The following is a 72,089-nucleotide window of genomic DNA, read 5'->3' on the forward strand; positions in this document are numbered from 1 at the left end:
TACCTTTCATGTGTCAAACCTGAAGAAATGTTTTTCTGATGAGACCCTTGTCATTCCTTTGGAATAAATTGAGATCAATGAGAACCTCCACTTCGTAGAGGAACCTGTTGAAATCATGGAACGAGAGGTCAAATCGACGAAACAAAACCGCATTCCCATCGTAAAGGTCCGGTGGAACGCCAAGCGAGGACCCGAATTTACTTGGGAACGAGAGGACCAAATGAAACAAAAGTACCCACACCTACTCCCCAACCCTTGAAGTCCCACTCAAAATCCAAATTTCGGGACGAAATTCCTTCTAACGGGGGATAATATGACAACCGTCAAATTCAAGTCAACAAGTCAAAGTCAACAAGTCAAACCGGTCAACTTAACTTGTACTTCTATGATAAAAGTTATTCTATATATAAAAATGTGCATTTGTATTTCAAGAATCCAAGTGTCTCGGAGAATCTATGTGTTTTTCAAAGTGAAAACCCTATGAAGGGAGTTAAACGCATCAAAACACGACTATGGACCCTTTTGGGGACTTAAAACAATCATAAACGAAGCATAACGGGGTTCACGAACCTTGCATTACAAGATTATACGATAATAATGGCTAAGGTTAAATCTCTCCCAAATCTCTCCAAGTATGTGAAATCTCTCCCAAATCTCTCCAAGTATGTGAAACCTCTCCTAAATCTCTCCCAAAAACCTCCCTCAACTTTTTACAATCATTCGGGTCATCCCGACACTTGACTTGGTGAAAAACCGCTCGAAACGGGAAGTTCTTATGAAAAACAGCCTTATAGGACCGAAGTCCCTCCTAGAACCGAAGCCTTCCCTATTAGAACCGAAACCTGCTGGACCGAACTGCTGAAGGACCGAAGCTGTATTGGACCGAACTCGAACCTCCCCCTTCGGACCGAACCTCCTCTCGACCTATTTCGCCTGCGGGCCATTTCGCTTTTATTGCCTTCGGTCCATGACTGCTGGGGACCGAACCTTCGGCGCCGACTTCGGATTCTCGTAGATTCGCTCCTTTTTCCCGGTTTTAGACTACTCTTGGAAGCTTATTCTCTCTCTACTTTCAGCCACTTTTTGGAAGTGTTCTTGAGCTATTACTTCACTTTTTGGTAAGTATTCCATCTAAACTCAATTGTTATTCCATAATTTCATAACACTCTTGGATCGTCGACTCATATCTTAACACCAAAAATCGTTCTTAGGATCATCCAAGCTTTCACGTGTTCATCAAGTGTTCTTGACTTGATACTCCTTGTCTTCAACCTTCCACTCTTCAAGAAATCACTCAAGGTGAGTTCATACCCCTACATTTTCAAGTTTTCTTTAATTTTCAGGGGGGGAATACAAGTTAAAACACCAAAATATACTTAAAACTTAACTTGACAGCTTACAACAGAAAAGTTGTGACCTGTTCACGAACTGTTTTACCCAACTTAAACTTAATATTGTTGAAAACTGTTTAATATACATGTAGTTCAGGTTTATACCTTTAAAATGACTACTTGCACATCTCCATACGAATTTTATACAATTTATGGTGATTTTTACAAAACTGCCTATCACTGCAGCATCAAAGTCGGACCAGGTTGTGAAGATGAACATGTTCACCCTGGTTTGAGACCACCAAAAATTATAAGAAAATTTATGGATACAGTAGACTCTTTTTCCAAATACTCAGAGTTTACGGATTCAGTTTTCGACTTACGATGATTTTTCTATAAATATTCTAAAAACAGTGATAGTTAAGGGTAAAACTGACAAGTACATGTTTAAGAGTTATTCACACCTTGTAACATGCTGATCAAGGTGTGTACGATTTACACTTAATATTTTAAATGTCATTTTATGGAAATACAAAGACATGCATAACAAGGTTTCATTCAAACACACCACACTTTTGATAAACTATAATAGGTATAGTTTGAGCACTTCGTTTGACAAAGAAAACAATAACCCAATCGACTTACAAACAAGTATTTCATTACACACTACGTGAACTTGTTAATAAATAAATTTGTGAGACATTCTCCTTCGGGGTACTCTTAAGTACCACAGTAAAGTCTTGTAGTTATAATCAGAATCTCCTGGAGAGAGAGCGTGATAGTTTTGTATAGATCTATATTGGGTCTGACAAACCCGCACCCTAAGCTGCCTGCAACAGCTAGACCGCCAGGTCTGGGGTGACAAGTGTCATAACATTCTGATGCCTGAAGAACGTCGAGTACGAGGTCTTCGAGTTTAGTATGGTTATAACATCTCACATGAGAAATTAACAAAACATACAGTCACAAGGATTTAAGGAGTTTTATTGTCACACCCCAAAACCGGAACGGCGGAAACGTTCTGGGGTGGAGGACGTCATGTACAGTATCATAAAAAAGTTTAATAGTAAAGACAAGCAACAACATCCATTGCATTAATATAATAGTTAAGTACAAGTGTGTTCTTTTGTAAGTTTAAATGACACCAAAAATGTACAATCAAAATAAAGACGAGTCTTGGATCCACTTCGTCCTTCAAAAGCTGCATGGGTATACCTGCCTTACTGGTTCCCTGAGAATACAAGTTATTTTGAAAGAGAGTATCAGCATAAAAAGATGGTGAGTTCATAAGTATTCTTTTTAGTGTCATTGCTTGTAATAATATGTTTGTAACAACGTAGTGTAAATGTTCATAGTTGGTTGTAAATATTTGTAAATAGTTGAACTCCCTAGAAAATCCTATATTTTCTACTGGAATGTAGTCTTCTACCAAGACCCGACTGTTTGCATGTTTGTTCCTTATGTAGTGTAACAGTTTTCCCCAGTGAAACTGTCATTATGAAAATACAGTTTACTTAAATGTGTATGTGACATGATCACAAAGTAAATGTCATAGGAAAATAATGTTTTACCTCAGCAGTGACACTGCTGGTTATAAGGTGATGAAATATAGACTCCAGGTAGTACTAAATGTACAGTACACCTCGGGGAGTCTAAAGAAAATGAAAATGCAGACTCCAGGTGGTATTAAATGAACAATACGCCTCGAAAAGTCTGTTTTGCCTTTAACTCTTAATTGGTTAATTAAAGGTTTGAATGTGAACTCGTATGTAACCATGCTGATCGACGGCTGAATAACCGATGACCCTCCGGTGTCATATGTAGTGAGGTAACATTCTCTCACCCCTTGGCCTTATCGGTTGGGACTGTAGCTAGCAGTCAGGGTGTGGTAGTGTCTGTCCCGTATAGATCTATACACACAATGCTCGCTCTCCCTCCAGGAGACTCTAGTTACAAAGTGATACCACAATGAAGTGTCGTATCAAGAAGTAGTATGTCACATTCTGTTTATAGTGTTCAAATGTTTGTGTAGTAAACCATAGTGTAGTGATGCTTTCTCTGTGCCAGTATATAGTATATTCCCTTGTATAGCGTATAGTATGTTCCCTTGTATAGTGTATACTGTGTTCCCTTGTATAGTGTATAATATGGTTTCTCATTATAGTGTGTATGTAATGACTCATAACCGTGCTGAATCCCGTATGTGTCGTTGTAATAGTAATAGTGAGTAGTAATCCCTTAACTATACCTATTATAGTTAAATAGAAATGTTGTTTGTATGCCTTTGTTACACAAAGGTACTGAACTGTAGTAAAAGCTTTTATATCCACACAGGTATATACGATATATAACTAAGATTTCCACGACATTCGAACAAATAACAGGATACCCTAAGTCCACAACCAAACAAGGAACAGGAAATAAGGTGAGCTATCAGTCCTAAGTCCTTCAAACCTTACTTATATAAATATAACTGTATAGATATGAGTTTGGCAAGAATGTAAGTTTAAAAGAATTTGAAAACAGTTTTAGCATTTAAAAGAGTTTAATAAAAGGTTTTGAAATGCTTGAAATCCATAAGTTTGATAACAACTTGAAAGTAATAGTAAATCTTTCTGTTTGTTCTAGTCATTAATCATATGTGATTAAAACAATGGCTAGAATGTTTCAACTTGTATTCCCCCCCCCCTAAAAGCATTTAAAATCATTTAAAAGGTTGATTAAGGGGTATGAACTCACCTGCAGTGAGTAACTTGAATGAAAGATCGATATAGGATCGTCGGGTGTCAATTGGAGTCTTGAGCACAAACGAACCCTATTTTACATGTATTAACACGTATATGAATTTACTTAGGGTATATAACCACTAATAGGCACATGGACATGCCTTAGGGACATGGAAACACTTAGAAATAAGTGTTACAAACGCCTATGGAAGTCCCTAAATGAGTGTAGGGTCTTAGATTTGAGTGTAAGGCCACCAAACTCAACTTTTATGTGTGTGCGGCCAGGTGTGCGGCCAGAGTGTGCGGCCAGGCCTGTTTGCGACCGTACACTCCCATAGAAGGGTGTCCAAACCGATTTTCCAAGCCTTTGTGATGATCCTAAGAAGGTGTTTTGGCCATTTCTTAGCCGGATTGGGAGTTTGTTGCTATTTTGGACCCTTAAAAGTGTGTGTGCGGTTACACTTGGTGTGTGCGGCCAAGTGTGTGTGGCCATGGTGTGTGCGGCCACACACTCCTAGCAAAAATGTTCCAAAAGATATTTCTAAGTTCGTATCTTGTCCCCCTAAGTGTCCTTGATCATGTGCTAGAATACTACTTGAGTTTGAGGCCTTAAAGCACCAAAATAAGGGGTGTACGGCCACATGAAGGTGTGCGGCCACACACTCCTTTCAGATCGAGTTTTGGGGCTTTTAACAAGGCTCTAATATAGCTAAACACATGTAGGAGTAGGGTACTTACAGTGTAAAAGCGTATGGGGGTGTTTGGAGCCCAAGAACTTAGTAGGTGTTCTTGGTGTTCTTGAAGAACACTTGAAGATTCACTAAAACGAGGTGATTTCATGGATGAAATCAGTGATTTAAGCTAGATGGAGTAAGAAATAAACGAATCAAAGGGTAAAAACACTTACCACTCGAAGATCTAGCTGAAAATTGGGAGCCACTTAAGAGAAAAACGAGTTCTTGACTAGGAGGGTGAAAAAGGGTGGAATGAAGGCCAAGACTCTATCATATAGGCATGAGAGTGCTGCCAGGTGAGTGTGTGCTGCCGGAGGAGGGGTGTGCGGCCGCACACCCAGGTGTACGACCGTACACTCCTTATGTTGGAGTGTTTGGCCAATTTTTGTGTCGGGTGAGCTTGCGGGATTCCAATCCAAACTTCTAACTAGCATCTACTAGGTTTAGAACACCCAAATGACTCAAAATAAAGCTAGAAAGTAGTAAGAACGAGTCTAACTTCAATTGATTTGAATATTAGCACAAGATGAAAGCTTCGGGTTGTCACATTTATTTAAATATAAAACCACACACACACACATAAGTATGACGATTTACTTACATATACTAAGTTTTGGTTCAGTTAAGACTATAACAACCCTTTAGAAAATATTGGATTTTCTGGGCATAAACTTGTAACAAACAAAAAGGAACATCATTCATTTTTTATTCATAAATTGCTTATGAACTCACCAGCTTTATGCTGATACTCTTTCAAAACAACTTGTATTCTCAGGTAATCAATAAAAACAGGTAACCACAAGATTTCTGAAGTCAAGACGCTAAGGCGTGGATTCTTTTGCTATATTTTGACATCATATGTAATTTACATGGAAACATATACTTTTGAAACGATGTAACCTTTTAAATTATATTTATGATGGTTGTGTTTACTTTCTTCACTATGGTTATGATACTGAGCATGAAGTCTTCCGCCCCCGAACGATTCCGTCGTTCTGGTTTGGGGGTGTGACAGATTGGTATCAGAGCTTTGTTTATAGTGAACTAAGTATATCGAACCACGTAAGATATACAAACTATAAATACAACAGGACAAAATTCTCTGCGTAGCTTTTCAAAAATACTTTAAAATAAAAAAATTAATATTTTTATAAAAGTATTCGCACAATCGCACATACTAATTCAGTATCATAATGGCAATAACATAAAAGTATCAAGACAAGTTTAACACCATGATTCAGCTTCGGGGTATGTAGTCAGATCTTGGATGAATATAGTCTGATCAACTATATTTAGCCAAGGTAGGATCAATGTATGCCGAAGAAGGATCATGATGAGCAACAAGTCTTCAACTTACCAAAAACTTCGGAAATCAAACATAAAAATAGTATAGGAGTATTTTAACTCAAAAACCGTAATAAGCACATTATAAATTGCGATAACTAACTTCTTTCCCAAAAGTTCTCGCAATATCCTTCTTATCCCTATTCTCGTACAGGCACAATGGCAGGATTCCACTTACCAGGTGATCCCTACTTTCCCAACCAAGGGAATGTCGGTTGGATTGTGGAAGACCCAGAGGAAGAACCCGAAGAAGAGCCCATGGAGGATGAGGAACCCATGGAAGAGGAAGAATCCGTAGAAGGTGAATAGGAAGAAGACTCAGATGGAACCGACTCCGAACCTGAAGTTTACAATCCACACCCTGCCCCTATTCCTCCGCAACACTTCCAGGGCCCGACGCCCCAATGGGCCGAAACTATACATCGATGGAGCCGAGAGCAACATCAACGACCTCCCTATGGCATGCAACGAGGTTTCTACGATCTCAGCAGAGGAGGGTCAGCCGACCGAGCCCTCCCTGTCATAGTTCACCGTGTCACACGCCACGAAGAACAAACAAGAGTTAACACCCGACATCTCATGGAAGTTGGTGCCACCAGCCAAGTCAACTCCGTTCGCATTCGTTGGTTGGATGACGACCACGATCGGACTCGAGACCGCACCGAGCTCCTTCGACGAGAAATGGCTGCAACCCGAGCTGAAGTGCAAGAACTCCGAGAACACCGAGCCACTCTAGAAGGACGTCTGGCAGAAGCAGAGCGCCAAGCGGTAGAATCCAGAACCGAAATGAGGAACTTCGTGTCTACACTTCGTAATCCTCAGAGCTTCAACCACCGCAAGTAGTGTTGCACTGCTCGCTCCAGTTTAATCTAGTTTTGCGGATAAATATTACTATTATTTTCTAGTATTTTATGTCCGATCTCGCGATTTAAGTGTTTACACTTCCGAGATTAGTAGGCGGTCAAAATTTTCCCATGCATTGATGTAGCATAGACCCCTTGTAGGGTCAAAATTTCCCCAATATTGTATACTAAGTTATATCAATGAAATTGATACGCTATTTGCTTTATTACATTAAGTTCATAACATCGATTGTTTTCAGATTAAATTTACTGGTGTCCGATTTATGATCGTTTGATGATAAATCAAAGTTATATATGATTAAGACCATGTCGACCTAGAAACGGTGGTTCCGCCTTGGATCATGTTCCTTGTTTGGTTGTGGGCCCAGGGCAGACCCATTAGATTCGAAAGTTTATTTAAATCTTAATTATATATAACTATTATACATCGAACGATTGATGAATGGGCCCGGTATGGATTCTATTACAGACATCTCATGTGAATCAAATCTATCAGCATTCATAAAGTCTATGTTTCATTATCTATAGACCTCTAGTATGAATGGATTCATACAAAATCTTTACGAGTCGGAATCATGATGCATATAAAGAACTAATAATGTTTAGTTTTAAACTCTCGACTTGTGAGTATTATCCAAGACTTATTGTCTTTTCATTCTTGATATGGCAGAAAATGCCACCTCGTAGAAATCCTAGACGCGGCGGCGCCGTAGGAGCTGCACCACTGCCACCACCACCGCCCCCTCAGTTCGACCCAGCAATGTTCCAGGCTGCCGTGACGGCCGCAGTGGCAGTCGCGATAGCCCAAATCAACCCCAGTAATTCAGGAGGTGCGGGTAGTGGTGCCTCAAATTCTAATAACGGGGACGGCCAGGACGCTCGAGAGAGTGTACCTACAAAGACTTTACTAACGACAAGCCCAAAACCTTCAACGGAAGCGGAGGTGTCATAGCGTTGCTACAATGGTTCGAGAAAACCGAGACCATTTTCGAAATATGCGCATGCCCTGAAGCAAGCAAGGTCATATTTGCTTCATGCACATTCTCCGAAAGAGCCCTCACCAGGTGGAAGCGCCACGTCAAGGCACTAACGCTCCCGGTGGCTAATGCGATAACATGGGAAGATCTGAAAACCATGTTAATGAAGGAGTACTGCCCCAGGGGTGAGATACAGAAGCTGGAAGAAGAATTTTGGGGTCTCAAAATGACGGGCTCTGACATCCTGTCGTACACCTCAAGGTTCAGCGATCTAGCCATGATGTGTCCCGGGATGGTTCCTACTGAAAGCAAGAATGTGGAAAGGTACATATGGGGACTATCTTCCCAAGTTTAAGGAAATGTATTGTCCTCAAAGCCAATTACCTTTGACAGTGCCAAGGAACTGGCACAGCAACTCATCGACCATAAAGCCAGCCATGGCACTGTAACGACCACCTCCGAGCAAGCAAAAGGGGGAAACAACAAAAGGAAGTTCGGGGACAAGAAGAAGGGCCAGCCTACTCAATACCCTGCCAAGAAACAACAAGTGGTTGCTGTGCACGCTGCCACAAACACTACCAACCCAACTCCGATAAGGCAATACGCCGGGAACCTACTCCAGTGCAACAAGTGCAGCTATCACCACAACGGTGCATGCCGTGAAATGCATTGCACCAACTATAACAAAAAGGGGCACACCGCCCGGTTTTGTAGAACTCCGGCCCAACCGAACGCATAAGCTGTCAATGCCGGAGCCAGCCGAACCTGCTATGGATGTGGAGAAGCAGGACACTTCAAGCGTAACCGCCCAAAAGCAAGAAACCCCAACCCCGGCGAAGTGGGCAGAGTTCTGGCGATAGGTCATGAGGAAGCCGTCGCAGATCCAACAGTGGTTACTGGTATGTTCCTCCTCAACAATACATACGCATGCATTCTTTTCGATAGTGGCGCGGAGAAAAGCTTCGTGAGCCACCAATTTAAACGCTTGCTTAATCAAACACCACAAACACTAAAAGACACATTCACCGTAGAAATGGCTAACGGAAAAACAGAGAACACTAACGACATTTACACCGGGTGTACCCTCACCTTAAACAATCACTCTTTCCAAATCGACCTTATGCCGGTCACCATAAAAAGTTTTGATGTTATCATTGGCATGGATTGGTTATGCCCTCACCATGCTGAAATCCTATGTCACGAAAAGGCTGTTCGCCTTAATCTGCCGAGTGGCAAAACTCCCGTTGTCTATGGCGATAAATCTAGTTCAAACTTTCAGATCATCTCTTGTGTCAAGGCTCAAAAGTATCTCCGCAAGGAGTACCACGCCTTCCTAGCCCACGTCGTAGACAAGGGACAAGGAGTAAAAGATATTAAGGACATTCCGGAGGTCTGCAATTTCCCCGATGTATTCTCGGAAGACCTTCCAGGAGTGCCCCCTCCTCGGCAAGTCGAATTCCGAATCGACTTAATTCCTGGAGCTACCCCCGTAGCCAAGTCGCCATATCGCCTAGCCCCGACCGAAATGCAGGAACTGTCCAGTCAACTGAACGAACTGTTGAGCAAAGGTTTCATTAGACCAAGCTTCTCGCCTTGGGGAGCACCGGTTTTGTTCGTCAAGAAGAAGGACGGATCGTTCTGCATGTCCATTGACTACCGTGAATTAAACAAACTCACCATTAAAAACCGATACCCTTTGCCTCGAATCGATGACCTCTTCGACCAGCTTCAAGGGGCAAGTTTCTTCTCGAAGATTGACCTTAGATCTGGGTACCATCAACTACGAGTTCAAGAGGAGGATATTCCCAAGACAACTTTCAGAACGCGCTATGGTCACTACGAATTTGTAGTAATACCTTTCGGCTTAACAAATGCACCCGCGGCGTTTATGGACCTGATGAATAGGGTGTGTCGACCTTACTTAGTCAATTTCATGATTGTTTTCATCGATGATATACTAGTCTACTCCCGAAGTAAGGAAGAACACAGCCAGCATTTACGTCGAGTCCTGGAGACGCTGAGGGCGGAGAAATTATACGCAAAGTTCTCAAAGTGTGAGTTCTGGATTCGAGAGGTGAATTTCCTCGGACATGTAGTCAGCAAGGAAGGAATCCATGTGGACCCTTCAAAGATCAAGGCAATCGAAAGCTGGGCAGCACCAAGAACACCCACAGAAATCCGACAATTTTTAGGACTCGTCGGTTACTATCGAAGGTTCATTCAAAACTTCTCCAAAATCGCAAAACCAATCACCACCTTGACTCAAAAAGGAGTGACCTTCGTCTGGGGGATAAGCAAGAGGTTGCGTTCCAAACACTGAAACGAACTTTGTGCAGTGCTCCGATCTTGTCCTTACCAGATGGAATAGAGGACTTTGTGGTTTATTGCGATGCATCAAACCAAGGTCTAGGATGTGTGTTGATGCAACGAGGAAAGGTCACTGCCTACACCTCAAGACAGCTGAAGACGCACGAGGTAAACTATATGACACACGATCTTGAATTAGGAGTAGTAGTTTTCGCCCTAAAAATCTGGAGACATTACCTCTACGGCACTAAGTGCACCATCTTCACCGATCACAAAAGCCTTCAGCATATCCTCAACCAAAAAGAACTCAACATGAGACAAAGGCGATGGGTGGAATTACTAAGCGATTACGAATGTGAGATTCGTTATCACCCCGGAAAAGCCAACGTGGTTGCAGACGCCTTAAGCAGAAAAGAATACTCGGGCCACCGAGTAAAGGCGTTAACCATGACCATCCATTCCCACATGTCCGCACATATCAAATAGGCTCAGGAAGAAGCCTTGAAGCCAGAAAACGTGACAGGTGAAGCGTTGAGAGGCATGGACAAAAATCTTGAAGTCAGGGATGACGGGCTTCGTTGTCTCATGAACCGGATCTGGACACCAAAATTTGGTGGATTCAGGGACGTTGTCATGAACGAAGCTCATAAAACTCGCTACTCTGTGCATCCCGGCTCAGACAAGATGTACTTAGACCTCAAGAAGTTGTATTGGTGGCCAAACATGAAAGCCGAAATAGCTACCTTTGTGGGCAAGTGCCTGACTTGCGCCAAGGTTAAGGTAGAGTATCAAAAGCCCTCGGGACTACTTCAACAACCAGAGATACCCGAGTGGAAGTGGGAGCGGATTACGATGGATTCATTACCAAGTTACCCAAGACAACGGGTGGACTTGACACCATTTAGGTAATCGTCGACAGATTAACCAAATCCGCACACTTCCTACCAATAAAAGAGACAGACAAAATGGAGAAACTGACAAGGATCTACATTAAAGAAATAGTGCGCCTTCACGGAGTACCGATATCTATTATCTCCGATAGAGATAGTCGGTTCACCTCACGGTTCTGGCAGTCACTGCAGAAGTCTACGGGAACTAGGTTGGACATGAGTACAGCCTACCACCCACAGACTGACGGGCAGAGTGAAAGAACCATTCAGACGTTAGAGGACATGCTAAGAGCTTGTGTGATAGAATTTGGTAAGGTATGGGATGTCCATTTACCTCTTATCGAATTCTCATACAATAATAGTTATCACACTAGCATCAAAGTTGCTCCGTTCGAAGCCCTTTATGGCCGTAAGTACAGATCACCCTTGTGCTGGGCTGAGGTGGGCGATACGCAACTAGCAAGAGGGCAAGTCCCTAACAGCGCACTCACTGGCCCAGAGATCATAAGGGAAACAACCGATAAGATCGTCCAAATTCGAGAACGAATGAAGGCTTCGCAAGACCGACAAAAGAGCTACGCGGATAAGAGAAGAAAACCTTTGGAGTTCCAAGTTGGGGATCGAGTACTTCTAAAAGTATCACCTTGGAAGGGATTAATATGTTTCGGAAAACGTGGGAAACTAAATCCAAGGTATATCGGACCATTCAAAATCCTCGCCAGGATTGGTCCGGTGGCATACAGGCTACGATTATCACAGGAACTCAATCACGTTCATCCTACCTTTCATGTGTCAAACCTGAAGAAATGTTTGTCTGATGAGACCCTTGTCATTCCTTTGGAATAAATTGAGATCAATGATAACCTCCACTTTGTAGAGGAACCTGTTGAAATCGTGGAATGAGAGGTCAAATCGACGAAACAAAGCCGCATTCCCATCGTAAAGGTCCGGTGGAACGCCAAGCGAGGACCCGAATTCACTTGGGAACGTGAGGACCAAATGAAACAAAAGTACCCACACCTATTCCCCAACCCTTAAAGTCCCACTCAAAATGCAAATTTCGGGACGAAATTCCTTCTAAGGGGGGGATAATGTGACAACCGTCAAATTCAAGTCAACAAGGCAAAGTCAAAAAGTCAAACCGGTCAACTTAACTTGTACTTCTATGATAAAAGTTATTCTATATATAAAAATGTGCATTTGTATGTCAAGAATCCAAGTGTCTCGGAGAATCTATGTGTTTTCAAAGTGAAAACCCTATGAAGGGAGTTAAACGCATCAAAACACGACTATGGACCCTTTTGGGGACTTAAAACAATCATAAACGAAGCATAACGGGGTTCACGAACCTTGCATTACAAGATTATACGATAATAATGGCTAAGGTTAAATCTCTCCCAAATCTCTCCAAGTATGTGAAATCTCTCCCAAATCTCTCCAAGTATGTGAAATCTCTCCCAAATCTCTCCCAAAAACCTCCCTCAACTTTTTAGAATCATTCGGGTCATCCCGACACTTGACTTGGTGAAAAACCGCTCGAAACGGGAAGTTCTTATGAAAAACAGCCTTATAGGACCGAAGTCCCTCCTAGAACCGAAGCCTTCCCTATTAGAACCGAAACCTGCTGGATCGAACTGCTGAAGGACCGAAGCTGTATTGGACCGAACCCGAACCTCCCCCTTCGGACCGAACCTCCTCTCGACCTATTTCGCCTTCGGGCCATTTCGCTTTTATTGCCTTCGGTCCATGACTGCTGGGGACCGAACCTTCGGCGCCGACTTCGGATTCTCGCAGATTCGCTCCTTTTTCCCGGTTTTAGACTACTTTCGCCTGTTAAGCCCGTTTTTGACGTTTTTGAAGGGGATTTTTCACCAAATTCATATTTTTACCATTTTAAACCCCCAAAACTCATATTTTATTTATTTCCCAAGGATTTATTAATTAAAAATTCATTATTCCATTTATAGAAATATCTAAGGATATTTTACCCCACAAGTGGGTCAAGTGTGCCCACTTGCCTCCATGTGTCACTTCCTCATTAACCCAACCCTATCCACATCACACAAACCAAGGCAAACATCCTTTCATCTTTGCAACTTGCTCCAGCCACATCTATATAAAGAAATCCTTGGAAGAGCTCTTGATTCACTTTGATCATTTCCACACTTTTACACTTTTCTTACCCCACAAGGAAGCTTATTCTCTCTCTACTTCCAGCCACTTTTTGGAAGTGTTCTTGAGCTATTACTTCACTTTTTGGTAAGTATTCCATCTAAACTCAAGTGTTATTCCATAATTTCATAACACTCTTGGATCGTCGACTCATATCTTAACACCAAAAATCGTTCTTAGGATCATCCAAGCTTTCACGTGTTCATCAAGTGTTCTTGACTTGATACTCCTTGTCTTCAACCTTCCACTCTTCAAAAAATCACTCAATGTGAGTTCATACCCCTACATTTTCAAGTTTTCTTTAGTTTTCAGGGGGGAATACAAGTTAAAACACCAAAATATACTTAAAACTTAACTTGAAAGCTTACAACAGAAAAGTTGTGACCTGTTCACGAACTATTTTACCCAACTTAAACTTAATATTTTTAAAAACTGTTTAATATGCACATATATCAGGTTTATACCTTTAAAATGACTACTTGCACATCTCCATACGATTTGTCTACAATTTATGGTGATTTTTACAAAACTGCCTATCACTGCAGCATCAAAGTCGGACCAGGTTGTGAAGATGAACATGTTCACCCTGGTTTGAGACCACCAAAAATTATAAGAAAATTTATGGATACAGTAGACTCTTTTTCCAAATACTCAGAGTTTACGGATTCAGTTTTCGACTTACAATGATTTTTCTATAAATATTTTAAAAACAGTGACAGTTAAGGGTAAAACTGACAAGTACATGTTTAAGAGTTATTCACACCTTGTAACATGCTGAGCAAGGTGTGTACGATTTACACTTAATATTTTAAATGTCATTTTACGGAAATACAAAGACATGCATAACAAGGTTTCATTCAAACACACCACACTTTTGATAAACTATAATAGATATAGTTTGAGCACTTCGTTTGACAAAGAAAACAATAACCCAATCGACTTACAAACAAGTATTTCATTAGACACTACGTGAACTTGTTAATAAATAAATTTGTGAGACATTCTCCTTCGGGGTACTCTTAAGTACCACAGTAAAGTCTTGTAGTTATAATCAGAATCTCCTGGAGAGAGAGCATGATAGTTGTGTATAGATCTATATTGGGTCTGACAAACTCGCACCCTATGCTGCCTGCAACAGCTAGACCGCCAGGTCTGGGGTGACAAGTGTCATAACATTCCGACGCCTGAGGAACGTCGAGTACGAGGTCTTCGAGTTTAGTATGGTTATAACATCTCACATGAGAAATTAACAAAACATACAGTTCACAAGGATTTAAGGAGTTTTATTTAAATATAAAACCACACACACACACATAAGTATGACGATTTACTTACATATACTAAGTTTTGGTTCAGTTAAGACTATAACAACCCTTTAGAAAATATTGGATTTTCTGGGCATAAACCTATAACAAACAAAAAGGAACATCATTCATTTTTCATTCATAAATTGCTTATGAACTCACCAGCTTTATGTTGATACTCTTTCAAAACAACTTGTATTCTCAAGTAATCAGTAAAAATAGGTAACCACAAGATTTCTGAAGTCAAGACGCTAAGGCGTGGATTCTTTTGCTATATTTTGACATCATATGTAATTTATATGGAAACATATACTTTTGAAACGATGTAACCTTTTAAATTATATTTATGATGGTTGTGTTTACTTTCTTCACTATGGTTATGATACTGAGCATGACATCCTCCGCCCCCGAACATTTCCGCCATTCTGGTTTGGGGGTGTGACACTATACGGGACTGACAATCCTGCACCTTAACTATTCGCTACAGTTAGGCCGGCAGGCCTGGGGTGACAAATGTCGTACCGATAGCGACGCCTGAAGAATGTCGTATTCAGGCCATCTTAGGTCATCAAGCATGGTTATAATAACTCACAATTTGGTATTGAACTATACAATTAGTGTATTAATAAGTAAACAACTTCACACAGTTTTATTAAATAATAAATCTATAATACAGTATTTTACAAATACAGCTGGTAAATCCAGATATTTACAGTTATATTATGTTCATACAAGTACAAACACAGAATACTATTCCAGCGCAGAGAAAACATATTTTTCATGGTTTTATGTGAATTAAAACTACGTTTCAGAGTACAATAACAATTACATGTTTTGAGTACAACACATTACAACATAAAATATAGGATTTTTTGGGGAAACACACTTACATTTTTAAGGAATAAACAACAGATTTCGATTACAAACATGCTTATGAACTCACCAACTTAATTGTTGACACCTTTTCAAAACTACTTGTATTCTCAGGAAATCAGTAGACGGGTACATCCATGGATTTTTGAGAAGATGGAACTTCATTGACTCATGTCTTTCAACTTTTTGGTGTCATGTATACAATGACTTGAACACATATGTAAAAACTTATACTTTTTCAATACATGGTTGTTGTAATTTGATTACTATTATGAAATTGTTGTCATATTGTACATGACGTCCTCCGCCCCCGAACGTTTCCGCCGTTCCGGTTTGGGGGTGTGACAGTTTGAGCGGGAGATCTAGAGCTTAAACTCAAACTAGTACCAAAGTCAGTGAAAATAGAAATAGGGAGCCTTTTTGTGAAGATATCGGGATAATGAAGACCGGAAGGGACATGATGGAATCTGAATCGTTTCACAAACAAAATGAATATCCATCTCTATGTTTGGTGCATTGATGTTGAACAGGATTAGTAGATAAATAAACAACACTAACATTATCACAGTAGATAATGGTTGCTTTGGTTACGGGAGTGAAAAACTCTCTGAGAATATTTTGTAACCAACAAGTTTCAGCTACTGTATTGACCACGCCATCGTATACGGCTTCTCCACTTGAACGCGAGACGGTCTGTTGGTGTTTTGATAACCAAGATAATAAATTATCGCCCAAGAATGTGAGACATGTTGGCCATCAGGGAAGACGGATGACCTATGGAGGGCAGTTGCGTGGTTGGTAGAATGGTAACGGGGGACCAAGTGTTGGTTCCCACTGGTCGCAATGATGTCGGAGGTTGATTTGCGGTTGTTTGTTATTGGTTGGTCGGCACTCTTTGAGGCACTGTGGTAGGTGTCGTGGTCGGTTGTTCTATTTGTACGGGTGGTGGTCGTCATAAACTGGCGATGAACTCCGCCGCGAACCCGACTACCGGCGTTGTTGGTGTATGAGTGGGCGGTTGCCCTTCCAGTGTCAACGGACCACTCCCATCGAGGAGCTGCATTGGTCTGACTGGGCTATTGTCACCACCGTCTGGTCGTATGGATTCTATGTCCGTCATTCTGGCACCTAACGTCTTTAGATGGTTTGTGCGGTAGTAAGTGCACGCCCGGATGGCACCATTTGTTATGATATGTCTTTGGCTTAACTTCGTTTCCTTGAGGGTTAAAAAAAGGTAAGCTTGAGGATCACAGCAAAGAAAATGAGATAGTCAGACGTCGTCCGGGAGGTGATCCCGGAACGAGGCTCCAACGGTCAAGTTAGTGAGTTCCTTTAAGGTAAAATCTATTATGGAAAGAAAGAGACTGAGATTCAAGAGTCGATCCTTTCTCTTGGGGGAGACGGGGCCTTTTTATACTTGTGGTCGAGGGGAAAGATCCCCGACAGTATCTTCTACTTTTTCAGGCATGGCTGGACGAGGCGGCCTTTGATTGGTAGATCGTGCCCCGCGGGTGGCTGTCTGTTATTGGTGCAGAACGGGCAGTTGGCAGATCAAGGAGCACTACACCTATGGCTCTGGGGCAATTGGTACTCCTTTGACTTATCTGGAACGAGAGTTTCTCTCCTAAAAGGAGGACAATCCTGAGGCCAGATTACAGGCTCTAGAACGCAGGGGCTTATGGACTATGGCCCGCTCCCGACTCTTGTCAAGTAATGGGCTTTTGTTGAGCCGTTACTGAGTTGACGGCTCCGTTATCCTTTGACGTTTCTTTTGGTGAGATGCGTCAACAGGTATCGACTTGTAACATCCATAATTTCAAATCACATACTTTACCATGGTTGCACCTATACCAGGGGAGGGGAAAATTGTGATGGTGGTGGTGGTTTCACCAGTATCAAAAGATGAAAGAGGAAACAAGAGTCGGAGAAGGATATAGGAATGGAGGCAGTGAGACGAAGGTACTTTCCGGAGAGAAGGGGTTACGGATTCTAGGTCTTAGATAGTTGAGCAAGAGATATAGAGAGGAGTTTGACCTGACGTCTTTAAAGAGAGGGGAGTGGGGGTGGGATTGTTGTTACTGGCTTTTTTGTATTTTTAATTCTAGAACAATTAGAATAAATCATATATATATATATATATATATATATATATATATATATATATATAAGGAGTATAATAGTCTTTTTAAGTTGAGAATGAACCAAAATCACAAAATTTATCATTTTGGACCAGTAATGCAAGCACAAACATTTTTGGACCGAAACACAAAAAATTATAAACCACATGACCATTCTTGCAAATTTTGCTAAATTAAAAGCAGGCTAAACTTTTAGGAGAGCTATGTTTTCTATTAGTCTATTAAAAAGGTTTAAACTACAATGATTGAGTAATTAGATTAATATTTCAAACTACCATATCGTTGCAGCAGTAATTAAATTTATCACTCTAAAAGAGAAATTATAACCATTTTTTATAGCTGAAATCCATATATAGCTAAGACTAGGGGGACTTTATGAGGTCTCCTCTCTAGCGTCATTAACGGTTGTTTATTAGTCAATTTTACACCTACTCATTGAAAGCATATATTAGTCGGTTCTGAGTTCCCCACATGAAAGATGATTACTCAGAAGATTTAAAGGAAAGTTTAGTGGGAGAATGACACTGTAGCACATGAAAGTTTTGGCATTTGTCTAATTTGGTCACTAAAGTTTTTTTTGGTACATTAGACCACTAAACTCGTATATGACCTGTCAATTTAGTCATTTTCCCCGCTTTTAAATGGTTTCCTGGTTGACATTTTATATGTGTCAACTAATATTTATCTTTTGGCTAATTCGATGACACGTAAGATAAGCCACGTCAATATATAAATGATATACGATGCTTAAAACCTATCATCTTCAGTTGTCGAACTTCTTTCTTCATTTTTCACTGTAAACAAAATTGAGCTAGGGTTTGTGAAGCATTTTTGTGATCGAGCTGAAGTATCAAAGAAGTCACAGCAATGGCACAATCGAAACCTAATGGACTGTTTACGATGGTGGAACTCAACTACAAAGGGGTATTTACTCGTAATCCTTTCTCTCACACTGGTGGTGTGAAAACCATGTTCAATGATGTTGACTTTTCTTCAATGACTTATTCTGAGTGTGTGACCTTCTTCGAACGTTTCATGCATGAAGATTGTAAAAAGTAATACTACTGTGAACCAGACATTTCCCTGATGGAAGGGCTTAATCCCATTTCAGATGATATGGAATATGATGCTTTTATTTTGATGCTTATGGAACATATGGTATAATTTCTGTTTATGTGGATCATATTGGGGTTGGTGTTGATGGGTGGTTTGATGATGAAGATAATGATGATGATGATGGACGTGAGTCTTGTATTGATGGTGAAAATGAAGATAACATGGATGAACTTAGGAATGTTGAGTTTGAATTTAATGAGGATGTAGTGCATATGAATAGGACATCAAATGATCCTTTCTTGAGTAAGTTATGTGTTGATGATGAGGAGGATAACAATATTGTAGATGATGATCATGGGAGAGAATTTGAACCTAACATCCAAACTCATTCCATATTTAATGAGTTATTACAATGGAAAAAACAAAAACCAATTCTAGGAATGAGATTTAAAGGTCCAGGACCAGTAAAATCAATGTTGTGCAACTATGTTGTGGCTAATAGATATCAATTGTGTTTTTAAAAAATGATAGGAAAAGACTTTTGGTGAGGTGTAGTAAGGGCTTCTTGTATGAGTGATGAAGAGAGTTTCCAAATCAAGTCACTTAAAGCTAATCATAATTATGCTAGGAACTTCAAGTTTGGATCATTGATGACATATGCATGGATTGGGAGTCACTATACCAAAGAGATTGTACAGAGTCAGAAATTAAGTGTAAGGAAGATTAGGGTAAAGGTAATGACCAAGTTTGGTATCCAAGTTAGTATGGGTCAATGTAGGAGAGCAAAGAAGTATGCACTGAATCTTATTAAAGGTAGTCTTGTTGAACATTATGGTAAGTTATGGTCATATGGGCATGAGATTTTGAGGACAAATCCTGGGTCAACTGTGAAACTAGATGTGGAGGATGGTCCAGATGGAAAGAAATATTTTAGCAAGTTCAATGTTTGTTTTCAAGGAGTTAAACAAGGTTGGATGGAAGGGTGTAGAAGGATAATAGGTCTTGATGGATGTTTTTTGAAAGGTATTTGTAAGGGGGAATTGCTTTGTGTAATTGGGAGGGATGCAAATGACAAGATATATCCTATTGCTTGGGCAGTGGTTAGTGTGAAGAACAAGTAGAATTGGAAGTGGTTTTTGGAAATTCTCATTAATGATCTAAACTTGAATTTAGGCAACGGATTCAGTTTAATGGCAGACCAACATAAGGTTAGTATTTTACATAGTAATTCATGTATATTTATTTTAAACAATTTGATTTAAACCTTCTTATTAATGCAGGGTTTAATAGAGGTTGTTAAAAAGTTGCTTCCATATGTAGAGCACAAGCAGTATGCTAGACATATTTGCCAAATTTTGCAGAAGAGATTCACTGGTGTCATATATCATACCATGTTTTGGAGAGCATCTAAATCTACAATTGAGCATGCTTTTAAAGTTTTGATTAAGGAAATTGAGACATTGAACCCAAATGCCCATCAATATCTCATGGAGAAAGATCCAAATACTTGGTCAAGAGATTTCTTTCAACCTGGCAGGTGTTGTGATGCGGTTGAAAATGGATTCTATGAAAGTTATAATGTTGTAATAGTAGATGCCAGGAAGAAGCCCATAATTACCATGTTAGAGGAGTTAAGATTGTACATGATGGACAGATTGTACAACATGGAATTAAAGGGACAACAATGGGGAAATCATATTTGTCTAGAGATAAGGGATAAGGTGAATTTGCTTAAAAAAATCATAGGTATTATCAGATACTATCTAGTAGATTAAACTAGCTTTAGGTTAGGGGAGCAACAGATGCATATGAGGTGGACTTAGAAAGGAAAACATGTTCTTGTAGGTTGTGGTATATGAATGGATATGGATGTGCTCATTTTATAGCTAGAATATCCTATCTTAATAAGGATGTAGAACCCTATATAGACAACATGTATAGCACCACCACATTTAGGAAGGCATACAGTTACATAATTGCCCCCATGAATGGCAGTGACATGTGGCCAGAGACAAATTATACTCCACCATTGCCTCTTATAAGTAGAAGTATGCCTGGTAGGCCAACTACTAACAGGAAGAAATCCACTACAGAGAATAAAGGAAAACACAGGGTTTCTAAGGCTAGAAAGAAAATCAGATGTAGTATATGCAAGGAGATAAGTCACAAAAAGGTCATTTGTCCAGAGAGAATACCCTAAAAGTTAAATGTGAAGAAACAGAAGAAACAAAAAGTTTGTGTGAATCAGAATGCAGGACAGGTAAAACCATTTCAAATTTAAATTTATTTACATATGATTTTCAACTAACATTATTATATCATGTCATGTAGGGTAGTAGAAGTGAACCTCAACAACATGAAGAGGTTGAAATGACTCCAATTGAGATGGATACTACTCAAAATGATATGCAAGCTACTCCTAATGATGTTAAATCCAGTAGCACATGGGATTTTAGTCAGTATATGCAAGTTACTCCACCTAGAAGTTATAAAGGTGAGGAGGGTGTTGTGGGTGAGGAGGTTGTTGAGGCTGAGGATGGTGTTGTGGGTGAGGAGGTTGTTGGTGCTAATGTTCAAGTTGATGAGGTTATTCCTAATGTCCAAGTTGTTGCTAATGTTCAAATTTAGGAGGTTGTTCCTATTGTCCAGGTTCAGTAGGGTAGAGTTAAACCAATTTCAGAGATTTTGAAGAAGATAAGGAGAAGAATGTCATAGAGAATCTTGACGTTGAAATTAGGCAAGAAAATTGGTGGTGTTGATGATCCAGGAAATTCTAAGGGAAAAGCTCTTCTAATTGATTAGTGTTGAATTTTTCTTTGTGTTATTTGGATTTAATGTATGTGTATTAGGATGATGGTAATTTTCATTTGAGTTTAATGTATGTGTATCTAGATCGTTGTTTGAGTTTAAGGTAATTGTCTTTGTTATGTACATGTGATGTGAAAAGGTTATGTTGGTCATTTTTATTCCATGTTGCTGTTATTAGTAAATTAAGGACGGAAAGGGTAGTTTGGTAAAGTTTTAGAGTGAACTTGTAAAGTATATTGCGTTTTGTATGTAAATTAATGACATAAAAGGATATTTTGGTCACTTATGAATGTATGTTGCCTTTTTTAAGTAAACTCATGACATAAAAGGATATTTTGGTCACTTATGAATGTATGTTGCCTTTTTAAGTAAACTCATGACATAAAAGGGTATTTTGGTCATTTATGAAACTATGTTGCTTTTTAAGTAAACTCATGACATAAAAGGGTATTTTGGTCACTTATGAAAGTATGTTGTCTTTTTAAGTAAAGTCATGACATAAAAGGGTATTTTGTGCATGCATGTGAATGTGATAAAGGTGGTCTTTACGACAAATGGCTTTGTATATTTATGCATGGAAAATTTTGGAATAATGTGCATGCATGTGAATGTGTTATATGGTCCTGGATATGGTTCTTAATGGCTTGAAAGGTCCCATTTTTCCATTATAAAAACATCCACTGAGTATTAACTGAAAATGGTCCCCATACATAGTGTACTTTCACATGGACCACTTTCTACTTTATTCCCAATATAATACCATGCACTGCAACCAATTTAATTATATATAATAAAAGGAAAACAAGCCATGCATGTTTCAATAACATAAACATTTCCAACATCTGATTATACAAAATGTCGTACAATTGGGACTTTCAATTTGGCTTTACAACAGTTATAAAATGCCCTTTCATTAGGGACTTACCAGCTTACAACATCAACACACCAAGGTTGACACCCCCAAATTCTAACTAAAAGCAGCTTCCAAACATACAAAATGCCAATCATTACTGAGTTTTCTAGTATGCCTTTACAAAAACATACAAAAGCTTACACCAACCCCCTAACTAACTACAATCACTCCCTAACATCAAAACACAAAATACCAAGCCAACAAACAACAATGCAACTATCATCTTGTATCTGCCTATTGCCTTCCTTGAATCAGAAACATCTTTCTCACTCTTTGCCACCTTACACTTCTCTTGTGACAGCAAGAACTCAACTTCAGCAATCCTTGTCCTCAAATTGTTCATCTCAGATAAATCCTTTTTAGCATCCAGTTTTTGCTTCAAAGAATATAGAAGGTTTTTGTAGCGCCCTTGTTCCTGTTCATCGTCTTTCCATTCAAAGAAGTTACATTTCTTGAGCCTAGTCTGTAAATAGCCAATCCATTAAAAAATGAAAATGCTTTGATTTAGATAGTAAATAAAGATTAAGGAAATCAGTTGTCTTTAATGTATTAATGAAATGGGTTTGATTCACGATCACAAAGATTCCTCAAGAAGAAAATAAAATTAGGGTTTTTTTCAAAATACAAATCTAGCATGATCGGCTTTTCACCACAGTCAAACCCTAAAATACGAAGGTAGCATGATCGGGATTATCGGGACCTACCAAACTGATTTAACAATTCCAGAAACCCCTCACATGGTTTGCTATCTTCCAACACATTCATTCTTTAGTCGGAACGTTGCAATCGCAAAGCTTTACCCCTTCTCGCACTTGAACACGAGTCACTTGTAGCTGATTCCTTGAAGTGGACGAGTTGGAAGACATTGTTCTTGAGGATGGCAAGAGTCAGTGGAGAGGATTTGACTTTTCACAAAAGGGTAAGTAACATTTGAATAATGGTCCGATTCAGGGTTTCAATTAATAAGGGTTGTTGGACAAGTCAGCTTCTTCGACACATCAATATCCCACATACGTGTTACAAATAAGCTTATTGGCCACATCACCCAGCCACATAAGTATCGAAACCTGTACACCGTCTAATTTTTTTGAATAATGGTGTAATTAAAAGGTGAAAATGGAGTTTAGTGGTCTAATGTACCAAAAAAAACTTTAGCGACCAAATTTGACAAATACCAAAACTTTCATGTGCTACAGTGTCATTTTCCCAAGTTTATTACAGGTTTAGCTTTGAATGTAAGGTATAGACTACAGTATATTTACACATATTGTCTTTTTAAAATGAATAGTTTTTGAGTTAAGTGACACCTAGTGTCTTAACTCAAATAGTTGTATATCTAGGTTTCCTTCTTCACTTATGTTTCAGAATTTACATTGATAAAGTCATCATACGATTCTCAATTGTATAAATGATATGGTTCTGATTCATAGATAATAGAAGTTAAAAGTCAGTATACGAAAAATTATAGCTTTCCAGTTAAGGATGTTAGGAAGTTAAGGATTGGATAAAGTGTTTATGAACAAACACTGTTTTTTTTTTAATCCATACTAAGATTTTGAACTCAACGCCAATGGCTGCTGTCGTGCAAGATAAGGAACTTCCACAACTGTCCCAAAAACATCATCTCCAACAACAACTGTGTCCCCTTTTGAAGCAGCTTTTCTCTTGATATACCCTAAACCAAAATACTCATTTCCCCCTTTTCCATCCGTATAACTTGTCAACTTTCCTACCTACAAAAAAACGTATTATAACATATCTTGGTTTCTTTATTTTTAGTTTTTAATTAAAAAAAATTATATTATACCTTCTTTCCTTCAACTGTAACTGGAGTACCGGGTTTCACTGGGGATGAAAGTTGAATGCCCCATAACTTCTGTTTTATGCCATCGTATGTGATTAATCTGGATATGGTTTCTTGCCCTTTGTAACAACCTGATACGATTTTTTACTTTTTACTTTTTACTTTTTACTTTTTGTTTTAATAAAATATTAAAAGAAAAAATATAAAATATTTATTACCTTTGTTTAAGGACACTGCATTCCAAAGACCAGCCTCCAGAACATTAAACTCATCGGTAAGCTCATTACCAGGTGTTGGCCTTCCTGTACATTTGAGAAATCTATCCAATTATAGCATTGTACTTTTAATTTATTTTTTTAATTATGAAAGTAAGTTGCTATTTTTTTTATTTGACCTTGAAGAATTCGATATGTTTCGAATGCATTTGAACCCATTGGAGTTGCATTGTGACTTAAAAGAGTTTTCCAAATCATTCCTGCAGCTGATGGTGACATCATCAGTGAGAAACCTTCTTCAGAGATCACACTTCCCACTGCCACAGTTACTGGATTACCGCTGACCTGGAATTTTAAACTTTTTAAATAAATTCTCCAACTAAATAGTCACCAATTTTAGCAAAATAATAATTGTTATTACTTTGATAAAACTGCATACAGAAATAACTTACATTGTAATGCTTATGTGAGCCATAAGGTTGTCCAATAAGATCACCAAGATTCAAATCCACCATTACCTGTCAAAATACCATATACAGAATTATTAAAATCATTGCACTTTCAGAAGATAAATAATGCAATTAAAAAAATAAAAACAAAAAAGTTGAAGTTCATGGAAGCCATACTTGATTGCTTTTTGGTCCAATTAATGCAAATAAGCAAGTCTTGTTACTAATGTCTTGAATTTCAACCTTGTCAGCAAAAAATATGTACCTAAATTTTATATACAAAGCAATAATTCAAGAAAGTTGATTATGTATTAACTATCAAAAAAGTTAGTTACAGTGGGAGTTGGTTACATTCTGTTATAAAATGTGTCAAAAAACTTACTTTTTTAACATTTCACTGATACTTTTACTTGTTGATGGTGATACAACTAGTGTAACTGCTGTTTTCTGTAAAATAGAAACACTTGTAAGATTTATAAAAACAACTTTTTTAATCAAGTAATACGACATTTTTGGGATTAATAAAATTACCATGATCCATGCTTGTGCAATGTCAATTGTTCTAGCAGTTGGAGTAACAAAGACAGTGTCACATCCCTACACGATTCAGTTTTAAAATAATCAACACCAAGATTAGACAAAGTAACAAAAGACTGACTTACCCCTCCTTCAGAGAGTGCTTCAAAATTTGCTGTACTTTGGTTGTGAAGAAATGGTATGCGATCTTCTCCACTCACTGTGTATCAATAGAAATTTGGAAATTCGAATACTACATAATTAATTCTGAGAGATTATAAAAATATGTATAGAAAGTTTACCTCTTATTCTACCATAATGGGAAAGATCAACAACCTGCAAACAATGGAAAAAAGTAAAATTACTCTGAAAAATGTATAAAACATTATAATGTGAAGGATACAAGAAGATTAACAATGACAAGCATAAAGCACCTGTTAGTACCCACCACAGTGCCATTGTCAACTGCATCTAGCGCCTCTTCATCGTTATTGAATGTTTCAATAATCCAATCTTCTGACACTTTTGCCCCTGCTATAGCCATGTCATCCTACAAGAACCAAATAATTCAATTTTTATTGGCTTAAAGTTGAAGGAACATTATGTATGATTAATATAATAGTGTATAATTATCTGGTTAAATGTCGATGACATATTTACATTAGGTGCTAATCAAAGTATTGTGCATAAACTAAAGACATTTCGGTGTTCTAAATCTAATAAGAAAGACATGGATGAAGCAAATGTCATATTGGCTGTTAAAATTATACTTATAAATGATCTTACAGACTACTTAAGATCATTTATAAGTAAGCATTAAGCATACAACCTCAGCACTTGAAGAAGTAAATTAAGGAAAGCAGTAAATCACTACAACAGTCGGTCAAATTGAATAACCTAAACTTTAAAAATGAATTTTCGGATGATTAGTACTACACTTAACACATAATAACACGAAATGAATCTCAGATATCATCAATAGATTGTTAATCGAACACTTCTACACAGCATAAAAATTGTTACAAAACAGAAAACTTGAAGCTACACACTTGTGATGCATATCTGCTTACATAAAGGTCGTGGTCAATCGGAGGAGGAGAGAGGTCGAAAGGTATTGCGGCGACGGGTGCGAGGTTGGAAGAATAGGTAGTTGGTGAGAGTGGCTTCCGACTACGGATGCAAACCGCATCGTTGTGTGAATCACGAGAACCGAACGCCGACAGCTGAAAGGACAACAGAAGCCGGGAAGAGTGCGTTTGGTTGACGCTCCGGCGATGGAGTGTGGAAGTGGTGGCGTTAGAAATCGCGTGGCTAACAGAGGATAATAGCGCGACCATTCTTTCTATTTGTGTTTTGGCTTATTGCTGATTGCTCACTGCTCCCACTTTAAAGAATCAAGAATAAACTACATTGTTGTCGATGTGCTTGAGTTAACTTTTGGATAACAGAAAAAAAAAATAAGTTGGATAACCATAGCATTTCAATGCAAAATACGATTTGGTATCATTTAAATAGTATCTAACACAAAGAACAGGTTTGAAAAACTCATTAATAAGTTTGAAATTGGTGACATAATCAAATTCGAAATTCATAAATAAATTAGCAAACTCTAACCAAAGGGCTTTTATTAGGTGTTAATCCTCGTTTCTTAAAGTGTCGTATGGTGGATTAGATTTGTAGATTCGGAGTTTTTAGGAATAGCTTAGGTTTATGGATTAAGAGTATTTTAGAAAAATTAGAAACTCTAGTTTGAAGATTTAAAAGTTTGATAGGGTGTTTGGCTAAGCTTAAAAAATAAATTGTTCAACTTATTATCAATTCCACACCAATATAAGTTAAAATGAGTATTTTGATAGACTATTTTTTTTAAACAGCGATGTGGAACCAAAGATAAATCATTTTTGATAAGTTATTCATCCCTAATATATCAAAACTCTTTATAACTTATAATTGTCCAACATCTCTAGGAAGCTTTTTTTTAGTCATTTTGCCAAACACTAAAAAAAGGTTATCAACTTATAGCTTTATTCGGCCTACAAAAGCTAGGTTTGCAATGCAAGATAGAATCACAATTCACTAAATCATAATGAAAACCGTAAAAAGATGTGAAATAATACAAGAAAATGTGACTTGACCAAACCTTTTGTCACACTTTATATAAAATAAACCAAACCCTAAAACCCATCACTTAAATACACATCTCTCCAATGAGATGAACCAGAATTGTATCTTCACTATATCAACACAACCAACTTATAAATAAATCAACAGAAAATAATAAATAATACCACACATCAAAACTGGAACAAGAAAACCATGCACCTCCATTAGGGAAAACTGGAGACATTCTGGTTGACCAAGTCAAACCAAAAACCTGCATCCACCATATCATACATACAATAATTAATAAAGGAATGAAACTGTTAATTCCATTGAAATGAAAGTAAATTATACCTGAGTGAAAAATGCTGGTGTTTCTAGCAAGCTGAAAACTTTCAAAAAAAGAATATTCCACAAGATGCCAAATTGGACATGAACTTGCACTTAATTACGGTCAACTCTTGGGTCAACTCTTTGGTGCAATGGCAGCCAAAGCATTGGCATGTGTAGGTGAAAGATTACTCAACAGAGGCTGCATTTGTTGACCATATATTGATAATAAATGAGCAAAAGCCCTTCCTATTTGAGCTTTGACTTCTGGAGTTTCAACTGGAGATAAAGCCACTTGTGCAAAAACATTAACCAGATCCGGAACTAAAGGAGCAATCTATTTACAATAGAACAAAACTTTAGTGGCCAAATTGGTATAAACAATAGTTCAGGGGCTAAACCATAAACAAATAGTTCATTACTACCTGTGGGTTTGATGTTAGAACAAGGCTGCAAATGCAGCTGTAAACAGGCATGGATTCTTCATGGTCTTCTTTTAAAGGAAGAACCTTGACAAAAACAGGGAGTACCTAGAAATATTTAAATAAATAAATACAAGTTAATTTCATTTATTTGTTTTGTTTATTATTTATTATTTATATTTATATATATGAACCTGGTTTAATGGGATGGAATCCTGATGTGCCATAATCATTCTTGCAACAGCTCCAGCAGCATTGTCTCTTACTGCATCATCTGGCTCTGATTCTCCAAATAATGGATAAAGGCCTCTCAACACATCACCAAAGTATCTGATTTATTCATAAGAGAGAAATAAAATAAATCATTACAAAATATTGTTTAAACATCATTTATGTATGAAGAAAGTAGAAGAATAAATACTTGAGACTGGTGACACCACCATTTTTGCACAACTCCCCAACACAGAATGCAGCGTTTCTCCTATTAGTTGCATCTGATGAACCTAATTCTTTAAGTACCAAGGGCATTATGGTCTGAAACATGAAATGAAATATTCAAAAAAACGAAAACTGATAAACATGGAATTTGAAAAATATGTAAAATGACAAGAAAGTACATCGACATAGGCAGCAATTGGAGCACCCATATCCTGAGCAACTTCAGCAAGGCATGCAACCACCATTGTCCGATCTTGTGATGGTCGTGATCCTTTCTGTAAGACAACAATTTAAATGACTAAAATACCCTCGTCATGTGTATATACTAAATAGATACATATAAGAAAGCTCACAGCGAATTTCATTAAAGGCTCAAAAAGAGTGGAAAAGATTGGTGCAAAGTGGGACCCCATGGCTTTAGCAAATGCAGGAAGAAGATCTGAAACAGCATCCATAAGCACTTCATCATGGCTAGTATCATCATCATCAACATCACTATCTGATTCTATTTGTTGACAAACTGATTCCTGTTTAAGTAAGACCAGAGTTGACTCTACAATCCGAGGCATGTCTGATGAGAACATTTAACAAGTTAGTTTTCATAATAAAAGAAAAATTAATTAAAAGACATTAACATGTTTCATATAAAAAAAAAACTAAAAATTTCCATACATGGTTCGACAGTAACATATCCAAAATCCTTGATCATGTCTGCTACACTCATGCAAGCTTGAGCAACAACTTCTTTGTCATCATCTTCGTTCATTGTCTTGATATAAATAGTCATCACTGTATCTGAATTTTATAAAATTGTGAAAAGATCAAAGAACAGAGTCAAAATCTTGAGATTCCAAAAGTCATATGGTTAATTTTTTGCCACTGATAAGTCGACTACTCACCAAGAATTTCTTTTGCCTTTGATGCTCCATCCTGAAAAAAAAAACACAAAAGATTTATCTTCCATGAACAAACAAAATACCAAAAAACAACTACAAAAAATCTGTAAAAGAAAAAATGGACAAGAAAATACTTACACTATGACCTTGGAAGACTGCATGAGCAGCTGTCAGAATATCTGCCATTCAAAACCAACTAAACATTAGATCTGGAAAGAACAATGTATACAACCAAAAACATTCCTATATTTTGTATTTTTATGTGTATATAACAATATTAATCTAAATATGTAATTATGGATGTTGGAACTTACGTTTTAAGCCAGTGATGGCTTGAAGTCGAACATCTTCATGAAAATAACTAGAATGCTTCACCAGAATCCTCAATGATTCTTCCAAATATCTTGAATTTTATTAAAGAAACTACAGGCTACAGTTAAGTTGGTTTATAAATAAAATTTACAAAACTATAAATCCAAAGGATACGGGGCATAAGCACTCTTTGTATGTAAGGCAAATAAACCAAGAGCTTGAGTTGCAGCAGCCTTTTCATCCAAAACACCAGTTCTTATACTGATATTTCTCACTCTTGGTTCATCATGAGTTTCATCATCAGATGAAACTCCACCAAATCCATTCACATTTTCATCTTCATCAGAATCATCAATATCAACAGCAGATCCATCATCAAGATTGCATGAAGAAAACGCCAAAGGAACAACATGTGGAAGATACTGTTTTTTTATGATATAAAGTTATGTCACACATGCACACTCACAAATTTTTTAATTTTTTTTTCAAATACCTGAATCATTCCATCCTCCAAGATTTCTGCTACATTGCTGAAGAATCCATGAGTATACTCACGAAGTTCACTGTATTCCAGCCCATACCCCTAAGTTTATATTTAGTTACTAGTCAAACTCAAAAACAATTGAAAATATAAAGATTTAGATGGAGATAAACTATAAAGAGAGGGGTATTACGGTAATTGCGGCTTCAATGAAAGGAGGTAAAATCGGTTCCATTCTTGCCCTTCCCACAACCATGGCAACTATTCCTACAAGCTCTGTAGCTCTTGCTCTTGAACGAAGATCTTCATCATTTGTAAGCACCATGAAAGATTTCATGAGTTCCAAAACTTGTTCAGCATATGGAAGAAATGCTTGCTCTGAAGCAGATGCAACTGAACCAATTGCAGACTGTAGAAAGGAAAAGGAAAGTTCTAGAAGCTCATTAATGCTATCAAATTCAAATCATTTATAATATAAATATATAAAGATTGTGTTTTTACCATGCATGTTTCCTGTAACATTCGCTGACTGGTTTGCAATGCAGCAAATAGTTTTCCCATTAAAGAATCAAGAAATGGAAGAATTTCTTCACCCATGTTCTCACAAAATGCAGCTAATGCGTAGTATGATTTCTCCTGAAAAAAATAGAATTGAATTTCATTAACATGTGAAGATAAAGACTTTGTAATAATATCTATTTACCTTGACTTCATCAGAAGAATCTTCTAAGGCGTTTAGAATGCAAGGAAGAACACTTTCATAATGTGAAATAATCTCAGGCTGCAAATACTCTGCAAATTGACCTAATGCAAAAGAGGAAGCTCCTCTTACAACCTGTTCAGGGTCTCTTAAAGCCCCTAACACAATTTGCAAAATTGGTCCAAGTTTCTCTTTCATTAACTCCAAACACCCCTCTGAAACAACACCCAAAACTGTGACTGAAGCTTCACGAAACTTCGGGTCAACACTTTGACTACTCAAACTAGCAAATTCAAAGACGCCTGGAAAAACATGTTTTGGTAACTTTAATGACAAGGTGTCAAGAACTTCTGCAGCAGCACGATCTGGCGCCAGGTCATCATCGTCTTCTTCGCTATTGGTGGACTCTGTAAGCAGTGGGCACATGATTTGAAGGATTGGGGCGATTAGCTTGTGTTTCTTGAGGGAACTGGATTTGAACTTTGCAAGCCATGAAATGATTTGAATAGCCTGAAACATGAATTATGTTAACAGGAAGTCATGAAATGATTTGAGGGCATTCACGTCTTTTGCACTGCTAACCTGATGGCGTGTGCTGGAGTCCAAATTTGGACTTGAGCAAACTTCAAGAGAGAATTGGACTATGGCTTTGACTGAGTCACCAAGAAGAGGTGCTGGAGATTCAATCAGTTCATCAAATATCTCAAAAGCAATTATTGCAACATCTTCATCACCAGATGCAAGGCATTGTCTTGAAACATTTAATATGCTTGGGATAAATTCGCGAAATTTAATCTGTGTGAATATGATAAGGATGTAGGTTTAGAACAAGTAGAATAATTACAATATTACCCTCCAGGGAACAAATAGACTTACCACTTCAGATGCATCATGAGTGAACTCAATAAAAGAGCCAACAGCCCTGTTCAAGATGATGTCAGCATTATATCTGTTTCTTAAAAACCAAATTTAAAAGGAGAGATAATGACATAGAACATTACTTGAGGGCAGCCACTCTAACATTATTACTAGTCTCATCTTGTAGGCACTTGAGTAGAAGTGCTTGTAAATCAGCAAAATATGGTCGAAAAGAATCACCAATTGTCTCTGTTAAGGAGCTGAACAATATCAATGCCACCTGGCATCATAGAAAAAGAAAGAATTGCTGAAAAAGTACATGAACCTGTGGATATGAATCATATGATGCTTATAGTACATGTATGTGTGTACATTGGTATTCCTAAAACAAAATTAAGATACAAAATCAAAAAAGGTAAAGCACCTCTCTATGATCTTCTTGCGCACTCTGGCTGCACTGGAACAAAAATGGAAGCAAATCTGGCCATTCTCCACCAGGGATGGCATACTTTGCAATGATACTCACCACGTTTGCACTAGCTCTCCTCACAGGTGGACTGACAGTAGAAGACATCCATCAGGCAAAATTGGTCTTACTTTGTTAATTAGATAATAATAAGGGGCACAAAATGAAGAAGAAGAACTATAAGGTGATCAGAATGCATAAGACACAAATGAAGAAGAAACATAATTGATGCGTGTTCTTTAAACAAATGTTTCACTTTCTATAAAACTACTCAAACGTAATGTTTTGAGATGTTTGGTGATTTCCACCTCAAAAGGATAGAAGATTTCTTCAATCTCACGAAAAAAAATCTGATTTGGGACCACTGGAGTAATTAAATTACAATTAGAATCGTCACAGAAACATTCACAATAAATTCTACAGATTGAAATAGCTTGACATAACATAAACAGTAATTAACAATGGCAATTCCGAACCTGTGCTCCATAGTGATGCTTTCAATAAGAGATTGTTTGACAAGCTGGCGAAGCTGAGGGGAGAGTTTAGCCCAATGACCAGTGATCTTCTTGCGAAGGAGAACGGCGGCAAGCTGTCGGACATTGGGCGTCTTCGCCGTTCGTAGGTGGTGAACGAGTGCCGGAACCACCTGTGGATCCTTAGCCAGCCTCTTAATTTGGTCCTCCGCTTGCCGCCGTGCATCATTGTCGGGCATCAAGAACTGAATAAGCAAAAGCTCCAATGACTGCGACATTGTTGATGAACTGAGGGTTTTGCTCTTGACGGCGGCAGGACAATAGCTTTGGGTTTATAAAAAGAGGAGTTTGGTTGGTACTCGGGGACAAACTATAAATGTTACAGTTTAGGTCCCCTTAGATGTACTCGGAGTTTAGGTCCCCTTAGATGTACTCGGTGAAAAGTATCGCCCTTTACTTTTCTATTTAGGGGTTTTTGTTTTGGCCTTTAATCATCCACAGATGCTCGCTTTGGATCGGTCAGAGTCAGATTGTTCGGTTGAAACTTTTTTAACCTCTTAATCGATCAGACATAAAAGAAATGTGTCTTGAACGGTCAGATATGTTCAGAAGTCTAGATGAAAATTTTCCATATGATACCCTTAGCCCCAAAGAAACGTCTGCTTCTTTTTTCTTCCCCCTCTTCTCCCATCGAGCAACGTTCTCTCTTTCTCTACTTCTTAGCGCCAATTCTCAGCTTGCCATCGGACCTCAGGCAACGCCGCTCCACCTCCGCCTTCGTCGCCTCCCCCTTCGCCGGTAAGTTTTATTGTTGTGTTCTTATGGTCGATTTTTTCAAGCAACTTTATGGTCGGTTTTTTCAAGCATCTTTATGATCGATTTTTCTTTGTTCTTGTTGTGTTCTTGTGCTTGGTGGATTGATTTTTGTGCAATTGATATTTTCAAGCCCTAAAACCTGTTATCTTGTGTTTGAACTCCAAAAATATTTCTTCACTTTGTTTGTGTTGTTGAGTTTGTTTTTGCTACTGATTTCTTTTGTTTTTATTGCTCTATCTTATGATTGAACTCCAAAATTTGCTATGTTCTTGCTTGATTTTTGTTAATATGTTGTTGTTGGATTTTGTTGTTGGAACATCTTGATGACAAGGTAATTTCAATCTTAACCCTATGTTTGGATAATTTGCAGTTTGACCCTTGGGTTTGAAGAAGGTTGCTAGATTGGCCCATAGTGGCAATATAGTAATCTTGACCAGGATTTGTACATCGAGTGTACGTTGTGTACGCTAGGCGTACTAGGGCGTGCCCTAATACGCTGGGCGTACACCTCGTACGCGGGGCGTCCGTGAAGAAAGTGAAAACCCTAATTTTTAGGGTTTGGTCCATATATAAACCCCATTATAGCCTCATTTCTCATTACTTCTTCAGCCTCCTTCTGTGAAAACCGACCCCAAGCAAACCCTAAATGAGAAGAGTGTATTTTGAGAACATTAGAATGTTTTGGAGGTGTGCTTGAAGAAGAAGAAGAAGGTGGGGAGAAGAGTTTGGAGCTTGGAAGCATCTTGGATATGGGATTATCTTCTTGTTAGCAACCTCCAGGAGGTATAAAGTTCACAACTTGATCACTCCATCTTGTAGATCTAGACAGTTTTTCCTTTAAGACACTTTTTGTCCCGAATATGGTGATTATTGAGCATGGCATGTTCTTGACCCAATAAGTCGTCCTTTCAGACCTTAGGAGGGGTCTTAACTCATTAAAATGTGGTCTTGATGGTTTGTTTTGCTCCATACATGCTATAGAAGGTCTTAATGCATTAAGATGTTGAGATTTTGGGTTTTAAGCACTTAATGAACATGCAAAGTCATAAAGTTGGAAACTTTATGACTCTTGAGAGTATTTTGGCTTTGGATGTGACTGTGGACGTGAAGATTTTGAGTATTAAGCTCTTAATAGGAAGGGCTGAACCGGCGCGTACGCTACGCGTACCAGGTGGTACACTGCGCATACGCGGTCAGCGCCCCGTAAGCTGGTCAAACACCGAGTACGCCCCACGTACAGAAGAGTACGCCCAACGTACTCGGCTGGGTCGACTCGGTCGGGTTGGCTCGGCTGGGTTGACTCAGCTAGGTGTTGACTTGACTTCTAACCGTTGAACAAGTTTGATCAAGTGCATTTTGGGGGAAATATTATTAATGGATAATGTTTTGACATTTAGGATTTAGGTTGAGCCAGTATTTGGGAGCAGAGTATTGATCAGCTATTCTTCAGATTGTGAGGTGAGTCTTTCCTCACTGTACTTACGGATCGAAGGCACTAAAGTCGGCCCATTGGATTGATATCATGTTATATATTGATTTATGATATGCTGATTATAGGATAAATCTGTATGATTATATGATAGTTGTTGATATGCGTAGACCGGTTGTCACACCCCCGAACCAGACGGCGGAAACGTCCGAGGGCTCGTGTGACTTAAATTGAAATATCATCACAATGAATATACATGAAACATAACATAAACATCACCATGCATTAATACATTACAACTGACCTTGTTCACATCAAGTACATTGTTTACATTACAACATCACAGAACATAAATTGTTTAACGATTGTCATTGCACAAAACAAATTTCAGAAAAACGCTTGATGATTCTTCATTCTAACGGTTACCTGAGAATACAAGTTATTTTGAAAACGGTCAATATATATAATGTTGGTGAGTTCATAAGCATGTTTGATATAAAAATAGTTTGTATTGTTTGTAAAACCCAGAAAATCCGATATTTTCTGTAACAAAAACTGTTTACGAAAAAGATGTGATGATCCCATAAGTGTATATGTATGTGATTTCAAAACATGTAAAAGTGAATGCCTTTCATAATTGTTCCTTGTATTGTAGTTGTTGTATGTAGAAGTGAATAATGTCATTCCCCGGAAAACCCGATGTTTTCCAATTTAAATAGTATGATAGTTTTGTATTATTGTATAAATCACTTTGCATCGTCACAGTGTATGAATATGATTTCTCATGAGTACTTAGATGGTAATGGATCTCTATGTGAGTCGTTATAACCATACATAATAATGACTAATTCGCCTGTCTTGGCATTTTTCCAAACGCCGGTTTTGATCAAGATTTTGTCACCCTAGACTGGCCGAGTCTAACTGTAGCGAACAGCTCAGGTGTGGGGGAGTCACCCCCGTATAGATCTATACACAAACTCTCGCTCTCCCTCCAGGAGACTCTGATTATAACTACATGTTACGGCCGACACTTATTGGTGCCACCCGTTATTTCTCACTAAATCCCAATGAAATTGAATAACCTTGTTTTACAACCCGAATGATGTTTACGTGAATATGAAGTAAGCCTAACAGACATGAAAGAGGACAACGGTGGCCCACTAATCATGTATGTTATTATAGGCTGTCGAGTATGCTACGGACACGTTATAGCCCATTAAGCATATGATGAATGTTTAGGGCCATATTAGCAGTGCAAATGGGCCACTAAGGCCCAATAGCATGTTAAAGCTGATAAAGGCCCATTGGGCATGTAATTGGGTCACCAAGGCCCAATAAACATGTTTTGATTATATTGGGCCCAACAATCGTATAATTGGGTCACGAAGGCCCAATAAGCACGAGTAGGAAATATTAGGCCCAACCATTGAATCGTTTTTCTGTTTGTCGATATAACTTGTAGTATGGAATTTGGTTTACACTTAGTGTTTACTTTCGATGTTAAAATACTCAATGTTGGTTTATAACGATATTCTTAGAAATTTAGAAATTTACATATTTGGCCCAAAATGTTTATTTGACCATTTCAGTCCCTTTTTCATACAAAATTTACATTTTCAGCCCTTAATGGTGCAAAATGACACTTTTAGTCCTTTTTGATGAAAAATGACATTTTAGTCCATTAGATTATTTAACTTGGCATTTTCGGCCCAAATAAAATCTTAAATTATAATTTCAGCCCAAAATACAACTTTTGACATTTTCAGCCCTTATTTGCTAAAAATTTACATTTTTGGCCCATTTGCCGTAAGTTTTACAATTTTGGCCCAAAATCTAAAAACTTTGCATTATTAGTCCAATTTAGCAAAAAGGGTCATTTTCAGCCCCTGAAATAGTTTAATTATGTTTTTGACTCATACTTTTATGAATTTATAATTTCAGTCCTTAAAACTCTTCATTTTAGCAAGTTTGGGCCCAAAAATCCGTGAGGCCCAAATATAAGCCCATTAAGTAAAATTTTATATTTTTGGTCCTTTAAAAAGTATTATTTTAATAAAAATCAGCTTTTATATAAATAAATACTTTATAACCCTCATAAAACCGGAAATTATCAACTTTCAACCCAATCTTTGTTATTTTTGCAAAAATGACACTTGTAAAGATTTTTGGCTTTGTTTTTCACTTATTAAACTTAAGGACTCTTAGATCTATGATGTATGTTGTTTATTATGTTTTTATTTATGAATCTTTCACATTTTAGCTATAGATCTCGAAATATAATAAGTATTAACACATTATCACAACATAAACCAAAGAAATCACATATAACATGCAAACACACATAGATCAACACATAACACTTGTATTCTCCCCCCAAAAACAAGTAAAAACCGAAAACAAGGGGGTATGAACTCACCTTGGGGTATGGATTCGGTTTTGATGGAAAGATGGTGGAGATGGTGTGGTTTTTGGCCTTGAACAAACTTCTTGGAGTGGTTTTCGGACTTAGGAACTTTCTAAGAGTATGATTACACATACTTGATTAGAAAAGAGTTGCTTGGCAAAAAATGGATTTATAACACTTGAATATGCAAGAACTTACCAAAGAGTGATGGCTTTTAGGTGGTAAACCTTCTTGAATAGCTCTAAATCTCGAAGATCTTAAAAACAAGTAAGAATGTTCTTGAAAGATTTGGATGTGTTTGAAAGTAAAATTTTGTGTGGATGTTTGATGCTCTCGGCCGATAGTTAAAGGGAAAGAGAGAGGAGAGAGTCTTGAGGTGATAGATGCATGGGAACATGAGAGTGCTTGGTTACATGTTGAGTAATTGTCTAATTATCCACTAAACAAAAATCATGTGTCAAAACATTAGTTAATCACTCATTTCTCTTTTTTTTTTTTGAGGTAAGGCCGAGAACATGGGCTAGAAGAAAAGGGTTGGTTAGCTTGGGCCATTAATTGTCTTATTTCAAGATTGCAAGGCCCAATAGTATATTTTTCAGCCCATTGGGTCCTTGTGAATGTTCACGGCCCAACATGGAATCACGGGATGGATTTATGGCCCATTAATGCTAATTTGGTTAGTTATGACCCAACTAGGCCCATTAGGGTAAACCAATTCATTTTAGATCCATTTTGGCTCAAAATGTTAAGTTTCATGAAAGTGGGTCCAATTAGAGCCCATTTAAGGGTTCTAAGCCCAAAATAGTCAAATTGGAAACTTATTGGTCCATTAGGCCCAATAAGGAAATCCTAGTCCATAATGGACTTAAACCGGGATTTTTAGGGTTTCCAATCTTTCGTTGACCATTTGAAGTGTTTGTATAGAGTGTTTGATGGAATTTTGTTGTCATTGAATAAACATCATGCATGCTTTCAAGTTTTAGTTACAATTTTGTCCTTGTTAATGTTTACAAAAACATAGAATTTCCTGGTTGTGACACCGGTAGATCTGTAGGACTACTTGTGATTTATGGCTGCATGATTGTCTGTCTATTGAATATGTTTGTTATCTGTTATATGTCGACTGTAACAGCCCAAAAATCCAAATAATTTTTTTTCATTTTTAATCAAGGTTTACATCCATAAGTTTGATACCAAAAATCCAATACATAATCATCATCATACAAAATCATCAAAGTGTCAATATCAGTGAATGCGGAAAATAGTGGATAGTGAATGTTGCGCCATCAAGTCGGGCCCTTCCCCTTAGAACCGGAAGTACCTAAAACCACAATACAAGTCGTAAGCTAATGCTTAGTGAGTTTTCCCAAAATAACACATACCAATCATACAAATGGGCCCAGTCCTAGGGTTCATTCCAACCCAAAACAAGTATGGGCCCCTGCCCTGGGGCCTCGCCCTGGGGTATATTTCAACCCAAACATATCATAGTATGTAACATCAGTTAAATTTAGGTCAAAGATAATTCCCATAAATATAACAAACACATATTATAATCAATTCACTTTAATCTTTAATGAAATTTTCATTCAACACTACAAGTCCATACTATTCCAAAAATAAATAGAACGTCTAATTTGACTTTGCATGAAGAAGTTATGATAAATTCTAACACTATAGCCTCTATAATAAGAAGAAATTAAAATATAGCAAGAATTAGCAATTGGAATCTAAAATAAAGTTGTAGTACTCGGAACTACCTACGCGTGGATATAAAGAACGTCAAAAATGGAGCTCGCATTCAAACACTATGATCTTCCAAAGATGTAGCAGTCTGAGAGTATGCCACGTGGTAGAACCCTAGCTGCCTTAGCTCATGATGTGAGCATGTATTCTCACGACGTGAAGATGCTCCAGGACATTTATCGAGGCTAGAAAACACGTGGTAAGGCTACAGTATGACTCATGGAACCTCACGACGTGACCATATGTGTGTCACGACATGAGAGGGCTCTAAACAACCTATAAATAGCAATCAAGGCTCATTCATTCGGTACACCTTCTACTTTCATTCTATCTGGTTTTCTAAAGTCTAGTTCCCTTCCCGAGCCTGACAACGATGAGCCTCTGACCATTTTTCAGTTAGATTCTATATATCATGCTACTAGGGTGACTTTCATGGCCCCCTTTTCAATCTTTTATCAAATTTAGGGGGGGGGGGGGGAATACATGTTAATTTATTATATTTCGTTATTATTACAGTATAAACATTGTTTTTATCTATGTTGTTACTATATCCGTTTAAAATGGATAATATTTATATTATGGATTACTTTTATACTATGTCGTTACTCTGCCCGTATAATATTGATAAATATCATACGCTACTATGCTCATATAGTATCTTTAATTATTATATATATTGTCGTTACTCTGCCCGTATAATATCTTTAATTATTATACGATGCGTTACTCTGCGTGTTTAAGAATGAATAATTTTTATACAATGTCGTTACGTTGCACGTTTAATTTTTAAAAGATACTTAAATGTTTAATTATATATATATATATATATATATATATATATATATATATATATATATATATATGTATAATTGCACAACGAAAGATTGGTCTAATAACTTAAAATCTTAAAGTTAAGACTACAACAATTAAGGCTATGCAAACAGTGGTTAAATGAGACATATTCATCATCTAAGTTTAATACTTAGCCAAGACCCCTGCCCATAATCGTTAAATCTTAAGTGAGCGGGAGAGTTATGTATAGATCTATACAGGCTGACACCCCCATCTGCGGTTGCTAGCTACAACCATCGACGGTCAAGTCACGGGTGATAACTATCTAAACATTACGACGTCCGATGAAGCGTTGTGAGGGGCAAAAACTAGTCAACAGCTCGATTATGGGAACTCATTGTAACCATGATAGCCACGCCTTAAGCAAACAATTGCATAAGTTAAATTAATACTTATATACAGTAAAACATACTTTTGGTCATGTAACAACCCAATTTTTACCAAGTAATTTTTTTTCATGTTTAATTAATAAAAACACTTGCATAATCCATGAAATTCCAACATAATTGTTCCAAATCCACATTCATTACAACTTTGTTTAATTCATCAGAGTGTCCCAAAACATAGTAGTGAAAAAGAGAGATAGAGTGCACGCCGCGCCATCACGCCTTGCCTTTGCCCTTGGGCTCAGAAGTACCTGAAACAAATCCACAAACGGTAAGATTGGAAGCTTAGTGAGTTCCCCAGAGCATACCCACTCACAAGAACACATACAACATGTCATGCTAGCTAAACAGCAATACATAGCACATAAGCCATGCAAAACAACACATAAGGAAGCCCTGGAAACCCACCAGGGTCTTACTCCGGGTGCCATGGGAACCCCCACATGGTCTTAGCCCAATGCCCCGGGAACCCCCCGGGGTCTTTAACCTAGGAAGCCACGGAAACCCTCCAAGGTCTTATACCTAAGTGCCTCGGGAACCCCCCGAGGTCTTCCATACACAATACACAGAAACAACTAGCACATTGCATATCAAATAGTCCAAATAGCATACACATAAAAATTAATGGGCCGGTCTTGGTGCGTTCGACCCATTGGTATGGTGAAGAGACTCACCTCTGTCTGCTGAAATTAAAAGCTGCTCTCCTAACAGTCTGCAACCTCCGGTGCTGAATAATAATATGACATAATGTTAGGACTTGAATAATCAAGGGAGACCCAAACTCCTAACCCTTCCATAAGGCCCAGTTATCCATCTCTTACTATTGGGCCCAAAGTCCAAGTCCAAAATCCTTAATGGGCCACTTGGCCCATTAAGGCCCAATCAATATGTCCATGGTCCATAGCGAATGATATAGCCCATAGTTACCAGAATACCACCAAGCCCAATAATCAAATGAGGCCCAAAAGCTCAAAGGCCCAAAACAGATTTGGCTCCACTGTGATGCGTACGCTTAGCGTACCATCCTGGTACGCGTAGCGTACTGAGGTTCTAAGGCTTACGCGCAGCGTACACTGGGTTACACCCAACGTACTAACGGCTTAAGCACTTTTTTCCATTAAGTGCTTAATACTCAATTCTTTTACGTCCAGAAGTCAGATCTAACCCTATTAAGACGACCTAAGGCATAAAGTTGGCAACTTTATGCCTTTTCATGTCTCAAATGCTCCCAACACTCTCATTAAGACCTTTTTACAGCTCTTAACTCATGCATGAGATCAAGATACCCATCAAGACTCTATTTTTATGTTGAAAAAGGACTAAGTGACCTCAGATCTGACATTTCCATCCTTTGGAGTTGCATAAAAAAACCAACCAAACGGGACAAAGAAGAAAACCCTAGCTAGATCTAAAGATTAAAGAAGAAAGATCCAAGCTTTTTACCTCCAGTAGATTTGCAAGGTGCCTAATATGCAGGTTCTTGAAGCACCAACTCGTTCCGAGCTTGTTTATCCACCTCTTCTTCTTGGAAAGAACACTAAAAGGGCACAATGCACTCTTTAAAGCTCAAGAATGGACTCACAAGTTTCTCTGGAGTGTAAGGACGTTCTAAGGCAGTGAAGGCTCTCTAGGGTTAAGTCCAAGGGACTTAAGGTTTCTTAAATAGGTCTCATGTCCGAAAATTAGGGTTTTGGACCCCTGACACGTACGCCCGGTGTACATGATAGTACGCCCAACTCCTCCGCGTCCATCCATGCTTAGTATGCTAAGCGTACACTTAAGTACGCCCAACGTACTTAAAGGGCCAATTATGGTAAAATGCAATTTCTTGAGGGTTTCAAGACATACCAGTCTTAGGGTGTTACAGGTCAAGAAAGTACACTCATAACAAACACACTTTCGCTCAAGGAAGCACATATGTATCAAAAATACTTTCGGTCAAGAAAGTACATACTTAATGAGACACATTATTGGTCAAGAAATAACTCTTATAGCAAACATACTTTTGGTATAAAAGTACACTCTCAGTGAACATATTTTTGTATAAAAGTACACTCTTTATAAACATACTTTTGGTATAGAAGTAATTTTGATACAAACAATACCAACCCGTGAACTCACCAACATTATGTTAATGTTTTTAAAATCACATGTATTCCTAGGGAAACAAGAAATGGAAGCTTGTACTCCCGGAAGTCGAGTCGTGAAGTCAAAACTACCTATAGATCAATGATGCAGTTTTATTAAGTAGCCTACTGTTTAAGGCTTAGACTTTTGTAATTCCAAATATCATTATAATCTATTTTTCAGTGATAATACATTTACTATTTTGTTATATTTTTATACTGTTCAATGTATGTTTAATAAATGTGATACAATAATGAAGTTACACCGCCTGGTGTTTTTGCCGCCGGTCGGGGGTGTGGCACAGTGGGCCCCTCCCTGGGGTATATTTCAACCCGTTATATCATACTGTGCCCCGCCCTGGGGTATATTTAAACCCAATCACAACATTTAACATACAAAAACTAGCATACTACATAAATGGATATTGAACCGACCTTGGTGCCTTAGATCCGAAGTTATGGTGAGAAGACTCACCTCAGACTGCTAATAAAACTATTGCCTGGCTACTGGTCCGGAAATCATACTGAAGATACACAAGTTATCCTAGTTAGAATTAAATCACAAACTCAAGACATAGGCCCAAAACCCTAAGTCCAAACTCCTTCAATATGGCCCAAAACTCTATCCTTTATTAATGGGCCTAACATCCAAGGTCCAAAACAATAATGGGTCACAAGGCCTAAAAGTCCCAACCATGCCATCTATGGCTCAATAACAAGTTCAAAGGCCCAATACTCTAATAGATCCAGACCCAAGATTAATTAGGGCCCAAATGGTTCAAAAGTCAATCGGAAGCCCAAAACCCACAGGAAGCGTACGCCCAATGTACATCTTCACTACGCTTAGCGTACTAAGTTCTTGGGCAGTACGCACATCGTACAACTCAGTATGCCCAACGTGCAAGCGACTTTGCACAAAAAGCCATTAAGTGCTTAATACATGAAGACTCTTCGTCTAATTCCAGATTTTGGTCATTTTAAAGGTCCTAGGGCATAAAGTTGGCAACTTTATGCCTTTGCATGCCACATGGGAACCCAAAACCTCTTTTTATCCATTAAGACTCTCTCTTAAAATCTTAAACCATAACAAGTATCAAGCTAGTATTTTTATGCTTTCAACATGCCAAATAACCTCAGATCTAACATTCCTAACCTTTGGAGTTGCTTAAACTCACAAGAGAGGATTCATGGACCAAAAATGGACTTGCTACAAAACCCTAACTCAAACTAGCAAAAGGATTAGCACGATGTGAGCTTTTTACCTCCAACAGCTCTCCAAGATGATCTAGATGGAAGATCTACAAGCTCTCCCACGTTCAAGACTTGCTCACCACTTCATTCTCCTTGCTAACACACTAAAAATATATTATTTTAGGCACTTTCAAGCTCAAGAATCACTCTCAAAGGAACTAGGGTTTTAGGGATGTTTAAAAGCAATGGAGGCTGGTAAGGAAGGGGGTTCAAGGTCATAAATGAGCTTAAATAGGGCTCAAGTCCGAGAATTAGGGTTTTAGCCTTCGACCACGTATGTGCCTCAGCTACCCGATGCATCCTCTTGTGTACGCTAAGCGTACACACATGTACGCCCAACGTATGGAGGGTCCTGATTTACAACTTAAAAATTCATCAAGGGCTTAAAATGAAAACCCTGGGTTTTGGATGTTACAACTCTTCCCCACTTGAATTAGACTTCGTTCTCGAAGTCTGCTGACACAAATAAATATGGGTAATGCTCCCTCATCTCGTCCTCCGACTCCCAGGTCCATTCGGAGCCCCTCCGATGCTGCCATTGCACCTTTACTAGCTTAAAAATTATTATACAAAGTAATTGAACATAAAGAATTAGAATCCAAATAGAATCTCGATTAAGTTGTTTTTAGTTTATTGTTTTTCAGGTTGATGTTACATTGTTATTCTTTCTAGTAATTTTAGTTTTTTTTTATAACCTAACATGAGATTCTTGACCTAATTTATGTCCGATAGTGGTGGGATGGATGAGATTTTTTTAAATAAATTAGGATGATAGCAGTGGTGTCCAAAAAAAGAATTAATCCAATAAAAATGAATTAAAAAAATAAAAAAAAAGAAATTAATGATCCAATAAAGTAATATTTATTAATATATAAATATTATATGTTATAAATAATATTTATTAATATATAATAATCCAAAAAGATTTAATCCATAAAAAAGAAATTAAAAAAATATTTAAAAGAAATTAATAATCTAATAACATAAAATCTATTAATACATAAATATTATACATTAAAAATAATATTTATTAATATATAATAATCCAGTAAAAATTAAAAATCCAATAAAAAAGAAATTAAAAAAATTATTTAAAAAAATTAATAATCGAAGAAAGAAAGATATGAGGTTTGGGGCACAATTGTCTTTCCGGTTCATTCAGCCGGAAAAATATGGTTTTGAGGTTTTTTGGGAAAGACATATCTTTCCGGGAAAGAGCCTTTTTTTTATGCAAATCAACAGTCTTTCCGATCAATTCAGAAATATCTGTTTAGACATGGAAAAATGTCTATCAAATCGGGCCTAAGACTCTTAAGATCAAATTCTGCAAACGATGATATTTTAAAAAAAGTGATTTAATGGATTTAAAAATATAAAAAATAAAAGAAGGGTGTTTTATAATGAAACACAATTGGATCACTAATTCAAGCCCATATTAAAAATTTAGATTTAGATTGCATATAACTTAATCGGTATCAAATATCTCTTAAATTTTTTTATGTAAGTTGTAGGATCACATTGGTAACACCCAAACGGCTACTAGAGGGTGTTTTTTAAAATGACTTTTTGGACTTTTAGCTTTTTTCAAAAAGCTAAAAGTTTGAAAAAATGTTTGGTAAATCTAAAAGTCCTTTTAAAATGACTTTTTGGCAAGAAGAAAAATAAGTGATTTCAAAAGTCAGGAATTTGTGACTTTTGGTGAATTCTGACTTTTTGGCATTTGTTCTCTCAAAAGTTAATCCAAACATATTTTAAAACCGCATTTTGGAAAAAGCGATAAGTCAAAAAGTTCTTTTGTTGAAAAAGAATTTTTAGGCTAAAAAGCAATCCCAAACACCCCCTAGACCCATGATAGAAAAGTTCACTTTTCTTGGCCAAAAGAAGGTTGCACGGGCCATGTTTGGTATTCCACACATTATTTTGAGTAAAAACCTCAAAACGTCCACTTTTTCACATCTAATATGTTTATATCACTCGACAAATTCCTTTTAATGGTTAAATCATGTTTAAAAAAATTATAACACATTATTCGGTCAGTAATAATAATACATTCAAAATTATTTATGATTTTGATGATTAATTTCCATTTTCTATATTTCAAAACTAAATATCATCAATTTGACCAATTACAATGGTTTCTCTTCATTCAAATGAACACAAGGAATTATAATTTATGTCCTAACATCATGATAACACTAAATTTTCCATCATGTTTTATTATGTTTTATTTTCAAGAGATCAAAAGATGAATCTCCTTTGATGGACCTCAAATATTAAAGCTAAACACTTATAATCGAAGATTCATACCTTAGAATTTAGATGCCCATTTGGTGAAACTGATGGAAGATCTCAACTAATTTCAATCTCAACTGGTCAAATTCAAAGTCCACATATATATATCTCTCTCTCTCTCTCACACACACACATATTATGGGAAATAAAGGGTAAACCATATAGGTTCAAGCTCTATTATGGACTTTCATTTATTACAACACTTACCCTCCAACAACAATGAAATATAATTTATCTATGCGGACACATTTCTTACATTAAGTGCATCAAATTTATAATTTAAGACCCAACACCCCTTAATTATGAATTTAAGGTCATAAATGAATGAAGTGATGTTATATATATATATATATATATATATATATATATATACCTTTATTCATCCTTTAGAAAGGTCAACAAACCTTTATTCTTGAATAACACGTGCATCTAACCCTCTAGATTAATTCGGTGACTAAATATAATTAATTTAATTATGATAAATTTCTAGCCCTAATTGTTGTGTTTCATATATATATATATATATATATATATATATATATATATATATATATATATATATCTTGTGGCTTACTATTATGTTGCTTTTGCTTTGCCTTCGCATGTTAGAACTTGAGCTTGTCTATATAACAATAGACTTTTGCTTTTGCTTTGTTGTTTGTTCTTCAACATGTAAAACTTCTATCTCATGGTTTACTATTCTTTTACCATGGTATATCTTTTAGAAGCTTTTGAATATTATAAAGGCTTCCATCTTCTTGTCTTATTTCCTAGTTGGTGTTTCTAACATTGGGACGACACATCTATGTGTATGATGGGTGTTTCACTTTTGAGTAAATGCACTATCCATGTTTCCATATTGTGATTACCAATTGGATTAGGATAAAGTGGTCTATCATTAATTCATTACTAATTTCGAAGATAAAATACTCATATCGAAACCCATGGATTAGATAAATCATGATGTCATGGTCTTCAAATTATGCTTATATATGATATAACTATATGAAATGATAATAATATATTTTTTTAAATCCATATATCTAAGGGCACCTCTGGGAAAATCCTTATCCATGCTACCATGTTGTTATAAAACAATATGTTAAAAAGGTCAAAAGGAAACATACTAAAAGTGGAGGGTGGTTATACGATAATCATCAGATGATAGCATAGATAAGCCAAAGTACAAACTTAGGGGGTGTTTGGATAAATTAGATTATAGTTTGTTAGCTTATTGCTTATTAGCGGTGGGAATAAGCAATAAGCAATAAGCAAGGGGGAGATGCTTATTAAAATCAAATTATTTAGCTTATCCCTACCACAATAAACTGATTTTTAAGGATTCATATCCAAACACTTTTAAACTTAGCTTGTTGCGGTGAGAATAAACAATAAACAAATTTTTTTTTTCAAACTCCCTCTCGGTCCAACGAATACCGAAAACTACACTTTCACCCCTCCAGTCGCCTTTAATACACCGGTTTACGGGATCAGTCAAACCTGATACATTCACCGACGAATCTCTATCTCTGACAACCAAATCGCCGGTAATCGAATACTATTCCAGACTCAAGAACAGTTGCTGGAGCCATCTTATTTGCCCAAATTACACGCTCGTACATGTAGCAGTAATTATGGCTGATCGGACTGTATTGGTATGGATAGTTGCGATAGTATGCTTTGTAGTGTTGATGTTTGTTACTCCGACCATCCCTCAAGATCAGGATTACCACGATTTCGCGGATCAACGTGAATTCTTCGGTAAATTACTTTTAATTTTGAATACTGTCTAAGTAGTGGATTCAAATCCTTCTGTTCGTCTGGTTTCGTAACTGGCCATACTTCTTGGCGATACGTTCTATTGTTTTACTTTTATGGTGCTATGTTTTGTTGATAGTATCGTAAAGATGCATCTATCAGTTGTTCGTTTCACGGATAGATGCGGCTCAATCTGTTCGGAGAAAAAAATGTACTCTGGGTTTAAAAGTTCAGACCTAGTTTCGTATGGAATTTTTTTTGTTTGCGTATTTACTCTGACATTGTTCTGTGTTACTAACTTACTATATATGAAGTTCAACGGAGTTTGCAACTTTTATCAGAAAGTTTGAAGTCCATTTCAACTTTGAAGTTGAAAAATCATCTATCTAACATCCCAAATCAAGGAAATTCTGAAAAAGGGGACTAATACAACTGTATATGGTTTGTATGTTGTTAGTTATGAACTTATGATTAATTTAACCTGTTTACAATGTTGGATTCTGGTTTGATATCCAATATGTTGGGGTAGTGGAATATGTAGGACATATTATGCTCATATCTGGAGCTACTTCATTCCTCATTTTGGTTTATGTGTGATTGTTTAGACTTCAGATAGTTTATTCTTCCACCAGATTAATGATGAGGAAATGTGAGCCTATGTGTTTGGTTCTGGTGTTTAGTTGCATAATGTTTATCACTTTATAGTTTGTTTACATCTGTTATAAACTTGATGTTTTTCACTTTCAGGCATACCTAACTTTCTAAATGTCATTTCAAATGTGCCATTCTTCATTGTTGGTGTCATAGGGCTCATACTTTGCTTTCATAGAAACTTCTTTAAGTTGAGGTATGCTTCTGGATCTAAGTTATACATAATACAGGGAATCTTTAAGTTATTGGACATGCTTTTACAAGTGATAATTTATGTTATGCATATTTGTTACCCAAGTCTGCAAGGTGAGCTTTGTGGTTGGACATGCTTTTACATTGGTGTGGCTGCTGTTGCTTTTGGATCCTCTTATTATCACCTCAAACCAAATGATGCTCGCCTTGTTTGGGATCGTTTGCCTGTAAGTTTTATCATTCATCAAAGATTTATCACATTTCAATATATAAATAAATAAACTCATGTTTTCTGTACTTTTTTTTTTATTTTCTGATTTAAATGAACCAGATGACTATTGCATTCACTTCTATTATTGCAATATTTATCATTGAAAGAATCGATGAACGCAAGGGAACATACGCCATCATTCCCCTGCTTTTGGTTGGTGTAGTAAGCATTTTCTACTGGAGGTAAACATATTTTTTTACATCAAATTAGTTTTCATTTTTTTTTGAAAATTAAACATTGAGTAAACTTATGTAGTACAATCTTTTCTTTCATGTCATAATCAATTATTCTTTTTTTTTTAATAGGTTTTATGATGATCTTCGACCATATGCTTTGGTTCAATTTGTACCTTGTATTGCCATTCCTGCAATGGCCATCTTGTTACCACCCATGTACACACATTCTTCATATTGGTTATGGGCTGCAGGTTTAGTATTATGCTACTTCATCTTTTAAATAACACTTTAAAATAATCTCAATTAATTTTTAAATATACAACTTTCAGGGTTTTATCTTCTAGCTAAGGTTGAAGAAGCTGCAGATGATCCAATTTACAAATGGACTCATCAAATTGTTAGTGGACACACCATCAAACATTTATTTGCTGCAATGGTTCCCGTATTTTTGACACTTATGCTTGCCAAGAGAGATATTATATCTGAGAGGTATATCTTCTTCTGGTAACTGGTAACCAGTAACTGACAACTAGTAACTGGTAACTGGTAACTGACTTTGTTTGAAAAGTTGAATTCTCTCATGGATTTGATGTTATTCTATTGGGTAAATTACACCATTCGTCCCTCGTACACATGTCGGAAAGTGCGTTTAGTCCCTATTTTCAAAAATTAACTCGGACCATCCCTATGTTTGTTTTTTCTTGCGCGCTCAGTCCCTATTGACATGAAATGACCGTATTACCCTTACTATTTTATTTTTTCATTTTTTTTATTTCTTTATCAGTTTTAAATTAAAAAACAAATAAATAAACCAAATATTCCAACCCCTTCGTACGCACTTCCATTCTCCCCTGTTCTTACATCCTTCACAGCAGACCTACATCACTGAGCCAAAAACACCATCGTCACCTTGATCTAAAATTCCGTCGACAACTTTCGACGGTGGCGTACAGGTGAAGAATGAGACCGACGACTTCCGACAAAGCACCACCATCACAGATCCGCTCAATCACCTTCTCATATCTTCTGCAACTACGCCAGCGACCACACACCTATAAATCGGGTCTGTAAGAGAAAAGGGTGCAAAATCGGAGGGTTTTTTGATGCTCATCGGAGAAGACGAAGAGTTTACAGATATGAGATGATGAGGTTAGGGTAAGAAATCAATTCAATAAAGGCCAATGTGATGTACAATCCACAGATTTCCGAAGACGGATGTTCAAGGGTTTTAGTTAGGGCATAAGAAGGAGAATAATGCAACCTGTTTTTCTCTACAAATCGCAACCACCACCACAACCTCCGGTTCGGATTTTGCGTGTTTATACCCATAACAAGTCTCAACACAGATACAACCTTATTCTTATCCCTCTAATCGATCACCAAATGCGTCTCTTTCTTCTTATGAAGTGAAGAAGACAACGAATTGGAGATTAAGGGGTAAGAAATTGATGAACAACGAATTAGACGAAGTACAGGTTTAAAACCCCCTCTTGCCATCTCCCTGGTATCGAATCATATTTGGAGGTTCACTTAATCAGATCTGCTTTCAATTTAAGAACTCTAAATCCTTTACTGATTTCGAATTACACATTTCCATGCCATGATTCTTCCTTCCTGATTTGCCCTGATTATTCTATCTAGATTTGTAAGTGGGTTTCTCGATAGAGGTTGTGGTGGTGTTAACAGTAAATGGTTGGTTCGGTGAATGAGGCGGTGGTTTGTGGTTATATTCAGTGAAACATTCGAATTTTGAACGAAGGAGTGGGTGGGATGAAGTGAGGGGTGCGGTGGTGCTCCATTTTCCGGTGAGGGGTGGCGGTGGTGATTCATTTTCTGGTGGTGGTGTAGATTACCAGTGGTGGTCAAGTGTTATTCAACAAAATAGAAAAATAATTGAAATAAATTTTAATAATTAAAAATATAAATTTTTTTCAAAATAAATGAAAAAGAAAAAGAAAAGGGTATTATAGTCTTTTTATGTATCACAAGGGATGAAACATGCAAATTTAAACTAACGAGGGATGAAGCGTGCAACTTTTAACGAAATGAGGGACGGTCCGAGTTAATTTTTGAAAATAGGGACTAAACACGCTTTCTGGCATGTGTACGAGGGAGGATTGATGTAATTTACCCTATTCTATTATAGGAAAAGCTTGTTGCAAATATGGAAAATATCATGGACTAAGTACAAAGGAAATGGTGTGGAGACTGAGAATCATATTATCACCTACACAAGTGTTCCTATTGAGGAGGAGTCACGCGAATGACTTCATTCATGTTTTTTTTATAAAGTAATAGTATTACAAACATAAAATGTACATACATATAAACATGTTTAAACAAATCTCTGTATGTTTGCTCTAGCAGTAAAGAGTTGAAAATCTAATTCCAAACTTTAAAGTTTAGCGTTTTCGAAGATACAAACTTCAATTTTATTAATCTTTTTTAAGGTGTAGAGATTAACATCAATAAATGATAATTACCATTGATCTAATGTAATGTTGGATCTTGATCATTTTATCTTCATAAATATTTGCAAGGATACTAACTCATAGCTATGTAAATGTAGACATATACTATGTAGTCTGTACAAATATAGGACTTAAATCGGAATATTAAAATGGTAACAAGGATTATAAAAAAGATATTTGTGTTTTGGCCATAATTAGAATTGTTATCCGACTATTCGTGAATAAAAAAAATGCCTATGCATCGAGCATTTTAAGTTGAATAAATCCTCTTCCTCAAAACATTTAGCATAATATTTGGTTATTTATAATTTAATTAACTAAGATAAAACTTAATATTAAACACTATTGGGGTGGTGGCGCAGTTGGCTAGCGCGTAGGTCTCATAGCTACTGAGTTATCCTGAGGTCGAGAGTTCGAGCCTCTCTCACCCCAGTTAAATTTTTTTCCGGACTGCTCAGAGTACAAAGTTAACTGCTACTACTTGTACGTTCTATTTTATACAAGACAACTTTATTTATACTTTATAGCAACGAGATGGTCATTAAAAAAAATGTTGACAAATACAGATATCAACAGCTAGAAACAACCAGGGAAATTTGTTGGTGGTTAAATAATATATTACTAACAAGTAATTAACACATTTTCTTGCTTAAATTCAATGGTAATAAGTCAAGTTTAGAATCATTCATCTATAAGTAATGCATCCCCCTTTAAGAACAGGTTGGAACATCCTACCAGTCCACCACAAGATGAGTCTCCACCCAATAAAACAACTTTACCAAGCAAACGATAACTGTTTCATCTTACTATGTGTCAGGAATGATTACACATTTACACCACAACCAATCTTGTAACTAAGGGTTTTTGTATACAAGACCCTATATATACAAAGAGAAACTCAATGACAACGATCATCAGTTCACCATATTCTTATCCTTTAACACTCTACCCAAAAAAACTCTATCTTTGTCCCATACTGACTTGGCCGTTAGAGCATGTTCTTGGGACCTCTGAGAATACGACCGATGATTTCCTTGTCTCTAGTATCTGTAGGTTTTGGCCTTTTGGGCATCCTTTGTCCATCCACCCCCGAGAACTCACTTTGGGAACCATAATACGGTTGCATCATTTGCGACAAAAAACCAACGTTTCGGTGATCCTAAAAAGGCATAGGTCTTAAGAGAAAACACAAAGGCATAATGGATTCTCACCCCACCATGTCGTCAGATTTCTCTAAAGCATACAACAACAACCTTAGTATCCCGGTCAGTATGACCGACTTACACCAAAAAAACCAAGTCAACATGCCTCAAACAAACACTATTCTTCGACCGTCATACACCCACACACATACATACTAACCGTTTACCCGTGCTAAGCGATAGGTGCGGATAATTTCTTTCGGAAATTAGTTTCTAGAAGCGATTACCTTTTTTGTGCAAATAGTTTACTACATCTAAACAATTATTAATAAGAGTCATGCTAGCATAAATGAAATCAATAAGAATTTAAAATGAAAAATTTGGGATTCTTTTATAAATGTTACATAACACATGATTGATTGTACATGAAATAAGTAATATATATGCTCTTCCAACTATAAATAAAAAAAAGTAATGTTGCTTGGCTAAGCAAAATAAGTAATATGATTTTTCAACTATAGCATGGATTCAAGTCATGTGTGGCTCCCATGTCTCACTGTGACATTTTAACAAAACATGTAATTTATTTGTTATTCTACCACCAACTTTATGCATTTGGTATTAGCATAGATGTTGTCTTCTAGATTTGACCATCATGAAATACTTGAGAAAATGTGTTGCCATTCCTAAGCTCGTATTATCATCCTCTTGTGTATACTTTATCCAAGAATTATTTGAAGCAAAATTATATACAAATGGAGATTGACGGAATTACTTGTCCCCTTTGTAGATCATACAGGACCACTGCATATTAAATGCAATATGAAACCCAATTCAAAATAAAATTACTTCATACAGAGTGTTACATAATTGAGAAGTCAGAGTAGTTGTACTTAAATATTTCAACAATGTTTAAGTGTACATAAATTTACATGAGAGGGAAAATTGGTAGCTTCAACTTAAGCTAGCTTCTAACCAATTTAGTCCCTAAATTATGACCGTAAGTGATGTGAATTGTGAGTAAAAGTCATATGGAAGCATCATCCATGTAATATTGAATGGTATCTAATATGGGTCTACATATAATAGCAATATACTTAGAACAACTAGTAGGGTCATGCGCAATCTGGAGTTTTTACCTAAAGCTAACTATTTATTAGCATGCACGCATAATACACAAGTTCACTATGTTATTTTGTCATGTTTTCAGGTAAAGAGTAAGAGTGGATTCTTAACATGTACGATTGCTAAAAAAACATGAAACAAACATGTGAGTTGACAATTAAAAAGGATTTTCCATCATTATTATTTTTCCAAACACTAAAGGTAAATACTTGTCACACTCTAAATTTTCCAATAAAATTTTTATTTTTAAATCCACACAAAAACACAGTTTAACATTTCTCAAACCCAAATTGTAAATTGTTCCAAACACAAAACAATTTACTTGTCACACTCTAAATTTTCCAATAAATTTTTCATTTTTAAATTCACACAAAAACACAGTTTAACATTTCTCAAACCCAATTGTAAATTGTTCCAAACACAAAACAATAAATTGTTTGACAATATCCTAGAATCCTCCAAAAACACAATCAACTAGCTGGTGTGTACAATCATGCCGGCGTCTTCCCGCGATCCTGAGATGTACCTGAAACACATTTCACACAACACTGTAAGCACAAAGCTTAGTGAGTTCCCCAAAATACCACACACAAATAATTAGTCTCACATGACTATATCTCAATAAGGACCCTCCGGTCATGTGTCTCAGTGAGGACCCTCCGGTCTCACAACTCGGGTTGGACCCTCCAGTCTTGTATCTGTATCTCAGTGAGGACCCTCCGGTCTCACAGCTCGGTTTGGGACCCTCTGGTCCTAACTCAATAAGGCACAGAATAATATACAACATAAATCACAAAGACATAATGCATAATATATCACATAACTCAGTATAAGCACATAAGATCCTCCGGTCAACAACTCAGGCAAGACCCTCCCGTCACACAGTATTACCACTCAGGTAAGTATAGTGAGAAGACTCACCTCGTAGGTAAAGCAAGTATGTCTCGTACTCAACGATCGGTCTAGACTCCGCCTACATATATCATAATCATCTCTAATTAACACTTTATAATAACAACTCTAAAGATATTAAGCTAACCCCCTTTACTAATTCTCGGAAAGGGTAAAAGACCATTTTACCCCTCCATGGTCTCCAAAGTCCACAACTTGACCAAACCCTAAAAGTCAATGGAAGTCAACTCTCAAGTCAACAGTCCATGTTGACCCAACTTGTCGAGTGCATCTATGCGACTCGTCGAGTCCTCATGTTCTCAAAAAAGCAGGAAAATCCAACTCAACTCGCCGAGTTGTCTCACCAACTCGTCGAGTTGCACAGCGTCCAGGATAACAGGGAAAACCCTAACCAACTCGTCGAGTTCCTTCAACCTTCTCTCTCATTCAAACGTTATTAAGCAAGATTAAAGCCCCAAACTCTAGATCTAGCCCTCTAAGGCTGAAATACCATGTAAAGCTGCAAGCTTTACGTCCATGCATGACATCTAGGGCTAAGTTTGCCAAACCAAAGCTTCAACAAAGGGTTTAAGGCATGGAAGTTGGCCAAAGCTTGATAAAGCTTGAGTCTTTAGGCCTAAAGGGCCTAATCCAGATCTAAAGTCTTAGCTTCAAGGTAATCTCAAAACCACTAATGACTCAAGAAAATGTTAAAAATGGCCATAAACTCTCTAATGGAGAGATCTAACAAACAAGTGATCAAGGTAATGGCTTTTTACCTCCATATGGTCGTAAACACTGAATGGATGCCGGATCCAAAGACTCCTTCTTGTTCCCAACCTTTTACTCCTCAAGTTCCTTCAAAGAATGCACTAAAACACACACTCTTAGCCTCACACTCTTTCTCACAGTGGAAGATAGCTCGATTAGGGTTTGTCTCAGGGTGATACGGTGATGAGGGAGGCGGGATAAAGGGCTTAAGGTCCTTTAAATAGGGTGCAAACCCTGAAAATTAGGGTTTTCACACTCAGCTCCAACTCGTCGAGTTGGAGTCCTCCAACTTGTCGAGTTGAATTCTAAAATTCACGCGACCATATCGATCTCTACTCGACGAGTTGGGGCCTCCAACTCGTCGAGTTGTCCTGTAAAAATGAATATAAAACAATTTAAATTTATACATGGGAGTTGGGATGTTACAATACTTAAGTCAAGTTCTACGTTTTGTATGTAGAAGAAACATGAAAAACTGATCACACATGAAACCGAAACAATAAAAACTAATAAAAGGACTCGTACAATTATAGATATCAGTAAGCACCTTTATCAATTGTCCGCATAAAATTTTTTCTGTCTCTTTTAGAATATATATAAATATTTTTTTAAACTTATGTTTTTCAATATATATATATATATATATATATATATATATATAATATTCTATCTTTTAAACCATTTATAATAATTTAACAGGGGGACATAGACATCCCAGGTTAGACGCTCTGAAAATATGTCAATGACTTTCATTAATATAGTGGATACATATTAATTTCTAAGATTTCAAAACCAAATGTTAACTTTTAGTAACAGGAGTAGCTACTTACTACAAGATAGAACATGATTATCCATTCTTGAGGCCCTTGGTACATGTCCCAAAATAAGAACTACTATGTGGCAAATCAACAAACCCTTGATCCATGCATGTTTACATACATAGACAACCCAATTATAGCATTGTACTTTCAAAGTACAATGCTTTAAAATGAAAAAACAAAATCCTATATATGATTAATTAAAAAAGGCCCATGTAAAAGTAAATTAATATTATACGATGGTTTAGTTTATTTAAGCTACAAAACAAATAGAAGCAAATTTGTTAGTAATATTAAGTTGTTTAATCATTATATATATATTTTTTGGATCTGTGGCTTATTATCTATGCTAAGATTCAATTTACTTAAAATAAAAATAATTATACTCTCCATTTTAAGGATATTATTGTTAGTGTAGGACTTTGTTTTTCTTCTTTGTATATTCCTGTAATAAAAAGGTTAATAGTAAATGTAGTGGCTAAGTCTCGAATTGGACTCGATTCCCTTAAACAAATTCGTCGACTGTTTCCAGGGTACAACAACCTTAACAATGTGTACTGCCGGATATATCCACTTGCTTGAAAGAATTGCTGGAAGCAGGTGTACGGAGAAGGAGGAGGAAGAATAGTATTTTCATCCGTATGTTGAAGTGATTTTGGTCTATGAAATCCTAGATTTGCACCCGCCTTGCGCGTGTAGGTCTTGAAGTAAAACCATAGATACAAGCTTGTAAACCATAGACACAAGCTTGTAAGCCTTTCATGCATTCAACCTTATAAACCTAGTTGAGTTTGGTCTTTCTACCAATGTGGGACTCATTCCCACATTCATCTATTTGCTAACTTTATTTCTCAAATACCCGTCTTTGAGTATCGATATCTCATTCACATATAATCCATTTTGGACATATAATATATCGTTTCGAAGTTCTCATGGAGAAGAACACAAACCCACTTAGAGTTAATTATATATACAACATATGTATATATTTATATACGTCCAAAGTTAGTAAAAATATAAATATTTATACTAAATTTTCCAACAATTATTAACGCGTTGGATGCAACCAGGTTGTCATAAACCACAAGTCAATCCTTAAAACCTCCCCGTCATTTCCTAATAATAATTAACCCATGGTTAGATTAAGTAATAAAATATACCTGGATGTTATAGGCAATGTGCGCACAACCCTACTTCTTGGTGTGGGTACATGTAAATGTTTCTTGAATCCCATCGACCATTATCATTTCTTGCACAACCTTGGTATGATATCCTGTAAACATTGACAACCATCCACTTAACCTTAACCGTAAGTACAAAATAGCACACATAAATGTAAATTTTAATAAATTTCTACAAATATTAAGGAGAATTCGACTACGATTCTTATATTGCAAGGTGTTATATTAATAAGAATTGAATACCAATGTACCCTTGTATCCTTAAAGTCGTGTTATAGTGCATCCATCAAAAGCAATTGACAGAAGGAAACAAAAATTTCACATCAACTAAAATGGTGATACTTTTTTATTGTTGAATACACAAAATTACCACATATAGAAATTTGGGTGACCCATTATAAAAGAATTCCAATAAGTCTGCAAGCTATTGGATAAAGAAAAAAAGGCTAGCCAGATAATGGATCGAAACAGTTGTCACAAACTCACAATACCAAAACTTCCATTTATTATAACACAATTTCATGGACCTAAAAATGGGATTACCAGTAAACTGCAATCTTTTATGTCTTTGTATTTATTATAACACAACATATCCCAAAGCCAATGTGAAATGTTACATGAATCTTTTATGTCTTTGTATTTATTGCCAAACAGGAACAAAAAATGGGATTACCAGTAAACTGCAACCTAAAGTGTATAACTAAATTCATATTTGGGTCTAGTCTTATCTGGATCTAAAGCTATAAGAAGAATTAAGAAAAAATATAACATCATGACTATGAAGTGATAAACAATTTTAGCTTGAAACTTTGCAAAAAAAAGATTTTAATCGTGTCCCATGCGATGAAAATAAGCCTAAAAGTCACCTTCACTGAACCATAGAGATATGGATGTTACTTTCAATTGACCAGCAAGAAAGAGCCATTGTGCTGCAAAAGACAAAAAAAATTAAGGTTACAATGTTGAGTTAAATTTCTAGGCTTTATGTATTATGAATAAGGAGCCGAGTTCCATACAAGGCAGATTAAGATATAAGCTATGAAAATGAAGATCTAATACTTGATAAATTGAGAAAGCCTTGTTCATGATTCCAATAACCTTGTTACTTAAAACACCATGTCTTGATGTCTATACAGATTGATCACTGAAGGTCAAAAACTCATCCCTGAATGTTAAACATCACACACATTGCAACTTACCATGAAGCAAGCCATGTTGTTGTGGCTTGGTTTTTGGAACATGTAGAGCCTCTGCTGAAAGTGACATTTGTCCCAAGTCGTACAACTTCACTTGGTTTTTCACAATATGTACTGAGTGAGAATCTACTCATGACTAAACAACGACTTTTTGGCATGACATGCATGACACTTGGAGGCCAGGCTGCTGAACAAGTGATGTTTTTTAAGTTTTCAACAATTTCAATTTGTCACCATTGATCTTTGTTTCAAATTTTGAACTTTCGTGATTTTAGATAATATTAGGAAAGATTTCAACTGGAGCATAAAACAACTTGGAGAAGGTGACAAAGATAACATATTCTTAATTTGTAGTATGGGTTCAATGAGAAAGTTGGGTTGCTATCGTTTCCTCAAATGAAAGATGGAATGGAAATGAGTAAGCGATACAACAGCAAAACAGGGGCAATCATTGATACTGAAGTCAGGGAATGGGTAGTGATTTGTGTCAGAAATAAACAACATTACATATGATGTTCTTTCTTCTTTAAGTAAATTGCAGAAAATAAAGAAATAAAATCTGCAACAGGGAACAAAGATATGGTTCCTTTAAAGCATCAATTATCTTTACACAACTACCTCTCACCTTATGCATTGGTACTAAGATGTTGATGTCCTTGTTTTTGAAAGGGTGGGGAGATTACACATTATGATTATGTATTGTAGCCTTCAAATCTATTGATGAGTCAGAATCATCTCTTTCATCAGCACCCCCCTCTATGAATGGTGATGAGGAGAGCTCCGTGAGAGTTGAAATCTTCAACTTGTCCATTGATGATGCAGTTACTAATACCGCATTCTTCTTACCTTTCATGGTATAATCAACCCTTCACACCATGCATAACTCAAACCTGGGCAATTAAACAACAACAATTTGTAGATTCTGCATCATAGAGTGCATATGGAAAGTAAAATACAAAAAAGTCAAAGCTAGAAAATTTACTCGTGTTCATCAAGCCCTAATCACAAAAATAAGAACAAATTAGGACCCCTGCATATGAAAGATACAAAGGAAATGGGAAAGAAAGACATGCATCAATGGGAAAGAAAGACATCGTTGATGCAGAGAGAGAGAGAGAGAGAGAGAGAGAGAGAGAGAGAGAGAAAGAGAGAGAGTTTCTGTATGTTTTTAAAATTTGATCGAGAGTTTTTTTTTTTTTTTTTTTTTTTTAAGTATATAGTTGAATGGAGCTGAAATAAACGGATAAGAGCTATAAATAAGGACTTTGAATTTCAAAAGTTTATATGGGAATGAATACGTCATAATAATAGACTAATAAGAGATAAAAGAGCGATTAAGGGTGCGTTTGTGTAGCACCTGGTTCTTGGTATGCATTTTTATTTAAGTATTTTGCATTTTTGGCCTTGGACTCGGCGAGTTGGAGGACCAACTCGCCGAGTAGAAGCGGGATGAGGCGCGGGATTTAAGTGATGGACTCGTCGAGTCGGGTCCCGGACTCGACGAGTAGGCTCTGACTGGACAAAACCCTAATCTGAGGGTTTGTACCCTATTTAAACAACCTTATACAGCCTCCATCCCCCCTTTATGCTCCCAGAAACCCTCCATAGCAAACCCTAAGTGTTTTGGTGCAAGATCTAAGGCTTTTGAGTGATTTTTGTGGGTTTTGACCTCAAGGAAGAAGGAAGAGCATAGAAGGATCAAGAGGAGGCTGAAGGATCCGAGTTTGGTTCATCATCTGCAGCCTTTGAGAGGTATAAAGTCTGTACCTTGCTCTTTCATTTGATAGATCCCTTTTTGGGAAGATTTAGGGCTTTTATAAGCCATTTTGGTAACCAACCATGATTGCAAACATGGTTGGGGGTCAAGACTTCGGATCTAAGTCTTGGGAGGGGTCACAAGGCAGATTTGGGTTGCTTTTGCACCCAAGGAAGGCCCCATGCAACACTAGAGCTTATTTTATGTCCTTTTGAACTCAAAGTCCCATGCATGCACCTAAAGTTTGTAACTTTACATGCTAGAACGATTAAAGGAGCCTATATCTATCTTTTGGTCAAGTGTTGTACATCAGAATCGAGGATTTTGGGTGTGGACGTTATCGACTCGGCGAGTCCGTTCTTGGGACTCGACGAGTCCAAGGCTTTGAGTCCTATTTCTGTTGAGGGTCAAAAGGACTCAGTTGGGCGTTAGAAAGGTTGTAACAGTACAGAAAGAGTGACCTAACGCATTGGACTTAATTTTAGACCTGGAGTTCATGGGACTCGACGAGTGCTAGAACAGACTCGGCGAGTCCAAGGCAATCTCCTTATGTTTGAAGATGAACTCGACGAGTTGTTCATACAACTCGGCGAGTCGAAGTCAGGACTTGTTCATCAGTTGAAGGTGAACTCGACGAGTGTTCATATGACTCGGCGAGTCGGTTGAAGGTTCATTGATGTTCGTAAGGAAGGGGAACTCGTCGAGTCATTGCCAAACTCGACGAGTCGAGTCGTGGATAAGGACGAGTAAAAGGAAGGGACTCGACGAGTTGACGGCCCAACTGGGCGAGTCGGGTCAACTGGAAGTTGACTTTGACTTGGACTTGGTTCGGGGTAAAATGGTCAGTTTACCCTAAGAGTAGATATCAGTTTCTAACTGAGTGTTTGTGGGGATTGTAGCCGGAGGATTTCTGGAGCAGCAGCGGACAGAGGTTTCCCGCACAGATTATCAGTAGCTTCTTGTACGAGGTGAGTTACCTTCCAGTAGGGGTGGGTCTAAGGCCACAATGCCGGCCCACCAAAGAGGAGTATTTAGGAGATGATTGTCTTTGTGATAATTATCTTGGTTTGGTTACATGCTTTGGTCATGAGTTTTATTTGTATGATATGTTACGTGTATGGTAGGGATTGGTTTCCCTGGTAGCGGTCCTTAGGACCGAAGGGTAGGTCAGTACCCGGATATGCCTGACTGTATGTTTATATCTTGTTGCTGTATGCTAGTGGTAGGGGTGGAATAGTCCCCAGTTACCGGTTGAAAGATACCGATGATGGTTACCGGTTGAAAGATACCGATGATGATTACCGGTTGAAAGATACCGATGAGGTTTACCGGTTGAAAGATACCGATGATGATTACCGGTTGAAAGATACCGAGGATATTGTATGGTATGTGGTATGATGGGGGAACTCACTAAGCTTTGTGCTTACAGTTTCGGTTTTGGTTTTAGGTACCTCTTCGTCTAAGGGGAAGGAGCCGGCGGCGTAGCATCGCATCACACACACACACATGATTTCCGCATGGAGCTTTCTGGGATTGTACTCTGATATGTTATTATTTTATGACTTGGGTTTTCGGACATGATACATTGTTTATGAGATGATGTGTTTTCACAGTATTTTCTTATGAATGTTTTTATGAGTCAGTTAATTAAAAAGAAATTTTTGGACCTGAAAATTAGGATGTTACAAGTTGGTATCAGAGCCCTGGTTTGAGGGATTCGGACACACCCTCGGGGGTGTCTGGACTCAAACTGAGGGGCTAAAAGGTTTTTACAAGGAAAATGGTTTTCTAAAATGTAAATGAAAGGATTTTAAGAAAGACGAAGTGTGTGATGCATGCGACCGGTCGGGCTCAAGTAAGTTTTCCCCAAGATACCCATACTTGATATGTTATGCTATATGGTTTTGATTCATAAAATTGCATGCTAGAATAGGAATAAGGATCTAGGAGGATGCCTTATGTGCCTGATATATGATTTTGAGAATTACGTGCTAGTTAGGGCTAAGGATCTAGGAGGATGCCTTATATGCCTGTTGCATGAGCTGTATGCTAGGACTGTTTAGTCAGCAGTAGGATGGCCTGTGTAGGTTATGCCTGATTTGGTTACCCAATGCACGAATGCTGCTTGCTTTTTGCTATGGGGGTTCTGGCCATCTTCAACTAGCTAAGGAACGGATATGTAACAGTATCCGCAAGTTAGTTAGGGGGAAGTGGTGGGGACTCCTAGTGCAACTGATGGCGGAGGGTAGGTCGGAGAGTGCCCTAGGAAAGCCTAGGACAAGGTCAGTGAAAAGGGTATCGGGAAAAGGGACTTGGTGACGTCGACGCAAACCTTGAGGAAAGTACGGGTAGATGTGGAAGGTAGTATGGGCCCGTACTACTGAAAGCAGAGGACCCGTACTCGAATCAAGGAGGGCTTAGATGGAATCTGGAAATTTGGAAAGTGTGCGAGACCACCGAAAGTATATGTGACCATGACATTCGTATGTTTATTTTCAGAATGGTGGTCACGCGACATGGAGCAGGAGGTTCAAGATCTGGGTCAGGATCGGGCTCGGGCACAGGATCCGAGCATGTGGATGATGGGTTACGCGAGTTCATCGCGTCCGAGATCACAAGGGGTATCCTTGATGCGACGCCGGTTATCTTCAGGTCGATCAAGGAAGGGATTGTTGAGCTGATGGAGGATCGCCTCCGAGCATTCAGGAGTGATATGGCGTCTAGCCAGGCGGGTGCGCGCACACTGTCCTTCAAGGACTTCCGAGGGAGCGGTGCGCCGGATTTCCTTGGGGCAAAGGACCCCATTGCTGCCAGACGATGGATTGCAGACATTGAGTCTGCACAGTTGACTAGCTTCTGCCCCGAGGGGTCGAAGGTGAGGTATGCAGCAGGATGTTTGAGAGACAGGGCCAGAGATTGGTGGGAGTCGGTTGGTGACTCTTTGGGAGCCTCGGCTGTTGAGGCTATGACATAGACGGATTTTGTGACCCGGTTCAGGGCAGAGTTTGCGCCAGCTGTGGAGCTTCAGCAGCTGGCCAGGGAGTTCTTGGACATGAGGCAGACTACGGAGACTATGACGGAGATCACCGCCAAGTTCCGGGAGAGGGCATTGCTGGTGCCCCAGTATGCGGGTGATGAGGACATGAGGAGGACTCGCTACCATGATATGTTACGAGCTGACATCTGGGAGCATGTCAGTTTCTCAGCTTGCCCTACCCTGGATTCCATGATTGCCAGGGCTAGGGAGAGGGAGATTGATCTGGAGCACATCCGGAAGAGGAAGGCAGCGAAGAGACTGGCGACGGGGGCTTCGGGGAAGAAGCCCAAGGGATCCGATGGTAGGCCGAAAGGCCAGTCAGGGCGGGACCGCTGTGGGAAATGCGGTCGGTCACACGAGGGAGCTTGTCGCATTGGGCCGGGTTCAGGCTGTTATAAGTGTGGCAAGGTTGGGCATTTTGGCAGAGATTGCACTGCCCCTACTCCTACGATTCAGATATCAGACCTGATTTGCTTTCATTGCAATCAGAAGGGCCATAAAAAGGCCAATTGCCCTAGATTGACAGCAGCAGCGGCGCCGGCAGTGGCGCCGACTCCAGCGACAACACGGGTTGTGGATGGCCGGAAGGCCAAGTTGGAGGCTCCAGTGGTTCGGAGCCGAGCGTTTCAGCTGATAGCCGAGGAAGCACGCGCTGCACCCGATGTGGTGACGAGTATGACTTCTTGTTTATGCTTTTATGATATGCTGCTGTAATGTTGATATGTTATGTATGCGCTCTGGTTAGGATCGTTCCATGTGAATGGTATTCCAGTTCAGGTGTTGTTTGATTCGGGTGCCACCCGATCATTTGTCTCTCTTGCGCTTAGCAAGAAGTTTCCAGAGTCTTCGAGCATGTTGGACTGCCCTCTAGAGGTCGAGATTGCGGACGACCGGTCGGTACGAGCGTCAGAGGTCTACCGAGATTGTGTTTTGAGGCTGTTCGAGGAACGTTACTGTTGGGTTATGAGCATTCTAACACTCTTAAGTGTACATGCAACCCTAAATACCTTGGATCTATGTTTTCTCTATTATACATACAATTATGAACATCCAAGGTATTATCCTAATCTAGCATACAAAATAATAAACATAACAAGATAGAATACATACCTCTTTGATGTAGAATGTCTTCATGAAGCTTGAGTGCCTAGTGCCCCAAGTGTGACACCTCAAATGGTTCACACAACACCAAATACACTTGGAATAACTTGAGAGAAACTTGAACACTCCTTGAAATCGTCTAGCCCTCACACTCACACATTAGTGCACGATTTCTTGAGCCATGGGATTCTTTTATATGGTGGCTATTAGGGTTACACCATGTAACTCATAACTTTACCCATTCCTTATGCTCCATGGATTTTAACCTCCATGGAGTATCCATGGGTCACCCCATGGACTTAGTCCAACATAAGGAATCTTGGATCACAAGCCCACATATATAAGAATGAATGATTTACACAATCAACCCATATATTTAATTAGTCTCCTTTTGATCACTTAATTAATTCCAAATTAATTCTTGATCAATACTAATTAAATAACCTTATTAATATATTAGAACTTATAATATATTAACCAACCTTAAGTGTTATTTCTCTCATTATAGTCTATCCAAATGCATGATGCCATGCAACCCAAATGGACCATGCCGGGTCGGGTCAAGTCTTACCAATTATAGTTATGGACTTAGACATTAATCCAACAGTCTCCCACTTGGATAAGTCTAAAACTATTATTGCGTATGACTTCAGGAACCGATCAGCAATCGTAGCTCTCAAAAGCTTCTGTCGAACTCTGACCTTGTCCATGAACTCTGACCTTTATCAATGACTTGTCCATTAGATAAGGGATCATATATTCCTCCATTCTAGATATCATATGGACTGAGACATGGATTATCAATCATTCTCTCTGTCTATTTGTTGTTTCCCGATTTCCGATTCATGACGACTGACTGATTGAACAAATCAAATCAGTCCTGGCTTGGCCAAGCACTCACATGTATCATCTTTAAATCATCGAGGGGCCCACAGATATCGCTTTTATCCCGAAGGTAAAAGGAATGGATAAACTTCGACTCATATGGCTTGTTCTACTACTTGTTGAATCATACACAAAGGCACGTTTTATAACATCGAGTTACCAATGCGTTTTCGTGCAATCAATGTATAACCAACTCATAGTAACAATATCTCTAGGTTTGAAGAATATAAGATATTATCGTCTCATGATCACTCGTGATAAAATCCATGAAGTGATTCAAATGAGTGCGGGTTGAATCCAATACTCAGAACTTATGAGCACTCATGAGTGTTGTAGCACCACTTTGTCCACCAAATTGGACCTCTACAAACCAACCCATGACAGTCTTGATTCATATCTACTTCCAACATATGACCGACTGTGGATGGTTTGAATAACTTAATCATTCAGGAAGAGCGACTTAGTTATTCTGGAAGTCAAAACATGCAAAGTGAAACACAAGAATAAATGAATCAAATATGGTATCAAACCCTACGAATATAAATAAACACTTTTATTTATCACCATACTGATTACTCATTATTCATTGTTTCGGTTTTATCAACTTTATACTTGAATTAAAAACACTAGTTGTCCCATGCTCCAAGCATGTACACTATGTTTTTCTTAAACAATAGCTTTGCCATACACCAAGTATGCACTCTATGTTTGTCTATGATCCTTACTTTGTGAAATAAACCAATTGAACATAATTTCAATGATTCTAATTTCACACTCCCAAATCCTTATCGAAAAATGTGAGAATTTCAAATTCCTATCATTTATCGAAATCTGTTTAGATTTTAAACTTATATGCACTGACCCTCCTGTAATGAATATGTACAAAGTCACAAAGACTTGTCAACAGTCATTATAAGGTATTCCAATGGAGATCAACTCCATGGAAACTAAGTCTCATATTCAAAGTACATTGCTTTGGACATGCTTCTTGCATTAAGTTTTCTAATATTACACAGATAACTTCCACCTATGGAGACAACTCCATATTCTCATTTTGACTATCACTTCTGAATAAGAGATGCCTCTTTTCAGAATATGTCAATATGGTCCTTTCAAAATTATCACTATACTTCCAACTGTCCCTGAGCAACCAATCTTTGGTAAACCTCAGATTGTCCTCGACAATTGCTTAATCATTTTAGTCATATCCAATTCTAGACCTTTTCCCTTCTTAATGCCTCTGGGCATTTGGAAAAATTTAGAAATGACAATTATTATAGCACATGCAATCGATCCTGTACCCAAAGCAAATGGTACACGATTCATAAAGACATGGTATCAAACCCTATGAATATAAATAAACACTTTTATTTATCACCATACTGATTACTCATTGTTTCGGTTTTATCAACTTTATACTTGAATTTAAAACAATAGTTGTCCCATGCTCCAAGCATGTACACTATGTTTTCTAAACACTAGTCATGCCATACACCAAGTATGCATACTATGTTTGTCTATGATCTTTACTTTGTAAAATAGATCAATTGAACATCACTCCAATGATCCTCTTTTCACAGTCCCAAATCCTTACTGCAAATGCAAGAATTCCAAATTCATGCCATTTACTGAAATCTGTTAGATTCTAAACTTATATGCATTGATCCTCTTAATGATTATGCACGAAGTCAGAAAGACTTGACAACAATCATTACAGAGCATTCCAAAGGAGATCAGCTCCTTGGAAACATCCTTCTTTCATTAAGTTTCCTAATCTTACACAGATTGAATAATTTCTAACTTTGAAACATTTCCATATTCCATTTTGACTATCACTTCTGAACAAGAGTTGCCTCCTTACAAATTATGTCAATATGGTCCTTCCAGAATTAACATTATACTTCCAACTATCCTTGAGCAACCAATCTTTGGTAAACCTTAGATTGTCCTCGACAATTGCTTAATCATTTTAGTCATATCCAATTCTAGACCTTTTCCCTTCATAATGACCCCAGACATTTGGAAATTTTTTGAAAGGATGAATATAACACATGTAATCAATCCTATATCCGAAGCATATGGGACACGATTCATGATGTCTCACATAAAGACTAAACCAGTCTTTTGCTATAATATTTCCATTTCAATTTGCCAAGTTCTCAAAATTCAGATTATGAAAAGGGATGCCGTAATCATAATCGAATTTTAGAACGCAAATAATGGACCCATATATAGAATTTCCTTATGTTGAGCCATTCCAACATGAAATTCATATATATATCCTTGATTAAATACGATTAAAATCTCAATCTAAGCTTTTAGAATTGAAATGAAGTATAATTTCCTCTCCCTTAATTATAGAAAAACAACTTTTTCAACCCCTGCAACCTCACGAATTGAAACTTTTGTTTTCTATAATTAACATTGCTAACTTGCAACCTTTGTCATAATTATCATGCTCCCACTAACATGATGATTATTAGCATAACACTTATGCTCCCACTAGCTTTGACATGTACTCAGAAATCAGCTGACTTTCTTACCAAAGTTCAGATTTCTGATACTAGATTGTTTTGATAAAACTTTATCAAAATCATACACCTCTCTTAGATAGCTCACATGTGTGTCTAAACAATTTTAGAACTATGAAAAGGGATGCCGTAATCATAGTCTCAATTGTTTAGACCTTTGCCACTTCTCACAAGTCCATGTTAGTGTGCCGGTAAATCACACACACTCCACTAACGACTTTGAGAATGCAAATATCACAATTGCTATCTAGCTAAAATCTACTTAGTGAAAGTGTTTCCTCACCATCATTTTCATGAATCGGAGAGAAACCTTATGACACTTAGATTTAATAGTGTATGTGTTCTTATCCATGTGAATTTGTCAAAACCATAATCACAAGACAAGGTTAGTGACAAATCCAAACTCATATTGATTAAACTTGTGCAATCTTAAATTCTTGCCATTTGGCAGCTCAGGTGCCTGCCATTGCTTCCAAGTAGTTGTGCAACCAATTGAGAACTCTCAGAACTCCTATGCAAAGCCAACTTGAATAGGCACAAAAATTTCAACACGATAGGTTATAAACCTCAAGTCGTGTGCTAGTGAAGGACTTTAGGTTTTATTCTTGATTAAGTCTTGAAACTTTCAAGAGCTTTAAGACTCCCACTGTCCTCTTGACATATAAGACTCCCTTGTCAAATATTCAAGAGATAGTGCGGATTCTTTATCAAGACTAACACTTTACACAATTGGCCTAAGTTGGTCTCTGTTTTATCCAAAACATCACAACTTACCAATTTCAAATGTACAAGAGTAGATAACCTTTTACTCTTACATTTGACTAGTGTTAACAAACCCTCTTTAAGATATGTCACTCAAGTTACAATCTTGGAGTATGACTCTAAGAATTGTTTTGGAACGAAGTATGACTCATCTTTTTGATTTAACCATTTCAACAATTCATGACTCCTCTTCTTAGTCATAAGAATGCACTAAGATGACTTTAGAGGACCAATTGTGATATGGTATCTTAATCATTAAGATGATCATAAACATGATACTAAAGTACTCTCCCATCTTTTCAGATTTGAGAAACTTTTATCTTTCTGCCATACTTTGATTCTTCTTATTCGTTCTGTCTCACATTGAAACTTCTCCAATGCTACAGACTTATACTTAAACTTATAAGTATAACCATATTTACTGAACTTAAGTAAATCATGACGAATAGTCTTCTTGATCTTTTGTGGTGGACTTGACCAGTGCACAAGAATGTGTACTCGATCCCTTAGTCCTTTCCTTATTCACATAAGGAATTAGTCTTAATTTTCCAAGCTGAAAGTTCTCATTCATCATACTATACAACCGAAAGAATCAAATCCATTTTTCCAATATTGCTATCAATGGAATCTTATAAGCAACAACTTTTCACAAATGCCATTGTAAGGATACTTAAAATAAATAAAATCAAAACCTTTTTCTTTTATTTTAAAACTTTGCGGAAAAACTTATCCTTATAATCCATATGAAAACCTTGTTGTTATCTATTCCTAAGCAATATAAATATCATAACTCTTAAGTAATAGCCCAAAATTCTGATCACCGAACCATGCGATTGAAATCCATCTTCGCGATCAGAATCAACATGTACTTAATAGAGTTAGACAATGGACTTTACCAGAAGTAGAGCCAAACTTATTGACTTTAACATCCTTAGGTAAATTTGGCAGCTTCGTAACCAATGCCCCTTCCTTTGGCAATAGTTACCTATGGACCCTTGATAATAGGACTATCTCAGACTTCGCCTCTCTCTTTACCATTGGGTCAACTGAGTTGACTATGGCCGATCCCTTTCCATTGGGAAGAGAGAGCTTTACTGGATATCCAATGTCATCATTGTCAATGTCCATAGCGTTTTAAGACGTTGATCTTAGCAAATAGATAAGATCATTAAGGGTCTTGTCTTAGTCTGTTTCATAGGATTCCCAAAAGAACTCACTATGTGACTTAGAAAGTAGTTGAGCCACCAACTTTCTCAAGACTTTGACACCCAACTCTCCCGGCTTGTCAATATGTGACTACATCTCCAAGATGTGATCACACCTAGACCTTGCCTTGCCAATAGGGCTTGAGTGACCTTAAACTTTTTAGGAACTTGTGGGTTAGGGAGAATAATTGGAGGAGGTGAAAGAAGTATGATATCCATGGGACATCATCTTCATTTAGGAAAGCTTGTTTCAAGAGATTTGGGAAGATCATAAATGTCTAGACCAGACATCTTTTTGGGAGATATTCAAGATAGTTGATTTAAAGTCCTTAATATGACACCCAATATGAAATATTAAGGCTAGGACCCAACAAACTATTTTATAACTTAGAAGAGGGATGCCGTAATCCAAGCTATAAAATATTTGAAGGTAGGTGAATGACGATTCACCAATTTCCACCATGAAAAAGGAAATAATTTATTAGGTTTTAATTGGATTTGAAAGTCCTAGATCTTTGAGATTCATTGAACTGTTCAAAGGCATGTTTCAATCTCGAGTGTGCCTTTCAGGTTTTGTGACTGGGATGCCGAGGATCACAAAACAAGGTGTGAATAACCATGCAAATATACTTGGTACCCTTAATATTTACCCCTTAATCAGTGTGCCGGTTAACCACACACGCTCCACCGATACTATGATAAATATTAAGTTACCCTTTGCCTACCTTGTTAAGTCCAGGTTAGTGTGCCGGTTAACCACACACGCTCCACTAACGACTTAAGCAAAGTGCAAAGTGTAATTTCATGGGTTAGCACCAAATTCACATTTTCCTAAGTAACTAAGATTGGGTATGAATAAGAGTTTAGTTACTTAGTATTTATCATTAATACTTTTAATGAAAGGAGAATTATAGTCCTTGTCCTACCCGTTCGGCTAACGACCCTCCACCAGTCAAGGAAGCGGTGGGTGAGAGTGGACACCCATTAAACTGCCATTTTATAGGCAGTAACCTTATACCCCCCTTATAGACCGGCTTCGTGAATGAGGCCTACTAACGGTAAGACTGACTTTACTCTTATACATATATATAAATATTATTAACTTATAATATTATAAAGTATAAGGGTTGAATTTTAACTTTTAAAATTCTAAGGGCTAACTTGGAATTAAAGTATTCATAAGTGAAAACTTTTCAAATTCCAAAACTTGAGGGCAAGTTTTGAAACTATTCAAAACTAATTAATTCCATAACTTATGAGTTTAAAGTAGTTTTAATTAAAAAAAAAAACTCTTCAAGTTCCATAACTTGAGGACAAGTTATGGAAGACTTTAAACTAATTAATAAAAAAAATAACTTTTTTTTTATTGTAACTTATGGAACTAATTAAGGTTACACTTTTTTTTTTAATTTAATGAAGAGACTCTTGAACCTCCATAACTTGACGACAAGTTATGGAGTCATAAAACCATTTAATTAGAACTAGACTCTTCATTTTGTAACCTTTGCCAACTTTTATGAGTTTTATGATTCTTAAATGTGACTTTTCATATAACTTGAGGACAAGTTACAAAAACACACTTTGGAATCAACTCTTAGATTAAAATGGATTGAAAACAACTATTTCACACAACTTTTCTATTAATCTAAGAACCTCATAAGAACAAGATAATTCAAATCATCAATCTTCAAGAAATTAGCATGAACATACAAACTAATACAAATCTTGAAATTATGACAATTATCTTAGAAATTGGATTAGCATGAACATTACCACATCAAAAACAAGTTTATAAGTCCAAAAACATCTTAGGGTAATGTTCCTAGTCCAATTCCAGCCAAAACAATCGAATATATGCATCCAACTCGATTTTTCAGCTACTTTTGCAAGTATAACAAGAAAACAAGCCTAGGCTCTGATACCACTGTTGGGTTATGAGCATTCTAACACTCCTAAGTGTACATGCAACCC

The 72,089-nt window shown here is 37.4% G+C and overlaps 4 protein-coding genes and 1 non-coding gene across 5 annotated transcripts; 3 read left to right on the top strand and 2 right to left on the bottom strand.

Annotated features, from left to right (window-relative positions):
- The first annotated feature begins 19,452 nt into the window (after nucleotides 1-19,452).
- Nucleotides 19,453-21,343, top strand: LOC145139874 (uncharacterized). Its single transcript, XM_079073550.1, has 5 exons — nucleotides 19,453-19,738; nucleotides 19,889-19,923; nucleotides 19,996-20,461; nucleotides 20,602-20,888; nucleotides 21,047-21,343. The coding sequence occupies exons 1-5, from the start codon at nucleotides 19,453-19,455 to the stop codon at nucleotides 21,341-21,343; spliced, it is 1,371 nt and encodes a 456-aa protein (XP_078929676.1).
- A 2,493-nt stretch (nucleotides 21,344-23,836) lies between these two features.
- On the bottom strand, nucleotides 23,837-26,864 carry LOC145138843 (Glycine cleavage T-protein family). The gene is made up of 12 exons (XM_079072856.1): nucleotides 26,491-26,864; nucleotides 25,869-25,970; nucleotides 25,723-25,756; nucleotides 25,567-25,640; nucleotides 25,436-25,501; nucleotides 25,287-25,351; nucleotides 25,082-25,169; nucleotides 24,908-24,973; nucleotides 24,635-24,800; nucleotides 24,459-24,542; nucleotides 24,244-24,371; nucleotides 23,837-24,169 (listed from the first exon to the last, which is right to left on the bottom strand). Exons 1-12 carry the CDS (start codon nucleotides 26,755-26,757, stop codon nucleotides 23,984-23,986), a joined length of 1,326 nt encoding a protein of 441 aa, XP_078928982.1. The 5' UTR covers nucleotides 26,758-26,864; the 3' UTR covers nucleotides 23,837-23,983.
- Nucleotides 26,865-27,481: 617 nt separating this feature from the next.
- Nucleotides 27,482-33,249, bottom strand: LOC145137051 (ARM repeat superfamily protein). Its single transcript, XM_079071197.1, has 21 exons — nucleotides 32,900-33,249; nucleotides 32,382-32,514; nucleotides 32,101-32,237; nucleotides 31,976-32,021; nucleotides 31,682-31,894; nucleotides 31,103-31,609; nucleotides 30,901-31,035; nucleotides 30,593-30,808; nucleotides 30,412-30,501; nucleotides 30,093-30,340; nucleotides 29,921-30,009; nucleotides 29,745-29,785; nucleotides 29,610-29,640; nucleotides 29,383-29,505; nucleotides 29,064-29,281; nucleotides 28,890-28,985; nucleotides 28,694-28,806; nucleotides 28,467-28,602; nucleotides 28,276-28,380; nucleotides 27,875-28,187; nucleotides 27,482-27,794 (listed from the first exon to the last, which is right to left on the bottom strand). The coding sequence occupies exons 1-20, from the start codon at nucleotides 33,172-33,174 to the stop codon at nucleotides 27,987-27,989; spliced, it is 3,153 nt and encodes a 1,050-aa protein (XP_078927323.1). The 5' UTR covers nucleotides 33,175-33,249; the 3' UTR covers nucleotides 27,482-27,794; nucleotides 27,875-27,986.
- A 14,429-nt stretch (nucleotides 33,250-47,678) lies between these two features.
- On the top strand, nucleotides 47,679-51,651 carry SAG18 (senescence associated gene 18). The gene is made up of 7 exons (XM_079071948.1): nucleotides 47,679-47,959; nucleotides 48,704-48,803; nucleotides 48,906-49,026; nucleotides 49,131-49,252; nucleotides 49,376-49,497; nucleotides 49,576-49,735; nucleotides 51,393-51,651. The coding sequence occupies exons 1-7, from the start codon at nucleotides 47,833-47,835 to the stop codon at nucleotides 51,511-51,513; spliced, it is 873 nt and encodes a 290-aa protein (XP_078928074.1). The 5' UTR covers nucleotides 47,679-47,832; the 3' UTR covers nucleotides 51,514-51,651.
- A 413-nt stretch (nucleotides 51,652-52,064) lies between these two features.
- Nucleotides 52,065-52,149, top strand: TRNAM-CAU (transfer RNA methionine (anticodon CAU)). The gene is given in 2 exon segments: nucleotides 52,065-52,102; nucleotides 52,114-52,149. It is a non-coding gene; the product is annotated as a tRNA-Met (tRNA).
- The last annotated feature ends 19,940 nt before the right edge of the window (nucleotides 52,150-72,089 follow it).

The sequence above is a fragment of the Lactuca virosa genome, chromosome 9 (genome assembly GCF_052849685.1).
Source record: "Lactuca virosa cultivar CGN04683 chromosome 9, Lactuca_virosa_CGN04683_v6, whole genome shotgun sequence".
NCBI lineage: Eukaryota > Viridiplantae > Streptophyta > Magnoliopsida > Asterales > Asteraceae > Lactuca > Lactuca virosa.

What these genes read in the sequence shown, in the direction of transcription:
- LOC145139874 (XM_079073550.1), top strand. Translation starts at nt 19,453, where the DNA reads ATGACCAAGTTTGGTATCCAAGTTAGTATGGGTCAATGTAGGAGAGCA. An exon ending in TGATGGATGTTTTTTGAAAG is followed by an intron (nt 19,739 to 19,888) that starts GTATTTGTAAGG and finishes ACTTGAATTTAG; the next exon opens with GCAACGGATTCAGTTTAATG. An exon ending in TTTGCTTAAAAAAATCATAG is followed by an intron (nt 20,462 to 20,601) that starts GTATTATCAGAT and finishes CTCATTTTATAG; the next exon opens with CTAGAATATCCTATCTTAAT.
- LOC145137051 (XM_079071197.1), bottom strand. Translation starts at nt 33,174, where the DNA reads ATGTCGCAGTCATTGGAGCTTTTGCTTATTCAGTTCTTGATGCCCGAC. An exon ending in AGCCTTTAATGAAATTCGCT is followed by an intron (nt 28,986 to 29,063) that starts GTGAGCTTTCTT and finishes GTTGTCTTACAG; the next exon opens with AAAGGATCACGACCATCACA. An exon ending in ATTCCATCCCATTAAACCAG is followed by an intron (nt 28,381 to 28,466) that starts GTTCATATATAT and finishes AAATATTTCTAG; the next exon opens with GTACTCCCTGTTTTTGTCAA.
- SAG18 (XM_079071948.1), top strand. Translation starts at nt 47,833, where the DNA reads ATGGCTGATCGGACTGTATTGGTATGGATAGTTGCGATAGTATGCTTT. An exon ending in GGATCAACGTGAATTCTTCG is followed by an intron (nt 47,960 to 48,703) that starts GTAAATTACTTT and finishes TTTCACTTTCAG; the next exon opens with GCATACCTAACTTTCTAAAT. An exon ending in ATATTGGTTATGGGCTGCAG is followed by an intron (nt 49,498 to 49,575) that starts GTTTAGTATTAT and finishes TACAACTTTCAG; the next exon opens with GGTTTTATCTTCTAGCTAAG.
- LOC145138843 (XM_079072856.1), bottom strand. Translation starts at nt 26,757, where the DNA reads ATGGTCGCGCTATTATCCTCTGTTAGCCACGCGATTTCTAACGCCACC. An exon ending in ATCAGTGAAATGTTAAAAAA is followed by an intron (nt 25,170 to 25,286) that starts GTAAGTTTTTTG and finishes TATAAAATTTAG; the next exon opens with GTACATATTTTTTGCTGACA. An exon ending in TTACAGTTGAAGGAAAGAAG is followed by an intron (nt 24,170 to 24,243) that starts GTATAATATAAT and finishes GTTTTTTTGTAG; the next exon opens with GTAGGAAAGTTGACAAGTTA.